The sequence below is a fragment of the Bos javanicus genome, chromosome 7, assembly GCF_032452875.1.
Source record: "Bos javanicus breed banteng chromosome 7, ARS-OSU_banteng_1.0, whole genome shotgun sequence".
In the NCBI taxonomy this organism is placed as follows: domain Eukaryota; kingdom Metazoa; phylum Chordata; class Mammalia; order Artiodactyla; family Bovidae; genus Bos; species Bos javanicus.
The window spans coordinates 37642594-37710657 of NC_083874.1; the positions used below are offsets into that span (position 1 = coordinate 37642594).

General features: G+C 51.5%; 2 protein-coding genes across 2 annotated transcripts; one reads left to right on the forward strand and one right to left on the reverse strand.

Moving 5' to 3' along the window:
* Positions 1–1124: 1124 nt before the first annotated feature.
* Positions 1125–43513, forward strand: CDHR2 (cadherin related family member 2). Its single transcript, XM_061423032.1, has 31 exons — positions 1125–1229; positions 16242–16308; positions 16580–16651; positions 20808–20947; positions 21058–21111; positions 22352–22441; positions 24610–24699; positions 25110–25235; positions 25312–25458; positions 25541–25616; positions 25716–25834; positions 25977–26210; positions 27095–27250; positions 27331–27492; positions 27773–27834; positions 28102–28345; positions 30492–30731; positions 32441–32510; positions 32641–33246; positions 34389–34460; positions 34888–34937; positions 36494–36645; positions 36795–36903; positions 36993–37081; positions 37543–37611; positions 37713–37790; positions 37885–37945; positions 38036–38160; positions 42205–42318; positions 42399–42479; positions 42673–43513. Exons 1-31 carry the CDS (start codon positions 1128–1130, stop codon positions 42770–42772), a joined length of 3957 nt encoding a protein of 1318 aa, XP_061279016.1. The 5' UTR covers positions 1125–1127; the 3' UTR covers positions 42773–43513.
* Positions 43514–46065: 2552 nt separating this feature from the next.
* Positions 46066–57216, reverse strand: GPRIN1 (G protein regulated inducer of neurite outgrowth 1). Its single transcript, XM_061423026.1, has 2 exons — positions 57128–57216; positions 46066–49902 (listed from the first exon to the last, which is right to left on the reverse strand). The coding sequence occupies exon 2, from the start codon at positions 49734–49736 to the stop codon at positions 46968–46970; it is 2769 nt and encodes a 922-aa protein (XP_061279010.1). The 5' UTR covers positions 49737–49902; positions 57128–57216; the 3' UTR covers positions 46066–46967.
* Between the last annotated feature and the right edge of the window lie 10848 nt (positions 57217–68064).

Here is a 68064-nt window from a genome sequence, read left to right on the forward strand (position 1 = left end):
GACCCAATTTTGGTCACATGCCCAAACCCAAACCAGAAGCTCTGGCCAGGGAGGTGCTGTGCCTGGCCTTATCATACGCCCTCCCTGAGGGTAAGGAGGGGTTAGGTGAGGAGGTTCCACAGAGGAAAACTGGGTCTTGTCACCAGGGAAGCCGGAAGAGCTGCTGGGCAGCCAGAACAGGGGGTGGATAGGAAGTGTGGAGAATGCCCTGCTGGGCGAGGAGACATGGGGAGGGGTGAGGCGACCGGGAGAACTCTTCCCTCATCGAAGGCCTTGATGCTGTGGTCAGAGCCAGTTCCTGACTTCTGGTCACTTCTCCTTTCTGAGCCCCATGATCCTTTTCTGCAGCATGCCAGGCTTCCCTGTCCCCATGTCCACTGAGTTGGAGATAAAGCATACTGTGGGTGCTCAATGAATTTGATTCTAGCTCCCCTCAAGCGGCATGACCTCCTCCCCCCAGGACTTTCCTGGAACTGAGAGCATATTTGCGTCTTATGGTCTCTTTTGGTTGTTCCTGGCCTCACTGATTGCCCTTCCTGGCCTGAGGGTCTCCCTGGCCGCCCTTGCCTGCCCCTAGGGTAGGAGGACACAGCCCCCCATGGGCCAGAAACAGGCAGCTTGGCTGTGGCTCAGGGAGGGGAAGTGATTTAAAATCAGCTCGGGTGGGGTGGGGTGGGGGTGGGGGTGGATGAACCCTGGGGGAGGGTGGGGGCCTCAAAGGAGGGCATCCATCACGGTTGCCTTCACTGCTCTCTGAAGACCTCATGTTGGATTATCACACTGTTTTACTACTTCCCTCCCAGAACCTATTTCCCTTCTCACCTCCCTCACAGGTCCTCTGCCACTGAGGGATCTTGTAGCAGGGAGGATATGGAGGGCCCAGATGTCACCCGCCTCCACACACAGGCGCCCCAGGGCCGGGGCCCGGTTCCTACCTCCTGTGGGCTCGGCTCTGCTGGGCGCTGGCTCTCGGGTCTTAGGCCTCTGGGCCTGGGAGCAGGGGGTCCTCGCCTCAGTCGTGCCCTTGTACCCCCTCTTAAGCTGTGGCCCGGTCCTCCTGAGTAGTCTTTCCCATCCCCAGAGGTGTGGTCTCTCTCAGGGTTAATGATTTCTCAGGGGAGGTGGAGATGGTGCCAAAGTCTGCTGACTGTGCCACGGCAGGCCCCAGACGGTGCCCACCTGGCCCCAGCACACATCCGCTGCCTCCGGGGCCCCTCCTGGGGGTGCAGGTAGGGATGGCACAGCTTCTCTGCAGCAGGGGTGCGGGGTCTCCGAGCCAGGGGTATGGACCGAGTGGGGTCGCTGGGGCCGCGGTGAGCTTTGTGGGGGTCTCCGCCTCAGCTGGATGGGGGTGCTGGGTGGAGGAAGTGAGCACTGGGGCCCAGGTGGGTGTACCTGGAGTGAGTCCCAGCCTGGCCACAGGGCCTCGGTGTCTTCTGCAGTGTAGAGCTAGTAACACCTATTCCCAAGACCCTGATGGCCCCCTTTCCTTCCAAGGCCTTAGGCGATTTGGATCCAACAGGTTTCTTCTCAGGACAGAAGGGAGGCAGGTCCCCTAGAGAAGTGAGTTCAGCTGCCTCAGGCCCCTTTCATGGGAAGCTTGAGGGGTTGAAGACATGGTGGCTGAGCCAGGCAGCACTAGCGCTCAGGGAAGAAGGACTGGGCTCCAACTCCAACGGCTTGGGTTCAGATTCCAGTTCCCTCCTGACTTTGAGTGGGCTCCGTGACTCTTCTGGGCCTCAGTTTCCTCATCTGTAGAATGGGGATGGTTATAGTGCAGGAAAGACCCTGGAGAGCCCCAAGGAATTTGGCCTGTGATCAGTAACAAAGCTCGGTGCCACCTCAGCTGGACTAGGAAGTGTCCAGCCGTTACTCACTACAGGCACCCTCCCCCCAAGCTCTGGCACATGCCGAGGCCCTGATACATTGCTTTGACCTGGGGAACCAGGTAGAGACTCAGCTGAGAGCTGGGCCGGGCCTGGGCCTCTTCAGGAACTGCTGGGTTGGGGCACTAGACAGAAAGCAGGGGCCTGGAAAACGCTGAAATCCAAATGATGGAGACAGGCCATACCCCTATGTGGACTCTGGTTCTTCTCCAAATCCTGTTTCTCAGGAAGGAGACTGAGGCAGGAGGATGAGGGCAGGTCTGGGGCCCGTGAACTGCGGCGATCAAAACTCAGGGCCATCTGATTCCATGTGTGTTTGCCAGGGAAGCAGCCTGGAGCTGGGGCAGGAGGGCCCTGATGGCATCAAGTGGACCCCAGACCAAGGCTTGCCAGGGAATCCTGGTTTGGGAACCAGTCTGGGCCTAACCTCTGGGGCATCCCTCTCTGAGCTTCTCTGGACTATGGTTTCCTCACCTGGACCCTGGAATGTTGATTGCTTACAGATGGGAAATATCCATGAGAAATAAACAGGAAGGCGAGAAAGCAAAAGTGGGAGTCTGCGGTCAGTTGGAGATGGTGGTATGGCTGGTGGTGGGGCCAGCCCACAGGGATGGGCCTGTGGGCGAGGAGGGCCACCTCCCTATCTGGCCCTCCTGGAGGGAGACCTCCAGGCTGTCTTGGGGTCCCCATTCCCAGTACCTCCAAATTCTAAAATGTCTTGGAGCTGTGGGCTGTTGAGAGCTGTTTGCCGCGGGGGTGGCTACGCCTCTTCCAACCCAACACGACTCCCAAGGGTCTGCACATTTCAGAGGGTGGAGGCCAGAGTCACTCTAATTCTGCGTCCTCTGTGAACCCTTCTCAAGCACCTTTTGAGGGTAAGGAAAGGGGAGGAGTAGAGGGATGTCGGGGAGAGGGGTTGGGGGAAGTGAAGCTGTAATTTCTAGAATGTACCTAGTCCTATTTTTCAGAAGGCAAACTGAGAGGCAGAGAGGAGCAAAGCAGAGCCCTGGGCTCAGCTGTACAGGGACTGGGCCCTGAAGAAGGCTGAGCCCTCCTTCACTCTCAGGCTTCTGCCTGGGGCTGCCAAGCATAGTTGAGGCCTGGGGAAGGGACTGGCCAGGACTCTGTTGGGTCCCCTCCCCAGTCAGGCCCTTGGGCGACTCCATTCACTTCTTTTTTTTAATTGAAGTATAGTATTTGCAATGTTGTATTAGTTTCAGGTATACAGCAAAGTGATTCAGTTATATATACATACATATCTTTATATGGGGCTTCCCTGGTGGCTGGGTGGTAAAGAACCCGCCTGCCAATACAGGAGCTGCAGAAGACATGGGTTCGATCCCTGGATCTGGAAGATCCCCTGGAGAAGGAAATGGCAACCCATTCCAGTATTCTTGCCTGAAGAAGCCCCTGGACAGAGGAGCCTGGCAGGCCATAGTCCATTGGGTTGCAGAGTCAGACATGACTGAGCATGCATGCATACACACATATATGTAATCTTTTTCATATTCTTTTCCCTTATAGCTTTCACAGAATATATGGGCATAGTTCCCTGTGCTGTACAGCAGGTCCTCATTGGTTATCTGTTTTGCTCCACTCACTTCCTGTTCATCTGTGCCTGCTCTGTCTCTTACTCCTGCTGGCTACCAGAAGCTTAGGGGCCAGTGCAGGGGCCGCCAACGCCTGTTCTTGGCTCCACACCTAACCTGGCCTTGGAGGATAGACAGAATCTGCACATATGCAGAAGACTGGGGAAGGTGTTCTGGGCGGAGGGAAGGGTATATGCAAATATCTGGAAGAAGGAAAACAGGTGTGGCCTGAGGATCGGATGCCTGGAGAGCAAGGGTGAATGGAGCCAGCGGCTGTGAGGCCCTGCTTGCTCGCCTGGCGCCTGGGGGAGAGACAGGAAGTGGGTTCCGCAGCCAGCGGGAGCCATGGCAGAGGCTTGAGCATGGGAGTGGCTGAGCCAGTGACGCTGGAAGGCTCCCTGTTGGGGCAGGTTCAGCCTGTGCCTTCCGAGCTCACACAGGCTTTGTGCATTTTTCTCAGGTGACCGAATCCAGATTGTTAGAACTTTGGCCTCATGATGATCAGACGAGCGTGTGTCTATCATGAGCGTGTGTCTATCATGAGCGTGTGTCTCCCATGACGAGGAGGAGGCAAGACTCCGTGAACCCAGGGCCCTGGCATGGCAGGGAGAAGGAGCACTGGACCGCGGAGGCAGAGGGGTAGAGTGGCGTGTTGAGGAGGAGCCCGAGCCTCCCTGGGACTCAGGCCTAAAGGGCTTGACAGCCCTCTCTTCCCTCCCCGGGAACCAGGCAGGCTCAACTCAGGGGAAAGACTTTGTGCCTTACCCAAATGTAACAGGTCACACTGCTCTGAGGGTGGGTCACAGGCTTCTTGAGGGCCCGTGAGAATGGGAGGGGGTGTCAGAAGAAATTTTGATGAAAGATGAGTAGAGCTGGATGTGGGAAGGGGACGTGGGGGTGGAGTCTCAGGGACCCTGCAGAATGAAGCCCCTAATTAAGGCTGTTCTGCCTCTGCCTGGACCCCGGGGCTTTGCACAGGCCTGTGCAGAGGGCATGGCCGAAGGGAAAGAGAAAACCAGAAGCCTAGCAGAGGACAGCACGCAGGTCCTGCTCTGGGTTCTGATCCTGTTACTGAGTCACGTCCCTTCCTGTCTAGGACCGTGGTGTGCTAAGAACTCAGTGGTAATGGGTGCAAAGTTCTAGCTGGCCATCCCGGCCAGTTCCCTTCCCCTCGGGACTGGAGCCCAGGGCAGGAGTCTCTTCTAATTGCACTTCAGCTTGGGTGAGGTGCACACTTACTGGCAAATGGTTTTGTGGCTCTGAGTTCACCTCTAAAGGAGGGCAATGGAGAGAGAAAAAGAGGTGAGGGGGTTAAGTTCAAGATCACACCCCCAAGGGGGTGCCGGGGCTAGCTTCATCCAGGCAGGGTTAAGTGCCCTGAATTTTGCTCATACAATGGATCCTGGAAACCTGCATCCAAAAACCCTAACCTGCATCACCAAAACCCTAATCTGTCTTCATCTTCTCTGTCAGCCCACCACCATCACCGCCACCAGCTCCAACCGCATCCCCCCGACGCCCGCATCACCACAAGGGTCACTGTTGAATCCATCCCCACCTCATCCCTACCACCATCACCACTTCTGTCCCCTCTGCCATCCCTGTCCCCAGCTGGCCCCCAGGCCACCTGTTCCTCACCATGTGCGTGCATGCGCTGCTGCTGCTGCTAAGTTGCTTCAGTCGTGTCCGACTCTGTGCGACCCTATGTACTGTAGCCCGCAAGGCTCCTCTGTCCTTGGGATCCTCCAGGCAAGAATACTGGGGTATTGCCATGCCCTCCTGCAGGGGATCTTCCCGACCCAGGGATGGGACGGCTGTTATGTCCACCCTCACTGGCAGGCGGCTTCTTTACCACTAGCGCCGCCCGGACCTGAGTCCCACCTCCATCATGCCAGCACCTCACATGGAATAATCTTTGTTTCGCTGATGACTGTGGCTCAGCACTCAAGATTCTGAGGACTGAGGGCTTATTAACTCCTCCCAAGAAACCAGGTCCATCTGCATTTCCCAACCTGGCTGAGCGTAACCCTGCTGTCCTGCACGTGGGTTGTCCCCAGCTATCATATTTGGGGACCTTGGCAAACCAGGGGTTTTCACAGCTGCTTCCCCAGGGGCACTGGCCAGAGTTCCATTGCAGATAATGACCCAGAAATATAGTCCTTGGCATCATCCACAAGAACAGCCCTGCCCTGTTTTTGACGTTTACACTCGATCTCAGGGCATGGCCAGGGTTGGGGGCACGGAGGGAGATGGGAGCAGTTTCTGTGGTGACCGCATGGGGAGTAGCAGTCAGAAGGTGAAGATGGGCCCACAAGATGCAAAAGAAAGGATTTGCATTTGCCAAACACCTACTGTATGCCAGGCACTGAGCTGGTGTGTTCTACTGCCATTTACCTGCCCCCACCCAAATTACCACTTATTGGAGGTATCATTCCCGTTCTACAGATGAAGAAGCAAGCTCAGGGAAGCTCAGGGAACTGCTCAGCACAGCTGTGTAGCTTCTCAGTTCTGTGAGCACAACCAAGGCTCTTCACTCCTCTGAGCTTTACTTTCCCCATCTGTAATGTGGGTATAATGGTTTCTACCCTGAAATGTTCTTGTGAGAATTAAACAGCACCCAGCCCAGGGTCTGGCACATCGTAGGCGTTCCTTTCGTGGCAACGTTTGCTGTTCATCACCGTGATGTCTAAAGGCTGCCAAACATTCTGCCAAGGGCTTGACCACGTTTTTCTTAGCATTTGCTTGTGTTTCATGTGTAGGTTACTTCCACTTTCCAAGGTTAGAAATCATCGCTTGTGAGGAACAACTTTTCTGCAAAAAGTTTCTCTATTTTAGATTAGTTAGATTACTGGATGTAAGAAGGCAAATGTTTTAAAGATTTTGAGTCCATAGCTGAACAGGGGTTTTCCTCTTGTGCTGGGATCTGGGGGGAAGGGGAGAGCTGCACCCTTCCCTCTGTGCACAGAAGAGACGGGGGCCTTGAGTTTGGAGAGCTCTGTTTGAATCCCACTCACTCTTAGCTGTGAGATCCTCAGTGGATCAGTCTGAGCCCCAGTTTCTCTGTCCGCTAAAGTAAATTAAATTATGTGACTTCCTAACATCCAGTCTCCAAAATATATCTCTACTCTCACCCTTCCTCTCCAGCCCTGGGACACCATTTCAGTCCACTGGCCCACAGAAGCCAAAAGATCTTTAAGAGAAGTAAATGAGTCCTGTCACTCCCCTGCTCCCCTGGAACAAGCTTCTGTTTATCTTAAAACAAAACATGTCTTACAGGGCCCAGCATGATCTGGCCCCTGTCTCCTTCTCCAACCCCATCTCCCACCCTCTCCAATCTGTCCCTGTGCTCCACCCTGTCCCTGTGCTCCACCCTCACAGTCCCTCTTTCAATTCCTGGGACATACCTCATTCTCATCTGCTCCGGGGCCATCTCTTGTATTATTCATACAACCTGGAAGAACCCTGTAACAGTGATCTCCCTATCCAAGTAACATGAATATTTATTGTAAACATTTCAAATAATACTACAATGTTTAGAACAAAAACCAGCCTCTGAGTTGCTTTCAGTTCAGTCGCTCAGTCGTGTCCGACTCTTTGCCATCCCATGGACTGCAGCACGCCAGGCTTCCCTGTTCATCACCAACTCCCGGAGCTTACTCAAACTCATGTCTGTCAAGTTGGTGATGCCATATAACCATCTCATCCTCTGTCGTCCCCTTCTCCTCCTGCCTTCAACCTTTCCCAGCATCAGGGTCTTTTCTAATGAGTCAATTCTTCACATCAGGTGGTCAAAGTATAGAGCTTCAACTTCAGCATCAGTCCTTCATGCCAGTGAATATTCAGGATTGATGTCCTTTAGGATTGACTGGTTTGATTTCCTTGCAGTCCAAGGGATTCTCAAGAGTCTTCTCCAACACCACAGTTCAAAAGCATCAATTCTTCGGTGCTCAGTTTTCTTTATAATCCAACTTTCACATCCATACATGACTACTGAAAAACCCATAGCTTTGACTAGATGGACTTTTGTTGGGAAAGTAATGTCTCTGCTTTTTAATATTCTGTCTAGGTTGGTCATAGATTTTCTTACAAGGAACAAGTGTCTTTTAATTTCATGGCTGCAGTCACCATCTGCAGTGATTTAGGAGCCCAAGAAAATAAAGTCTGTCACTGTTTCCATTGTTTCCCCATCTATTTGCCATGAAGTGATGGGACTGGATGTCATGATCTTGTTTGAATGTTGAGTTTTTAAGCCAACTTTTTCACTCTCCTCTTTGACTTTCATCAAGAGGCTGTTTAGTTCTTCTTCACTTTCTGCCATATGGGTGGTGTCATCTGAATATCTGAGATTATTGATATTTCTCCTGGCAATCTTAATTTCAGCTTGTGCTTCACCCAGCCCAGCATTTCTCATGATATACTCTGCATATAAGTTAAATAAGCAGGGTGACAACATATAGCCCTGATGTACTTACTCCTTTCCCAATTTAGAACCAGTCCGTTGTTCCATGTCCGGTTCTAACTGTTGCTTCTTGAACTGCATACAGATTTCTCAGGAGGCAGATAAGGTGGTCTGGTATTCCCACCTCTTTAAGAATTTTCCACAGTTTGTTGTGATCCCCACAGTCAAAGGCTTTGGCGTAGTCAATAAAGCAGAAATAGATGTTTTTCTGGAACTCTCTTGCTTTTTAATGATTCAACAGATATTGGCAATTTGATCTCTGGTTCCTCTGCCTTTTCTAAATCCAACTTGTACCTCTGAAAGTTTTTAGTTCACGTACTGTTGAAGCCTAGCTTGGAGAATTTTGAGCATTACTTTGATAGTGTGTGAGATGAGTACAACTGTGCAGTAGCTTGAACATTCTTTGGCCTTGCCTTTCTTTGGGATTGGAATGAAAATTGACCTTTTCCAGGCCTGTGGCCACTGCTGAGTTTTCCAGATTTGCTGGCATATTGAGTGCAACACTTTCACAGCATCATCTTTCAGGATTTGAAATAGCTCAACTGGAATTCCATCACCTCCACTAACTTTGTTCATAGTGATGCTTCCTAAGGCCCACTTGACCTCACATTTCAGGACTTTATTTCCACATTTTTGTTTGATTTGGTTTGGATTTTTCAGTGTCTGGGTTTTTTTAGCAGGTTTCCATGATTTGATGTGCTTGCTTGTTTCCATGGTGTAAATACTTCCATCCCTGCTGATTTCAAGCTGCGACATAATCCCAATCAGTTTGCAAAATTCCTGAAAAGATGGCAGTTTTAGTACAGCACCCTGGCTCTAACTAAGAAGGAGACTCCACAAAGTTGACTGGGGACCTGTGGGACTTGCTTCCTGGATGTGGAAGGATCCAACAGAGGCCCCACGTTTCAGAATCTGTAGGGGTTTTCTCTTAGGTGGGTCAGCTCTCTCTAATTTTTTATTTCTGGTTGTTGGGAGAGAGGTCATATTGGTCAGTGCTCTTGGGACTGATTGGGGGAAAGGAGCTGAGGGAGTCACCATTTAGAGTATGCTCTTTCACTTAACGCCCTGTCTTGCTATGGTGCCCCTATCTCCACCAGGCCAAGGGTCCCTGAATCCAGATCTGTCTGATTCAAGCTCCCCAGGAAGCAGCCTCCTTGTGCTCTAGGGTGGGGATGAGGAAGTAATGTTTGGAATCTAATTGCTTCTTGTGCAGCGAGTCTCCTGCCTCCAGGCCACTCCACACCTCTGCTTCTGAGGGTCCTAAGCTTCCATCCTACAGGCTTGCTGTGGTTTTGAGCTTGTTTCCTGGGCTTCTCTGGTGGCACAGACAGTAAAGACTCCACCTGCAATGCAGGAGACCTGGGTTCAATCCCTGGGCTGGGAAGATCCCCTGGAGAAGGAAATGGCACCCTACTCCAGTATTGTTGCCTGGAGAATTCCATGGACAGAGGAGCATGGGGGGCTCCAGGCCATAGCGTTGAAAAGTGTCAGACATGACTGAGCGACTTTCACTTCACTGCCTGTGGGTGCTCCTTACCCCCATCCTTACTCTGGTGTGAACCATCATTAGCTTGATAAGGTGATCATCTCTCATCAATTCATTCCAATTCTAAACTCTTTACCATCATTTTAGTGGGGTTTCAAGAGGAAGGACGGTGTTGAACTGTCCATGTTTAACAGGAACCTCCCTGCACCATGCCTCACACAACATCTCTTCTCACCCCTCATATCTCTGCTGACTCTTCACCTCCTCAAGACTCCACCCCATGTGTTCCCATTATCCACTCCTGCAAAACAAGCCACACCAAGGCTCACTGGCAAACAGCAACAACAGTCATTTATTATGCTGAGGAATCTGCCATTTGGACAGGGCTCAGCAGGGATGGCTCATGGAGTAGGAGGGACCATTTCAGGGTGGTTCACTTGCATGGTTTGCTTACGCAGGTGGGCTTTGCCTGTCAGCTGGAGCTTGAAGGGCCTGGAGGCCAGACGCTTTGGTTCCTCTCCACATGAACCTTTTCACAGAGCTGCTTGCGATCCCATACGGCATGGCTGCTGAGTCCCAAGAGTGAGTGTTCCAAGAGGCAGGAAGGGGAAACTCCCAATATCATGAGACCTGGGTCTGGAAACTGGCACCATAGAATCAATATTCTATTGATCAGTCAGTGAACCTGCCCAGATGTCTTAATCATAAAACATGTAGGAGTTTTATTTTTTTAATTGAGATATAGTTGATGTACGATATTATATGTTTCAGATATACAACATAGTAATTCATAATCTTTAAATCTATATTCCATTTCTAGCTATTACAAAATATTGGCTATATTCCCTGTATTGTACAATATATCCTTTTAGCTTATTTATTTTCTACCTAGTAGTTTGTACTTAATCCACTACCCTTTTCTTGCCCCTCCCCTTACCTGTCCCCACTGGTAAACACTAGTTTGGTCCCTGTATCTGTTTCTTTTTTGTTGTACTCACTAGTTTGTTTTATTTTTTAAATTCTATATCGTATAGTGTTTGTCTTTCTCTGTCTGACATTTCACTTAGTACAATACCCTCCAAGTCCACCCATGTTATTGCAAATGGCAAGTTTTCATTATTTTTTATGGCTGAATAGTATTCCACATATATATATATGCCACATCTTCTTTATTCATTCATCTGTGGTTTGTTGATGGACAGTTAGGTTGCTTCCATGTTTTGGCGATTGTAAGTGATACTGCTGTGAACATTGGGTTGCATTTGTCTTTTTGTATTAGTGTTCATTTTTTCAGATATATCCTCAGGAGTAGAATTTCTCGATCATATGGTAGTTCTATTTTTAATTTTTTCAGAAACCTCCATGCTGTACTCCATAATGGCTGTACCAATTTACATTCCCACCAACAGGGTACAAGGGTTCCCTTTTCTCCACATTCTCATCAACATTTGTTATTTGTGTTCTTTTTGATGATAGCTGTTCTGACAGTTGTGAAGTGATATCTCATTGTGGCTTTAATTTGCATTAATCTGATGATGCTCAACACCAAACATCTTTCTGTGTGCCTATTGGCCATCTGTATGTCTTCTTTGGAAAAATGTCTATTCTCATCTTCTGCCCATTCTTTAATTGTTTTTTTTTTTTTTATATTAAGTTGTGTGAACTGTTTATGTATTTTGGATACTAAGCCATTGTCAGTCACATCATTTACAATTATTTTCTCCTATTTCATACGTTCTTTTCTTTTTGGGGAACTAAGATCACATGGTTTCCTTTTCTGTACAAAAGCTTTTAAGTTTAATTAGGTCCTGTTTGTTTATTTTTACTTTTGTTTCCTTTACTTTAGGAGACAGATCCAAAAAATATTGCTACAATTTATGTCAAAGAGTGTTCTGCCTAAGTTTTTTTACAAGGAGGTTTATGATTTCCAGTCTTGCATTTAGGTCTTTAATCCATTTAGAGTTTATTTTTTATATATGGTGTGAGAATTTTCTAATGTCATTCTTTCACATGTACCTATCCAATTTTCCCAGTGCTGGTTATTGAACAGACTGTCTTTTTTCTATTGTATATTCTTGTGGGACTTTTCTTTCTTGGCTGTGCTGCATGGCTTGTGGCAATTTAGTTCCCTGGGTAGGAATTGAACCCAGGGCTTCAGCAGTGAAAGCTTGGCGTCCTAACCATTGAACTGCCAGGTAGTTTCCTGAGATTTTTAATTTATGCAGATGATGGAGTGATGACCTGGAGAAGCTAAATCCATTGAAGGAAGATTTTATTACTCACTGTTCCCTAGAGGAAAGGGGCTGCCAGACCATGCTGGGCCACATGGGGAAGCCCCAGGGTTAGCCAGGAGGCAGGAGGGGCCAGGGGAGAGCAGGGCTCAGAGCACTTACTGCGTTTTCCATGGGAAGGAAGGTGGGAAGGAAGCTGTAGGTTAAGCAGCTGAATAGGCTCACGATTGGACAGTTTGACTAATTTTGGCAGCTCATAGGAGTCACCCTTAGTCATCTAGTACCTGGCGCTGGGGAGATTTAAAGCCCCAGGAATATTGACTTGGTGTGTGAGAGTTGATAAAGGCGGCAGTTGGGAGTACAGGCTTTGAATTGGTTGGTTTATATGCAGGCAAATCATTTGTTACCTCTAGGAGTTACCTAGCCCTGAGATGGGCAGGCAGCCCCTCCCAGATCAGCAAGGCCTCTGAGATGTCAAATCATAAAATACAGGGAAAAAAAACACCATGAATGCATCATATTCAAGTGGAGCCGTTCTCATCTACTGCTAGGAGGAATGTTAAAAAGTCTACAGCCCAATTGATCTGCCAGACCGCCTGAAGTCGTGTCCCTTTACTGTACCCTCACAATGCCCGAATTCTCTTCCTTCATAGCACTTAATGCAGTAAACGATTAGACAATATTTTCCTTGCTTGTTTGAAATTGAAAGTGTTAGTCGTCAGACTCTTAGTAACCCAATAGACTGTAGCCCGCCAGTCTCCTCTGTCCATGGAATTCTCCAGGCAAGAATATCGGAGCGGATTGCCATTCCTTTCTCCAGGGGCTCTTCCCAACCCAGGGAATGAACCCAGACCTCCTGCATTGCAGGCAAGTTCCTTACCATCTGAGCTACCAGGGAAGCCTTGACTGTTACACTCACCATTGTATACCCAGTGCTGAGAACAAGATCTGGCACATAGTGGATCTGGGACAGCCAATAAGTATTTGTTAGGGGAATGAATGGATAGATCAGGGTACTCAGCACGTAGTAGGTGCGCCGGAATGTCAGCATATTTTTTTTTTCATGTGGCTGTGTCAGGTCTCAATCGCGGCACGTGGGATCTTTGTTGAGGTATGTAAGATCTTTCCTTGTGGTGAATGGGCTCTCTATTGTGGCATGTGGTCTCCAGACTGCATGGGCCCAGTTGCTCCATGGCATGTGGTCCTAGTTCCCCAATCAGAGATCGAACCCATGTGCCCTGCTTTGGAAGGTAGATTCTCTCTCTGTTTCTTTTATTAACTAATTAATTAATTTTGGGCTGCATTGGGTCTTCATTGCTGCGTGGGCTTTCTCTAGTTGTGGCGAGCAGGGGCTAAGCTTTGTTGTGGTGCACTGGCTTCTCATCGTGATAGCTTCTCTTGTTGCAGAACTTGGGCTCTGAAGCACAGGCTCAGTAGTTCTGACACATGGACTTAGTTGCTCTGCAACATGTGGGACCCTCCAAGACCAGGGATTGAACCAGTGTCCCCTGCATTGGCAGGTGGATTCTTCACCACTGGACCACTCAGGAAGTCCTGTTAGCAGATACTTAAAATTACCAACCCTGTCAATGCCTCAGCAGGTCTGGGCAAAGTGGGGGCAAAGATAACTCTGAGTTAAAGGGGGAAGGCTCAGGCTAGAACTGGATGGCAGGTTGCAGCAAGCCAAGCCCAGAAGAGAGTAGCCAGATTGGAGCCAGGGTCCCTCTGGCTGTCTCAGGGCTATTGACTGAGAGGGGCTTATGAAGTGACCAAGGCTGGCCAGGGCAGAATATGAGGTGTGCCTTTATTCCTCCATGATAATAAGAAAAAAAAATTGCTGACGTTTTTGGCTCACTTACTTTGAGCCAGGCACAGTGGAAGCCTCCCACAGACCCTGTACTGGAGGTGCTACTATTATTCCCAGTTTACAGACAGGGGAGCTGAGGCCCAGAAAGGTTAAGTTACTTGCCCAAGATTACATTGAATTTGCACCCAAGTTCTCTAGCCTATATGCTTACCTCTCACACCTGGCCCCCTCTCTCAGGTGTGTTCCACGTCAGGCCACCGGGGTTACAGTGATTCACTGGCACACTCATTCATTCAATTCAGAAATGCCCCCTGAGCTTGCTGTGGGCTCATCCCTGGGCTCGGTCCTGTGATCAGAGAGATGAATCAGACCTGGACCTTACCTTCACATCTCTCCCGGTCTGAAAGGGAGAGGCTGATCTGCAAAAAGATAATGGGCCCCGAGAGCCACAGAGTTCAGGCTGGGATCTGAGCAGCACCTCATGCGGTCTCTGAGCTGGCATAGGAATTCAGCCCCTCCCTGGAATATTGCAGGAGTGTCCGGAGGAACATAATCTTGGAACTGCTCACCAGGGAGGACCAGGCAGTAAGGAGAGGGAGGGCATTCCAGAAAGAGGACACTTCATATGCAGAGTGAGGGAAAGCAGAGTGGGCTCTGTAGGGAGAGGTGTGAGGGAGGGAGGCAGGGCATGGCTAGAGAGGAAGCTGGGGGCGGGGTGAGGGGGGCAGGGAGGGCAGTGGTGGCAGTGCTCAGGGTGTGGATGGTCCCGGGGAAGCCCTTTTGTACACTTTGCCAAAAGGAGCCATTGTAAGGTTTGGAGCAGGTGAGGGAGGTGATTAGAGGAAGTGAGGAGGGATAATTTTGGTTGAGAGGACTGGATTAAAGAGAAGGAAGGGAAGGAGCCCTTGAGGAGGGCTGAGCCGGGGAGAGAAGAAGCCTGCTGTAGGATGGAGAATAAATGTAAGAGTTGCAGGAACTGGATTGAATGCACGGCATTCAGAAGAGGGGGCATCAAGGGTGATGGGGAAGTGGGTGTCCCTGAGGTGGGAACTCAGAAGGAGGGTTGGGCAGTGGGAGGGAGAGGCCTTCTGGTTTCTGGTCAAGGTTCAGCTCTGGAAGCCCTTCTGCCCCCCACGGACGGCCCGTCATATGGAGTCCACTGTGGGTCGGGGTCCTTCCTTCTTGGTTCTCCCAGAGCTTTGGAGCCAGGCTCCTCTGGAAAATGGCAGGCCACTGGCCTCAGCCGCACTGGGGCAGGACAGGGAGCTGCCTGGGACCCAGTTAGGGTGACTGACAATGACTGTGTTCTTTGGTGTACTTTTATTTTTATTTATTTATTTTTAGGGCTTCCCAGGTGGCCCTAATGGTAAAGAACCCTCCTGACAATGCAGGAGATGCAAGAGATGTGGGTTTGACCCCTGGGTTGGGAAGATCCCCTGGAGGAGGGCACGGCAACCCACTCCAGTATTCTTGCCTGGAGAATCCCCATGGACAGGAGACTGGCAGGGCACAGTCCATGGGGTCACAAAGAGTCAGACACGAATGAAGTGACTTAGCACACACGCACTCATTTATTTTTAATTGAAGGATAATTGCTTTACACTATTGCATCGATTTCTACCAAACATCAGCATGAATCAGCCATAGTTTTGTGCACTTTACAGCTTCAATTTATCTTCGGAAAAGTTCACGTATTCACTTAGCAAACAATTCAAAAGGCACAAAAGGCTATACAGTACAACGTCCTGTTTTATGGAATAATTACACAGATGCAGGCATGCAGCACACTTTCTTGACAGAGGGCAAGAAACATCTGTGGAACTATCTTGCTTTCCCTTGGCTTTGGTATCCATCATCTTTTGGGATGAAAGAACCTTGGCACTTCAGGCGTCTCTTGATGATAGTGAATCCAAGTCCCCCTCTTCCTGGATGAAGGACAGCTTCATCAACATAAGGCGACCAAGAAGACTGGGCCAGGCAGGGTCTTCCAATGGTGCCTGCCCAGCTCTCAGTCAGCAAGAGGAGCACAGAGTCCTTCCCATACTGACTTGACCCGGGACCCCTTCTACTATGCGGCATCTTCCAGGGCTGGGGTTCCGTGGAGCACACTTTGAGAAAGGATGCCAAGGCAGCTATTTATTGGGTCAGCAAGTAGGACAAAGGACCCTGCCCACCCACAGAGTCTCTGGATGGTCCTGGACAAGTCACAGTGCCTCTCTAGGCCCCTGATTTTGAAGGACACTATTAGCTTGGAGAGTCGGACACAACTGAAGCGACTTAGCAGCAGCAGCAGCAGCATTAGCTTGGACACTTCAAATAGGCAGGGCAGTATAGTGGTTGAGGGAATGGATTCTGGAGTCCAAAGACCTGTGTTCAGAGCACGGTCTGACGCTGACTCTGTGTGGCCTCAGGCAAGCCCCCTCCTCTCTCAGACTTGGTTCTTTAGCAGTCACTTTGTCGTTGTAGGAATAAGGAGATTATGCATCCAATATACCTGGGGCCATGCCTGCTACACAGTGGGCCCTGAACTCTGGGGTCAAGTTCAGGCTCAGTCTCAGGCTGAAGCTCTAGACCAGGCTCAGCTACCCTGCCCTCCCTCTCATGCCACACCCCCACTTCCCCTCCCGGGGCACATCTGGCAAATGGGCAGCATTTGATAGGGGCCTGGGGGAGAACCTTGAGTGATGATGATGAGTGGGCCAGGGCTGGACCCACAGACAAGGCTCCACCAGAGGAGGGAGGCCTGGGCTCCAGTGCCCCTTTCCTGACGTCTCTTCCCGCAGGTCCCTCCAGACATGATGGGGTGGCCGTGGCTGTCCTGCCTCTTGTTTCCTGCCCTTGTGGTGTCTGGTAGGTACCTCCCCTCTCCCATCAGCACTAACCTGGAGGCCCTCAGCAGAACCCTCTAGAAGGGCGGGCTGCTGCTCCATCAGCAAAAACCTAGCTGCTACGGCCCAGCTCTATGCTTGGCTACCCTGGGGAGGCCTGGGGAGGAATCCAGCCCCAGACTGGTGAGCTGGGCTGAAGGCTGGCCTGGGACTGGTACGGGCTCCCGTGGGGGTAGATGGGGTTCAGTCTTTCCAGAGGTGTCCAGATGTTCCCGCACCCCGTGTCCCTGCAGTGGCAGCCAACACGGCCCCAATGTTCGCGCCCAACATGTCAACGGTGAGCCTGCCTGAAGATCTGCCAGTGGGTGAGTACAAGTTCCTGTGCCCATATCGTGCCAAACCCTCACCCATGAGAGGGCCCGGGGTCCCCTGTGGGCTTGCTCCCCATCCCTGCAGCTCCACAGCACCTCATGGCCCAAAGATGGTTCCAGAAGTTTCTTCTTTTCAGCTTTTTGGTCAAAGACCCTCACACAGCATCCAATAATTAAGACCCACCCAAGAGAACACCCCTCTTGTTTCCCATCTCTTTCAGGCTTTCTGATTTTCCCAGGGAGAAAGCATCCATTCGGTACCATTATTTTTCTTCTGTCTCTCTCACTTGCTCATCTCTCTCCATCCCTTGCTATTTTTTTCTTTTTCTTAAACAGACAGAGAGAAGACTTGAGGCTCAGCGCCTTTCACGGACACATCTCAGCACAAGTCGACACCTTCGCTTTGCTTTTGTTGTCTTTGTAGAGTTACCTTCCATCTGTGGCGAGTGAGGCAGGTTTTCCACGTACAGTAACAATCTAAAGTTCGCTTCTAAAATAAATGCATTTACATAAAATAGTAAGTCAATTAAAAGGAGGGTCATAAATAATGAGACATGGTTGGTAGTAAAGATCTTGGCAGTGCACAGGAGTGAATGACGTTCACAAAGCATTGTTTTGGATGAAGCCACAGGGACTGGATGCCAAATTCCCAGCAGGCAGGATGGGGGTTGAAGAAGCTGAAAGGATGGATGGCTGTATTCACTGGGATATAGGGTCAGCTGCGCAGAAAGTGTTAGTCGCTCAGTCGTGTATGACTCTTTGTGATCCACGGACTGCAGCCCCCAGGCTCCTCTGTCCATGGAATTCTCCAGGCAAGAATACTGAAGTGGGTAGCCATTCCCTTCTCCAGGGGACCCTCCCAATGCAGGGATCGAACCCAGGTCCCCTGCACTGCAGGCAGATTCTTTACTGTCTGAGCCACCAGGGAAGCCCTAGCTGCACATAACAGACCCCAAATAATAGAAGTATAAACGAGGTCAATGTTTACTATTCTCTTACATAGTCTCCGAGAACAGTGAGTCAGGGCTGTTGGAGGGTCTGTTCAGTCAAGCTGGCTCTTGCTCTCTGCTTTGGGTGTCAGGGACCCTCCTTCCATTTCTAGGTTCTGCCTCCCCTGTGGCATGGACTTCATCCACAGGGTCCCAGATGGCTAGTGTCACACCCTATTCCAGTGAGAACTTGGGGGAGGAAAGGGCCAGGAAGGCTCACTTCTTTCTCCTAAGGACAGGCCTCCAGATTTCACGCACGTTACTTCTGCTCACATCTCATTGGCCAGAACTTAGCCTCATGCCCTAGCTGAAAGGCAGCTGGAGAAATGAGGGCTTTGTTACTTTAGTTACGCATGTGCCCGGCTCAAAATCCGGGATTCTATTAGTCTGAGAGAAAAGGGGATTTCCCTTTGAATACTGGGGGACAATTTAGTCTTTGTTGCAGTGTCAGATATCTAAATCTACCAGATGACACAAGAGACGGCATCAAGGAGGCTGAAATCCAGAGTCTGCCTTGGGATCCAGAAGCCCAGGTCTGGGTACACGAAGAAAGGGTGGGTGATGGGCTTAGCAGCCACAAAGGCTACATCCATTTGCATGTGGTTGTCAGGACAGCATAAGGGTTATATTAATAAAGATTTAGAGGCCAAGATGAGGGAGGTGATAGTCTCATTAAATCCCGAGATGGCATAATCCTCCCTGGAGGACTGGGCTGAGGTTAAACTATTTGATATCTATGAATGCAACAGAGAAGTAGTATATAGGTGTTAATGATATTTTACATATGCTTTCATAGGTGTTTAGTCATGGATAAACACACACACACACACACACCCTTCCAAACAAATGTCGCAAATGCCCTCATGATCTCCATTCTCTTCGGTAACCCTTTAAAATCAAGTATGATCTCTGCCAGACCAAATGAGGGTCTTCTTTAAATATATAATTAACTTATGTATATATTTTGGTTGTGCTGGGTCTCTGTAGCTGCATGCAGGCTTTCTCTAGTTGTGGCAAGAGGGGGCTACTCTTCATTGTGGAGTTCAGGCTTCTCACTGTGGAGCTTCTCTTGGTGTGGAGCACAGGCTCTGGGCACACAGGCTGCAGCAGTTGCAGCAGGCTGGCTCAATAGTTGTGGCTTACAAGCTTAGTTGCTCCTTGGAGTGTGGACTGTTCCCAGACCAAGGATCAAACCCGTGTCCCCTATGGGCAGGCAGATTCTTATCCACTGTACCACCAGGGAAGTCCAAGGGTCTTTTCTTCTGTAACCCCGGGGCCCCTCTCTGGGCTTTCTTAAACCAAAGGGCAATTTTTTCCTTTCTGAGATGAATTCCATGGTTCTCTAGGGATGAGAAAGCATTTTCAGTCAGGTTTTAAAAAAATGTTGTTTAGACCTTTTATTTTGAAGTATAGTATATGTAAATGTACAGGGAGGTACACTGAATTACCACATGTAAATCCCTGGTGGCTCAGATGGTGAAGAATCTGCCTGCAATGCGGGAGACCGAGTTCAACCCCTGTGTTGGGACGATTCCCTGGAGGAGGGCATGGCAACCCACCCCAGTATTCTTGCCTGGAGAATCCCCATGGACAGAGGAACCTGACGGGCTACTGTCCGTGGGGTTGCAAAGAGTTGGACACGACTGAGCCACTTTCACTTCAACTGCCAGGAACACCTACACCTCAACCCATCTCTCCCCTTCTAGTCACTCTCCATCCTGCATAAGACCTGTTTTCCTGACACTAACACTGTTTAATAGTTTAGTTTTGTCAGGCAGACTCTTTTTTTTTTCCAGACTTTAAAAAATACATTGTATTTTAAATATCAAATTTGACTTTAGTGACAGAGACCTAATATATGTCTTTTATTTCTATAGCTCTTATTATCTGTTACATTTGACTTTTTTGAGACAGACTTTTAGAAAAGCGTTTTCTCCCTGATCCATCTTTCTGTGACCATGGACACGTGTACAGAGAAAAATTTACACACACCCACTCACCTCCCATATTTCCTTGAGTATAAGAGCCATGTCAGTTTACACCTTGACATTTCTGAGTCAGGATGTATCTTATGTTTGAGAGAGTTGCTTAACACAGAATGACTCCCCACCCTCATCCCAGCATGCATTAAATTAACAGTGTGTCTCATGGCAGAGTAAACACAATGTAGACAGCAACATTTTTCTAGTCCGATGGTCTTCCTGGAGGAGGGGGCCTGGGTGGGGAGAGACCGAGCTTTCCAAGGAGTTTCTGGAAGAGGCAAGACTGATCAAAGAAGAGCAGGCTCCAGGTGTGTGGCCCAGACTGTGCCTGAAGGGCCATCGTGGGCAAGAGGGAGCAAGCTGGTTCCCTGGGACACTCAGGCTGCAGGCTGACCCCGCCATCATGTCACCATTCTAGCATTTTTGCCTTTGTGGGCCTCTTCCATAATTAAAAAGAACAAGATATAATTGACATACAACATGATATTAGCTTCAGGTGTACAACATACTGATATATTTGTATATATTTCAAAATAATTACCCCAATAAGTCTAGCTAATATCTGTTATCACACATCGTTACAGAATATTTTTCCCTTGCTGTGAGAACTTTTAAGACCTACTCTCTCAGCAACTTTCGAATACAGTATTATTAATTATAGTCACCATGCTTATACATGTACATTATATCCCCAGGATTTATTTATTTTATGACTGAAAATTTGTACCTTTTGACTCTCTTCACCCATTGTTCAGTCTCCTCACCCCACGTCTGGGAACCACCAATCTGCTCTCTGAATCAGTGAACTTGGATTTCTGTTTTCAGATCCCGCATGTGAGTGAGATCATCATATAATATTTGTCTTTCTCTGACCTATTTCTTTTAGCTGAATGCCCTCTAGGTCCATCCATGTTGTTGAAAATGGCAAGATTTCATTCTTTTTTTTATGGCTGAAAATATTCCATTTTGTACAAAATTTACAAAATATTCACACACACACATACATATATATACCACATCTTCTTTATCCATTCATCCATTGATAGACATCCACTGATGTCTTGGCCCTCCTAATTTTAAAAGAAGTTAAATGTACCTGTGGGCCTCGTGGGCAGCTTGGAAAGGCCAGCATTGAACTAGGTGGCCATGGACCCTGGGCATTCCCTGTCCCTTCTGCAGGTGCCGAGGCTTTCTGGTTGGTAGCTCAGGACCAAGACAATGACGAGCTGAAATATGGGATTAGTGGCTCCAATGCCTACTTCTTTAATGTCACCTCAAATACTGGGGAAGTGAAGCTGGCCAGCCCTCTGGACTATGAGGTAAAGGAAAACAGCTTGGGAAGGCCTTGTGAGGGGTAGGGTGGTGGGCAGGGCCCTGGCGGACACCCAAGCAGGGCTCACCTTGGTGCCTGTCTCTCTGCCCACTGCAGACGCTCTACTGGTTCGCCATCACCATCTCCGTGAGCGACAGTTACAACAACCAAGTGAGTCAGCAGCGGGAGGGAAGGGTGAGGGTCCCAGGATCAGAGGACAGGGGCCTGAGGGACCACGGCTGGTGGTGTCCCGACCTCAGACAAGCAGAGTGAGCCTCAGTTAACAAAAAACAAGTTGAATGTTTATTTTTATCAACATTATACTTGTCCATTTTTCATCATACAGTATTACCAAGATTTTAGTATTTACTATTAATTTGCTTTAATTATATGCATATGTTTAGATATATATATATGGTGTATCTATTTTGCATATCTACTGTTTGTAGATATACTGTTTGTATATTTGTATATCTACTGTTATCATGAATTGCATTATTAATTCATATTAATATGTGTATTAATAAGAAAACAGATGCCAAATAACTCCCTACCTTCTCTCCTCTGAGATCATCATTTTCAACTCCTTTGACTAATGGGCTGGTCTCAGTGTTCATGTTTCTCAATACCACGCTTATACAGCTATGTCTGTGTCTGTGAAAGTTGGGGGTTTTCTCTTTATGACCTGTTCCTTAAAACCTACGCATTAAAAGATGACTTGGATATTCATAAATACTTTATAAGAGAGATACTTTCTCTCTGTAATACTTCCCAACCCACTCCCAACTAAAGTATCCACCGTCACTGTTTCTTATCCCTCGCTAAGCACTGGCATACATATATGCATCCATGGAAGAAAGATTGTAGTTTTTGGTGTATTTTCTTAAACCCGAATGGAATCCTACTGCCTGTATGGTCTTGCACTGACTTGTCCACTCAACAATCAGCTTTGGAGCCTTTCTGAATCTGCACACAAGTCTCCCATTTCCTGTATGTCTATGGCCCAGTGTGGGACGTACCATGGTGCTTAGCTGGTCTCCTCAACACTTAGGTTGTTCACAGCTTTATTTTGTGGCTAACAAAGCTAAAAGGAAGATTCTTGTAATAAGACTGCTGTGTTTTAGATTTCTTAAATGACCTAAAGTACTCTCCAGTGGTTCAGCAAACATGTGGAAAGAGAGAGAGAGAAACTAAATAAGGGGTAAATCTGCATGAAGAGTATCAGGAGTTCTTTGTTCTGTACTTGCAACTTTTCCGGCATTTGAAATGGTATCAAATAGAGAGTCACCCCAGACACTGCCTGATTGTTCTCCTGAGACGCTATGCCAACTTGCATTCCTGTCCAGGCACTCCTGAATTTGTTTTCCCAAACTCCCACGTTTTCTGGCTCACCTGGGCTTCTGACTTGCAGGTGCAGAGGGAAATGCAGGTGATCGTAGAGGACAGAAATGACAATGCGCCTGTTTTCCAGAGCATAAGCTTCTCTGCCAACGTCAGCGAGGTAACATCTGCCTTACCAGGGTGGGTGTATAGAATGCAGGCATCCTACAAATCTGCTCAGAGTGGGAAGGACCAGAGACAGTCAGCAGGTCATCCAGGATTGGGAAGAGTGCCTCCTAGAAAGGGCAGCCGCAGGAACCAAATTCAGGGGGTTGCATGTAACCCCATGTACAATGGTTACAGCAACATTTTTCAATCCATCACACTGGATTGGAGTTCTTTAAGTTATGATCATCCCAGGTGGAGAGGAAGAAATTGATTTTCTCATGTGTCTGGACATTTGAATGGTCTATCTGGCTTCAAACATGGCTGGATCTAGGCACTCAAGCCAGTCATCAAGAAGAGACTTCTCTCCGCCTTGCACCTCTGTGACTCTTGCTGCCTTCATCCTGGGCTTGGGGGAGAAGTTCTCTCTCATGATGATGAAAGTGCCCCAGCAGCTCCAGGCTCACATCCCACTGGCTTTGAATTGCAACACAGATTGTCTCTTTCTCAGTGGTCCCAACCAACACCCCAGGGCTGACTCTCATTGACCCATTTTGGGTCACGTGCATGTGCCACCATTGTTTACTGGGCTTCCCAGCTGGCTCTAGTGGTAAAGAATCCACCTGCAATGCAGGAGATGTAAGAGACACAGGTTTGATCTCTGGGTCGGGAAGATCGCCTGGAGAAGGAAATGGCAACCCACTCTAGTATTCTGGCCTGGAAAATCCTGTGGACAGAGGAGCCTGTTGGGCTATAGTCCATGGGGTCACAAAGAGTCAGACATGACTGAAGCAACCTAGCATGCATGCAGTTGAGGGGTGTGGAATGCTCCAGTTGTCAAAGTCTGCATCATAGGCCTTCCCCTTTAGCAAGGATGACAGCCTGACTTGAACTGCATGGACAGGGAGGAGGTTCTCCAGTCGTCCACAAGCAGGAAACACAACACTCCTGAGTCTTCATTGCTACGTGGATTCAAAGACCTGAGAGGTGTGCTCTACCCCCCAGGCCAGACAAGAGGCTGGTGAGATCCAGACAGACCTTCAACAGGCTCTACTGAATGCCTACTATGTGTCTGGCACTGTCCTTGGTGCTGAAGATATCTGGCGATGATAGACTTGGTTGCCACCCTCAGTAGCTCACATTGTAGTGAAGATCACAGACACTAATGAACAAAACATTAAGCAGATAAGATTATTTCAGAGGTGTTGTGCTCAATGAAGAGCATAAGGGGTTGCTTTTAGGTTGAGCCAGTCAGGAAAGTCTTCTCTGGGTGGGTGACACCTGAGCAGAACTAAATGTCAAGGAGCCTCCCTGGGCTGCTCCAGGAAAAGGATTTTCCAGGCAGGGAATAGCAACTGCTGTGAGGTGTGAATCAGCCTGGAGTGTTGTAGGCATAGCTAGAAAGCTGCTGTGGATGGAAGGTGGAGTGTGAGAAACAGGTGAGGTCAGAGAGGTGGACCTGACCTGAGAGTGATGTGGTCTGGTTCAGGATTTTCAGAGATCTCTCTGGCCACCTTGTGGAATTAGTGAGTGTGTGGCCAGGTCCTGGGGCAAAGGCATCTGAAAGAAACTTTCAGCTCTGAAGAGTACTGTCTGCAACCTGGGCTGGAGGCTACAGAGAACCCACAGGGAAGTTTAAGCAGGGGAGTGGCAAAACCTGAGTTCTGGAATGATCATTTATACTGGCCCTGAGGGGCTCAGCAAATCAGAAGCTAGTTCATGTGGCGAGGGGGCTCCATCAGGGAGAGGAGAAGTGGGAACTCTGCTTCCTGCCGATGTACAGATGCCCCAAGAGGCCCAGCCTGGGCGAAGAAAAGGGGGCCACCTGTGGAACACTGGGCTTCAGGTTCTGGAAGGTCTGTCACTATCTCCGTGGTAGGGCTGTGGGCCCTGGAACTCCAGGTGGGGGCATGTGCTTGGGCATGAAGAAAATGGATTGGAACTCAGAGTTGATGAAACCTTTTGTATTAGAGGGGCTTCCCTGGTGGCTCAGAGGTTAAAGCATCTGCCTGCAATGTAGGAGGCCTGGGTTCAATTTCTGGGTCGGGAAGATCCCCTGGAGAAGGAAATGGCAACCCACTCCAGTATTCTTGAGAATCCCATGGATGGAGGAGCCTCAGTCCACGGGGTCACAAAGAGTCGGACACGACTGAGAGACTTCACTTTCACTTTCTTTTGTTACAGACCTTGCCGGTGGGCTCCCTGGTGTTATCTGTGCAGGCCACGGACAAAGACACAGGCTCGGCCGGCGCGGTGGTATACTCCATAGAAAAGGTGAGAGTGTATGGTCCACGTGGGAGTGTGGGCGCTGCCGCTCCTCGTGGCCACCAGGGGGCAGCATCTCCCACACAACCTGCAGGGACCTTCCAGCCCAGGAGCTCTGCCATGGCCCAGCCCTGGTCCCCACACCATCCTCTGGCCCCCTCTGGCCCCCTCTGGCCCCATTCGGTCCAGTCGCCTAAGAAGGGTATCTGCTGCAGACTGAACCCTTCTCCCCACCCTTTCACCTGGAGTGCTGAGGCAGTATCTTGCCCATTTCCCAGAGGCAGAAACTGAGAATCAGAGAGGTTATGTGACCTGGTGAGGTCAAGAGCAAAGCCAGGATTCGACCCCAGGCCTCTGAGAGCAGGTCCTAGGGGCAGAGCCATCCTGGGGCAGCCTGGCCTGACTGTGCTATGCCTCAGGTCATTCCTGCCACGGAAGGCAGTGAGTACCTCTTCAGGATCCTACCCAATGGTTCCATCATCCTCAATGGCAGCCTCGACTACAACAGCAAGAGTTCCTTCTATCAGCTGGAGCTGAAGGCCTGTGTGAGTAGGGGCGCTGGTGGGAGCTGGGGGCATGGGGACCCGAGACCCAGATTCATGGAGACCTGTCTCCCGGCAGGACTCGGGCGGCCTGTACAACAATCACACCGTCATCCAGTGCTCCTCATCTGTCTTCGTGTCCATCTCTGTAATCGACAAGCCAGACCTGGACCCCCAGTTTGTTAGGGAGTTTTACTCAGCCTCCGTGGCTGAGGATACACCCCAGGTATGCTGGGCACCTGGGGGAGGGCCTGGGGGGAGCTGAGTGGTAGGGAAAGGGTCTGGCTACTGACCGTGCCTCCCTGCAGGGAACCTCGGTGCTGAAGGTGGAGGCCATGGATGGTGACAGAGGCATCAATGACCCTGTGATCTACAGCATCTCCAGTGAGAACGGGATGTCCCCAGGCTGGGGCTGGGGCAAGGGAAGGGGTGGGGGTTCCGTCAGAGCCACCGGAAGGAGCTGCTCCTGCTGCTTCTTCCCAGATTCCACAAGGCCTGGCTGGTTTGATATTGGCAAGCAAGATGGGGTGATCACAGTCAACAGTCCCCTGGACAGAGAGCAACTGCTAGAGGAGGATGAGGAAGTGCAAGTGCAGGTCACGGTGAGTGAGGGGGCCACTGCCCTCTTTGCACCCCCGCTCTCTGCACCCCCACTTTCTGCACCCCCACTTTGACCTTTGATCTCAGCTCTCTCAGAATGCTGGTTCTCTGACCTCTGCCTTCTGGCTTCAACTCTGCTCTCAGGCTACCGAGACGCACCCCAACATCCACGGGCAGGAGGCCAAGGCGAGCATATGGGTCACGCTGAGAGTGACAGACGTCAATGACCACGTACCTGAGTTTTACAACTGCAGCCTCCAAGACTGCGCATTCACTCCCAACGAGACTCAAGTCAACTTCACTGGCTACGTGGATGAGCACGCCTCCACGCGCATCCCCATTGAGGACCTCACCATGGTGGTCTACGACCCAGACAAGGCAGGTGCACCCAGATCATAGGCAGGGTGGGCGGAAGTGATGATGGGGGATCACTGGGGAGGGGAGGTGGTGAGTGACCAGCAGAGCACCGACCATGGTACACAGTGTCACAGTGGGTGACAGCAGTGCCAACCATGAGTGGAGGTGACAATCAGAGTTTGAATGACATTTGGAACTTCTGAGTGATGCTGAGCTGGTGGGAGGTCTTGTGTTCAGGGCGGAGCTCAGTGGTGGGGAATGGAAAGGCAGGATGCTGGGTAATGTTGAGTGGAATGTCACTTTCGGTGGTGGTGTGTAGAGGGTAGTGATGGGTAGATGGTGAAGTTGAGGGGAGCTGGTATTGGATATTGGGGGATGTGGGAGGTGTTGAGCACGGACGCTTCTAAATGGGTGTCAAATTGGAAGGCATTCTTGGGAGAGGTTGGGATTGAGTGGTGGATGATTTGGGTAGTACTGAATGCTGAATAAGTACAGTGGTAGTGACAATGAGTTGATACAAAGTGTTGAGTGGAGGATGATTTTGGGTGGTGGTGGTGGTTGGGTGGTGTGTGGAGTTTATGGTCGGCATTAAGTGGAGAGGGTATGGAGCAGAAGGGGCGTGTGGGTAATGGGCCAATGTTGGGCACTGATGGTGTTTGGTGTTGGAGTGCGTGGTGGAGGGTGGCTGGTACAGAAGACTCAAAGGGAGGGAGTGGTGTGTGTCTAGGCTCTGCAGCCCAGGCTGGGGCCCACAGTGCCTCAGGGAAGTCTTCTTCTGATGAGCCCACATCTACAGGGACTAGTGACCAGTCCACCCTCCCAGGGTCTGTGGCCAGGGATTGGGGGAAAGATGCAGGAGGGTACACTGCAGGATGGGGGTCCCTACTTACAGCCCACCTCTACAGGGCAGCAACGGCACCTTCCTGCTGACCTTGGGGGGCCCGGATGCCGAAGCCTTCAGCGTCTCCCCGCAGCGGGCAGCGGGCTCAGTGGATGTGCAGGTGCTGGTGAGGGAGCCGTCGCTGGTGGACTACGAGAGGCAGTCCGTGATGCTGGTGCAGGTGAGCGGTGCTCGGCGGCCCAGGGGAGCCAGCCATGGGGCGCTCCCACCCCCACGCCGCTGCTCTTCCTCTGTCCTTAGGTCACAGCCACTGACTCTGTCAGCGGGAACGCCTCTGTCGCCTCGGTGACCATCCACCTTCGAGACACCAATGACCACAGGCCCACGTTCCCCAGCAGCATGTACAACCTCAGCGTCTTTGAGCACAGTCCTGTCGGCTATGTGGTCACCGACAGCATCCGCGTGAGTGACGGGACAGGGCTGGACTGGGCTGGGAGAGGCGTGGAGATGGGCAGGCCTGGGGCTGGCCCTGCCAGAGTCTCTGCATCATCTGGGGTCATCGGATCCCAGCAAGCGTGCATGTACATGTGAGTGTGCGAGGGTGAGCGTGTCAGTCTGAGTAGTCAGGGGCTTCTCCCTTCGGCTCAGGAAGCAAGCCTGCCCTGTCCTCATCAATTACACGGTCAGCAGCGAGGGCATGGCTTCTGCTCAGTGTCCCATTTCCTGTCTCTCTGCCTCGCAGGCCTCCGATCCCGACACAGGAGAGGGGGGCCGCGTCACCTACAGCCTGCTTCCAGGGAACGGGTAACGTCTCTGATGGGAGCGGGGCAGGTGGTAAGGGGGACCCAGGTCCGCCTCTCTGCCTCACAGTGGGGCTAGAGGAGCCAGATAAAATATAGGGTACCCAGTTACATTTCAATTTCAGATAAATAAATTATTCCTTTTTTTGTTGTTGTTGTGTAAGTAGGTTGCAAATATTCCATGGGACGTCCTAAAATACTTTTCATTGTTTATCTGAAATTCAAATTGAAGTGGGCATCCTGCATCTTTTTTCTCTCCATCTGGCCGCAGGGCGGACATCTTTGCAGTGGATCCAGACTCGGGGAAGGTGACGGTGAGAAACAGCGAGCTGCTGGACCGGGAGAAGCAGGCTGTGTACTACCTCACGCTGCAGGCCACGGACGGTGGGAACCTGTCGTCCTCGACCACGCTACAGATCCATGTGCTAGACATCAATGATAACAGTCCCGTGGTCAGCGGCTCCTACAACATCTTTGTCCAGGAGGAGGAGGGAAATGTCTCCGTGACCATCCAGGTGCGAGCCAGCCTGAAACTGGTGGGTGGAGGGAACAGGCCCAGGGCACCAAGCCTGGCTCTGTGGTCATGTTGGCCCTGTGCTGGAATCTGGGCTCTGCTGTGTGGCCCTGAGAAAGTCACTCAGTCTCTCTGGGCCTCCATTTCTTCTTTGGAAAATAAGGTCAATCATAGACCTTATTCCCAGGGTCATAAAGGATATAAAGTACTGCCTAGCACAGAGCAAGCCCTCAAAAACCACACTGCTCTTTAAAATGCAGGTGCCGGCCTCACTCCAAAAAGGATTTGGGTGGCTTAGATTTAAAAGTATAATAAAAGAAATGAAGAAAAAGAGAAAATAAACACAAATCATGTCCAACTCTATGTGACCCCATGGACTGTAGCCCACCAGGCTCCTCCATCCATAGAATTGTCCAGGAAAGAATATTGGAGTGGGTTGCCATTCCCTTCTCCATGGGATCTCCTGACCCAGGGATTGAACCCAGGTCTCCTGCATCACAGGGAGATTCTTTACCATCTGAGGTACCAGGCGGTGTAAGCACAAAGGCAGGGTTAAACCCGAAGCCATACAATTGCTAGGAGAGGGCTGAAAACTCAGTTGTGAGCTTCATAATGGCCAGAGCAAAAATGGAAATGAGACCAGTGGCCAGGTTCTCAGAGACGAGGAGATAAGAACCAACTGTTGGCTCCAGAGGAACGCTGGGGAGAAGCTCCTGCACCGAATCATCGATAAGGACGTCTTGTGAGAAGCAGGAAACAAAGTCTTCAGAATGACAATCATGTGGCCACGGGGCCCTCCCGTCTTTCTGGGGCTTGTGGTTTCCTGATCTCTTGATAACCTTGTGAAGTAGCTGCTCTAGTGGTCCCCATTTCACGGAAGGAGAAAACAGGCTTAAAGAGGTTAAGTGACTTTCCTGTGGCTGTACAGCCAATGAGTGGCAGTGCTGAAACCTGGGTCTTTCTCCATGCATCTCAATGCTTCTCACCCTGGTCTGAGAGCTCTTTGGGGGCAGGAGCATCTCAGATATGCTGCTGGAACCACAGTGCCCGGTTTCAGCCCTGAGAAGTGCTTGGCGAATCAGCCGGCCTGAGTTCAGAGTGCTGAGGGATGAACAACCAGAGTTTTTCATTTCATAAACAAGAACCCGACAGATCTAAAACAAAAAGAGCTGAAGGTGTCAGTATGCAGGGAGGAGACGAAAGAATTGGGTCCAAGTCAGACTAGCCCAGCTCTGGATTCAAAGCCACATTTGCTGAGCACTTACATGCAGCAGGCCCTTTGCTGAGCCCTGGGTCCTCCGAGATGAATTCACCATAATTCCTGCTTCCAGAGAGGGTGGCAGACCATCACGCAAGGGTGTCACTTGTGCTGTGTGGAAGGCGGCACAGGGGTGGGGGAAGCCCCGCGGAGGGACCAACCTGACCTGGAGTCAAGCAGACACGGTGTCGAAGGCATTCGTGTGTGAGCGCAAAGCCCTGATGGCAGGGGAGAGCCTCTTGGGCTCTCTGTGCCCAGTCACCCTAAAGGCACACCAAGCGTGTGCTCAGGAGCCTGGCAGGACAGGAATACACACACACAGATTGGGTGAAGAATTTCAGCTACTTAAAAAAAATAATAAAGCACTGAAGTAGTCATGATGAATAAGAATCTCGTTGGACTTCACACTTACTTTTTTGGCTGCACCACGTGGCCTGTAGGATCTCAGTCCCTCTACCACCCCCACAGCCAGGGACTGAATCTGGGCTCCAGGAGGCAAAGTCCAGAATTGTAACCACCAGGCCACCACGGAATTCCCCTACATTTACTTCTGTTGGTTAATTTTTACGTTTGACTGTCTTTAGTATATTGCCCCCACACCTCTCACCTCGCTAGAATATCAGTTCCATACGGTAACTGTCTTGATCACAGCTCTAGTCCCAGTACCTAGAACAGGGCTGGGCATGTGGTAGGTAAACATGTGTGGGATGAAGGAATGACCTCAGTGTTTAAGACCTCAGAAGGTCTTGCAAGCTCTTGTTGGTCCTGTCCTCTTAGCTGGGAGACAGGAGCTGGGAATTGGGGAGAAGCCCTCTGATTTTAGGAGGGGGAGGCCCATGGGTGGGCAAGCACCTGATGGCGGGCATCCCAACCCTGCTCACCTGCCCAGGCTCACGACAATGACCAGCCAGACACCAACAACAGCCTGCTGCACTTCAGCCTCCTGCCCAGCCCCTTCAGCCACAACTTCTCAGTGGACCCCGACAAAGGCATTCTCAGAAACCTGGGGCCCTTGGACCGAGAGGCCATCGACCCTGCTCTGGGGGGCCGCATCGTGCTGAGCGTGAACGTGTCTGACTCTGGCGAACCTGCCCTCTGGACTACAGTCGGTGTCACCATCACCGTGGAGGTAAGGCCCGGCTCAGCTGGGGAGGGGGTTTGGGATGAACCCCGTATTGGGAGGCTCCCGAGAAGGTGGCCTGTTCTGCCTCCTCCCAGCTCAAATCACATTTCTGCCCTTGCAATATGGTGGGTAAAAGAGTTCTGGAGCCAAGCTGATGGGTTAGAGTCCTGGCTCATTGGTTGTGTAACCTTAGGCAATCAGTCAGCCTCCCTGTGTCCTCAACTTCCTCATCTGTAAAATGGGGATGAAAATAATATGAGTTAATAAATGGAAAGTGTTGCAAAGAATGCCCGGCCTGGAGAAAACACTCAGTGCACACCTGGCCCTGCAAGGGAGCGGGGGTTAGCTCCATCATATTGATCAAAAAACTAAGGCGCACAGAGGTTCAGTAGCTTGCCTGGGTCACAGAATGGGGCTTTGAATTCAGTCTGGTTCTAAGGCTGCTGTCCGGTCACAAGCACCTTATGTCCACGATGTAGTTGGCGCCCCCTTGGGTTTTGCAGTGCACAGCCTGCACCACTGTACACAGCAGTCTTGTTTCCCACTGGGTTGGGATGTGACACTTTCCTACAAGGGTCAGAATGTGATATCAGGGAAAACAGAAACAGAAGATATCAGAAGCCAGGTGAGGTCTCACCAGCTGTCTTTGGGGGTCGGGGGCAATAGGCCATAAAGAAGGAAAAAAAGCAAAACTGCCTTTCTTGAGCCATCAGGGTTCTTTCACACCCATGAGCCCTGTGAGTAGGGATGATGACCCCAATCTGCAGATGAAGACACTGAGGCTCAGAGAGGTCAGAGTCACACACGAGGAAGAGATGGAGCTGGGTTGAACTTGGAGCTGTGCTTGTAGCTCCTCCTGTGAGGACGACCTTGAGAAGGCAGCTGGCCATGGGCATGGGGCAGTGATGCCATCTCTGGGAAATCTCCATCAGAAATTCCACCTGGTTAAGAAGGAGAGGGCTCTGGTTTTCAAAGATGTCCGTCCTACCATTATTTAGAAAAAGCCCAAAGCAAAAGTCCATGAGCCGCCCTGGGGAAGGACCCGGAGAGCCAAGAGCACTCAGTATACCAGCGTCAGGGGAGGAGGTGCAGGCGGAGTTGGCCTGATGCTGTGACACAGGAGCAGCACTCTGCGTGGGTGACCAGAGAGGCCACTGGAAAGGGAAGGCGAGAACAGAATGCAGTGGGCATCCGAGGGCAGGACCAGGTCCAGCCCTGGCATATGCCCCCAGCGCCTCCCCACCTGAGCTCAGAGCGAGTGTGGTGGGGCCAACCAAGGGTAGGAGGGACAGGAGGAAGGAGGGGACCAGGAAAAACTTGGGTGTTTGTGGGATCAGGGTGGTATTGGGACCAACACAGTAAATCCGAGAGATGGGGAGTCAAGCTGGGCCAGGCAGGGACACAGGTGGGGATGCAGAACCATCCTCTGGAGAGCAGGGTCTGAGACAGCTGTGAGTGGTGGGCAGGGAAACACAGTGCGCACCCAACTTCAGAGGGCCTGCCGTGGACCTCGGAGCCCCAGAGGGTGGGGTCTGGGCTAGCTCTGTCCTCTTGAAGTCTGTTTCATCATTTCTGAAGTGGGCAGCGCTGTCTGAGGAGAGGGACAGAGAGAATGGACCGCAGGTCAGGGGAAATATTAGCTTCTCAGGCTGTGTCTGGGGAGGCCCAATCCGGGGGCCTGAGTTCCCTGGGCTCAGAACTGCCTCTGTCTGCAGGACATCAATGATAATCTGCCCATCTTCAACCAGTCCAGATATTCCTTCTCAGTGAGGGAGAGAGACCCAGGTAAGTCCTCCCTGGGGCTCCCTGGGTAAGTCAAGGGCAGGCCTGAGGCCCCCAAGGTGGGTGAGGATGGAGGATGCCTCTGGTGGCCGCCAGGCCGGGGGTCCTTCTGCACTCTGCCCCTCATCCACAGGAGTGCAGGTGGGCATGGTGGAGGCCTGGGATGCAGACCAAACGGAAGCCAACAATCGTATCAGCTTCAGCCTGTCAGGGAGCGGCGCCAACAACTTCATGATCCAAGGCTCAGTGCTGGGGTCTGGGCAGGCAGTGGGCCGCCTCTCGTTGCCCTCGGATGTGAGCCTGGACTACGAGACACAGGCCTCCTTCAGTCTGATCGTGAGTGCTGGGAATGCGGACGCCCAGGGGCGTGAGACTACAGCAGAAGTCCTTGTAACTGTGGAGGACGTGAATGACGTGCCACCCACCCTGGACTCAGCCTCGCTCCAGGGCATCCGGGTGGCCGAGAATGGCTCGCAGCACGGCATTCTGGTCAACGTGGTGGCCCAGGACAGGGATACCATGTCCCAGGTGGAGGTACAGCTCGTGAATGTCATCTGCACCAAGGCTGGAGTTGACGTGGGCAGCCTGTGCCACGGCTGGTTCTCTGTGCTGGCCAACGGCTCGGTGATCATCAACCAGAGCGAGGCCATCGACTATGAGGCCTGTGACTTGGTCACGCTGGTCGTGCGGGCCTATGACCTCACAACAGACCCCCGCTTCCAGGCCTACAGTGACAATGGTGAGGCAGCCTGGCCTGCAGGGCTCAGCAGGCTGCAACACAGGGGCTGTGGGGAAGGACTGGAATTTGTAAGGTCGGGGTTCAAATCCTGGCTCCAGCCCCGGCCAGCTGTGCCCCTGGGAAGGTCACGACACTGCCCAGAACTTTAGTTGCCCCATCGGTCAAGTGGAGTTGGGTAGTAGGTTGCCTATGAAGAGTACATGAGAATATGTATGGAAGGCATTGAGTGCAGTGCTTGGCATGCTGTTGTTGTCCAGTTGCCCAGTCGTGTCTGACTCTTTGCGACCCCATGGACTGCAGCATGCCAGGCCTCCCTCTCCCTAACCATCTCCCCCAAATTTGCCCAAGTTCATGTCCATTGCGTTGGTAATGCCATCCAGCCATCTCATCCTCTGACTCCCTCTTCTCCTCCTGCCTTCAATCTTTCCCAGCATCAGGGTCTTTTCTAATGAGTTGGCTGTTCACATCAGATGAACAAAATACTGGAGCTTCAGCTTCAGCATCAGTCCTTCCAACGAGTATTCAGGGTTGATTTCCTTTAAGATCGACTGGTTTGATCTCCGTGTTGTCCAAGGGACTTTAGCACTTAATGCTGTGATGCTGAGAGGCAGTGTAAAGAGACACTTCAGAGCCATGTGTGTGCTCAGATCCCACGTCTGACACCAAGTAGCAGTAACAGTCACATCAACAGCCAGCATATATTGAATCCTTACTACAACCCAGCCTATGCTAGGCACCTTGCAAGCATTTCACCATTTTACTCCCACACAATCCATGTGGTAGGTGATCCCTAGCCAATTTTATAGATGAGGAAACTGAGGTACAGAACGGGCAGTTCAATAATGTAGCTTACACAGCTAACCAGGGCCAGAATAATGTTGTGGCCAGGTGGGACATACCTGGGCTGGGCTCAGTCCTGGCCCAGTGGTCTCACTGTGTGACTTTGGACAAGTTGCTTATCCTCTCTGAGGTCTGGGGAGAATGCTCCCTCCTACACAGGCCAGAGGAGACTGAGTTAGTAGGGGAGGGGTCTGACCGTGGGTGATGCATGGGAGGGAGGCTGCTGGGAACAAGCCTGAGGACCAGGCTTTGTGGGTCAAGTCTTGCTTAGAGACCAAAGCCAGCCAATCTTTTCCCTCTAGGAAGCCTCCCCATCACCATCGAGGATGTGAATGACAACGCGCCTTATTTTCTGCCTGAGGATAAGACTTTTGGTAAGCTGCAAGCCCCTCCCTCCCCACCCACACTGTACTCTGCCAGAACTACCTTTGGGCAACTCCCACAGATGCTGCTCAGACCCCAGGTGTGCCTCTGGAAAGGGAGGAAGGCCTCCAGCCCTGTCTCTCTCTCAGGGATTCAACAGGAGGAGAGACCCGAGTTTTCACTCTATCTCTGTCCCAACTCACATCTGACCCTGGGCCCGGCCCTCCTTCTCTGGGCCTCAGTTTCCCCATCTGCACAATGGGGGGTGGAGGACCTGCTAACTAGCGGCTCAGGGGTAGCTGTAATGGGGGTCTGGCAATAGAGAGCTTAAGGGCAAGTTTGGAGGGATGCGCCCCGAGCTGGGCTTATTATGGTCAGCAGTTGGCCCAGGGGGCACTGGCCCTGATGCCACTGACCTCTTCCTGTCTACACTTGCAGTGATCATCCCAGAACTCGTCATGCCCAACCAGCAGGTGGCGTCCGTCCGGGTAAGTCCCTGGCTCCAGCCGTTGTCAGTCATATCAGCCCCAGGAGACACAGGGCCTAGGCCTGTGGATCTTTCAGCCATCCTCCAAATGTTTAGACACTAGAAAGAAAATGTATTAACTCTCCGGGATGGAAATGAAGCACCTGCTTAATTGATATCATTAAACTCCATTAATTGTTAAGTGTGGTATTCATAAACAATTCATGACCCTAAAAACCACTTGCAGTGCTTTTCTTCAGAATTCTGGACTATTACAGAGAAATCACAATAACTGTAAATTAAACAAGTTCCTCGTATTAAATAATTTCCAGAGCAAGCTGCAAAAATGCTTTCAATTTTTATAGCAGTGGATGTGTTTATATTAGAGGGTGGTAGCTGTCCCCGCAGTGGGTGGGGCTGAGGCCTCCCCCACAGCCCTGGGGCCTGGGTCTGGCCAGGCCTTTTAACTGAGCTGGGGAGCTGTTGTGCCTTTTAGGAACTCACTTTCCCTTCCAGACGAGAAGCTGTCAGCCCTTGGCAGTGACTCCTTAGGGTTCAGGCGTTTTATATGTGGGTGGCCCTCCTTGAGTTATGGAAAGGGCATGGGTGTGGAGATGGATGGGTCTGGCCCTCCCCACTTACAGCCGAATGTGCCCTGGGGAAGACAGGTCTCTGTCAGAACCCCAGTGTCCTCCCATAAAAGGGGAATAGTAATTCTCCCTTTCTGGGCCTTCCCAGGTGGCGCTAGTGGTAAAGAACCCACCTGCCAATGCAGGAGACATAAAGATGTGGGTTTGATCCCTGGGTTGGGAAGATCCCCTGGAGGCAGGCATGGCAACCCACTCCAGTACTCTTGCCTGGAGAATCCCATGGACAGAGGAGCCTGGCGGGCTACGGTCCATGGAGTCGCAGAGTTGGACACGACTGAAGCCACTTAGCACTCATGCAATTCTTCCTCTCTAGGTTCTTTCTAGGCTCAAAGGGTCAGTTTTCCAATCTTCAGCCCTGGCTGAAGACGTTCATTCCTACGTCAGGAGTGTGGCCCTGGCTTTGAACAATTTTCTTTAAATCAACTCCCTTTTGAAACGTCAACACCAGCTTTAGCCTCATCCTGAACAGTGACATCAGTGGCCTCACGGCTCTGTGTGTTGGTCGTATTCTTCTCCGAAAGGCACTAGAGTGAATAAAAATGCCTCATTTCATGGCCCGCTGGGGGAATTCATACTCCTGTTAGCGAGTGCTGAAAGGAGGGGTCTGGGGGAAGGTGCTTGGTACACAGTAGGTGCTCAGGACAACTGAGTGTTCCTAGGCTTGTGCGTGTGTGGCAGTGAGAGGGGGAACCTTCCCAGGGTGACCTTCTACCTGGGAGAGACTTGGGCAGTGACCTGTTGAGTTGAAGCAGGGACATATTCAAACACTGTTTGTTTAAAGCACTTGGTCAGTGGCCTGGGGAAGGCCAAAAGAGGTCACGGCAGGGCCAGGCTCCCAGGCTACCCTAGCTTCAGATTCCTGCTGGGGCTGGAGGGGTGCCTGGCCTGGCCCAGCCCCCACAGTGTGTTCACTCTGTCTTGCTCCCAGGCCAGAGATGACGACTCAGGGAACAACGCAGCCATCCTGTTCTCCATCTTTCAAGTGGATTTCATCGCTAAGGATGGGGCCGTGATCCCTTTTCAGGGCTTCTTCCGGGTCTCCACTTCCTCGGAGGCCAGCGTGTTCACTGGCAACATTGAGTAACTGCGGGAAGCCCCTGGACAGGGGTGGGGGAGCCAAGCGGGGCCTCAGGGCAGTGAGTTCCCCATCCTAGGAGGGGTCCAAGGGGGTTCTGAGAGGACTACAGCTTGGGTTTCAGAACTGAGTGGTGCCCTCCTACCTTCCGTAGCCTGGTGACCAGCCTTGATTCCACTCTCCAAGGCACCTACCAAGTGACGGTCAAGGCCCAAGACAGCCCTTCTGAGGGTCCTGCCCAGGAAGCCAGAATCACCCTAAACGTGAGTGTTAGGTTCTGTCTCAGTTCCCAGTGCCCTCTGCCACTCCAGGGTCCCTTGCGTCTCATCTTCCCCATGTCCCCCTCCCATAGCTCTTTACCGTGGACCAGAGTTACCGCGTGAGGCTGCAGTTCTCACTGAACAAGGAGGAGGTGGGCGCCAACTCGGAAAAGATTAAGGAGTAGGTCTCAGGAGCCAGGGGGCGGGTGGCTTGTGGGGAAGAACAGGGCTTGGGAGCCTAGTCCCTGATAGAAATCTGAATGGAATATCTCTCAACCCTGTCCGTGACCCACATTTGATCTGGTCCTTATCTTTGACCCTATACCTGTACCGGCACTTCCATTCTGCATGTGCCCAGAAGCCTATGGTTGGCTGGGCAGAGACAGGCCTAAATAGGGCTGCCACATATAGTTGCAAAGGCAGTGCACTGCACAAGGGCACTCTGCTTGCTAAGCTATAAACCCGGTCCCAGAGGAAGGGGCTTCCTTGTCTAATTTGCACAAGAGTGCTACTTGCTTAGCCAGTGGAGCTGTCCAGAGGAGGTGACCCTCACACAATCCCTAATTTCACTGCAGAGCCCTGGCCACAGGCCTGGGCTAAGGCTCCTACCCCAACCCTCTGTGACATCTGCCCTCTTTGCAGGGCTCTTGCTCAGGCAACCAGGACTACTGTCTACATTGTGAACATTCAGGACATAGACTCCCAGGTTCGGTGAGTGCCCACTCGGTGGATGGGGCGAGGAAGACAGGATCAGCAGCAGGGGTGTGGCCGGGTGGTCCTGGGCTGCGGGCTTCACCTCTGCCCCATTCCAGGGCCCGAGGACGTTCCTATCTTGATGCCTATTTTGTCTTCTCAAATGGGTCAGCCTTGACCCTTGACCAGCTGAGTATGTGAGTGGGGCTGCCCTTGGGGTGGGCAGGAGGGTAAGCAAGAAGCCTGGCGGATGCCAATGTCCCTCGGGCCTGAGCGGGGCTTTGTGGCCAGGATGATCCGGAATGACCAGGACTCCCTGACGCAGCTGCTGCAGCTGGGGCTGGTGGTACTGGTGAGTGTTGGTGGGACAGAGGTAATAGGAGAGCAGGGAGGCGGGAGACTGACCCCACAGCCTCCTCCCATCACACTGCTTCTTCTCCAGGGCTCCCAGGACAACCAAGAGTCAGAGTCACAGGACACACTCCGCAACGTCACCATAGGACTGGGAGTGGCTTTGCTGCTGGCCATTGTGATCTTTAGCACAATCATCATGTGTACCCAGAAGAGGTGCTGCTCCCATCACCCTCTGTGTCTCAAACCTCCCCTCTCTTACCATCCAAGATATCTAGGGGTAGAAAGACCTGGAGCTTAGGTGTCAGGAACATCTGTATTAAATCCCCAGTGACTCCTTAGGATCTCTTGGGTAGGTCATCTCCCCTTCCCAAGCCTCAGTTTCCTCATATGCAAAATAGGCTTGATGCTAGATTCCCCAAATCATTTCAGGGATCCACGTGCATCGCATACCAGCAGACATCTGGCATATGTTGTTGTTGTTCAGTCACTCAGTCTTGTCTGGCTGTCTGCAACCCCATGGACTGTGGCACCCCAGGCTTCCTTGTCCTTCACTATCTCCCAGAGTTTGTTCAAACTCATGTCCATTGAGTCGGTGATGCCATCCAACCATCTCATCCTCTCTTGCCTCCTCCTCCTGCCTTCAATTTTTCCCAGCATCAGGGTCTTTTCCAATGAGTCAGCTCTTTGCAGCAGGTGGCCAAAGTATTGGAGCTCCAACATCAGTCCTTTCAATGAGTATTCAGGGTTGATTTTCTTTAGGATTGACTGATTTGACCTTGCATTCTAAGACTCTCAAGAGTCTTCCCCAGAATCACAGTTCAAAAGCATCAATTCTTTGGTGCTCAGCCTTCTTTATGGTCCAACTCTCACATCCATACATGACTACTGGAAAAACCATAGCTTTGACTACAAGACTTTTGTCAGCAAAGTGATGTCTCTGCTTTTTAATATGCTGTCTAGATTGGTCATAGCTTTTCTTCCAAGGAGCAAGCGTCTTTTAATTTCATGGCTGTAGTCACTGTCCACAGTGATTTGGGAACCCAAGAAAATAAAGTCTGTCACTATTTCCACTTTTTCCCCATCTATTTGCCATGAAGTGATGGGACTGGATGCCGTGATCTTCATTCTTTGAACACTGAGTTTTAAGCCGTCTTTCTTTCACTCTCCTCTTTTTACCTTCATCAAGAGGCTCTTTAGTTCCTCTTTGCTTTCTGCCATTGGGCATATCTGAAGTTGTTGATATTTCTCCCAACAATCTTGATTCCAGCTTGTGAGTCATCCAGCCTGGCATTTCACGTGATGTACTTTGCATAATTTAAATAAGCAGGGTGACAATATACAGCCTCTGTGTACTCCTTTCCCAATTTTGAACCAGTCCGTTGTTCTAACTGTTGTTTCTTGACCTGCATATAGGTTTCTCAGGAGGCAGGCAAGCTGGTCTGGTATTCCCATCTCTTTAAGAATTTTCTACAGTTTTTTGTGATCCATAGTCAAAGGCTTTAGCCTAGTTAATGGGGAGAAATAGATGTTTTTCTGGAATTTCCTTGCTTTTTCTATGATCCAATGGATGTTGGCAATTTGGTATCTGGTTCCTCTGCCTTTTCTAAAACCAGGTTGTACATTTGGAAGTTCTTGGTTTATATGCTTTTGAAGCCCAGTTTGAAGGATTTTGAGCATTACCTTGCTAGCGCGTGAAATGAGCACAGTTGTACGGTAGTTTGAACATTCTTTGCCATTGCCTTGCTTTGGGATTGGAATGAAAACTGACCTTTTCCAGTATTGTGGCCACTTGTGGCTGAGTTTTCCAAATTTGCTAACATATTGAGTGCGGTACTTGAACAGCATCATCTTTTAGGATTTGAAATACCTCAGCTGGAATTCCATCACCTCCACTAGCTTTATTCATAGTAATGCTTCCTAAGGCCCACTTGACATCACACTCCAGGATGTCTGGCTCTAGGTGAGTGGTCTCATCATCATGCTTATCCAGGTCACTGAGACCATTTTGTAGAGTTCTGTGTATTCTTGCCACCTCTTCTTAAACTCTTCTGTTTCTTTTAGGCCCTTGACATTTCTATCCTTTATTTTGCCCATCTTTGCATGAAATGTTCCCTTGGTATCTCTAATTTTCTTGAAGAGATCTCTAATCTTTCCCATTCTACTTTTTTCCTCTATTTCTTTGTGTTGTTCACTTAGGAAGACTTTCTCATCTCTCCTTGCTATTCTCTGGAACTCTGCATTCAGATGGGTATATCCTTCCTTTTCTCCTTTGCCTTTAGCTTCTCTTCTTTTCTCAGCTATTTGTTAGGCCTCCTCAGTCAACAACTTTGCCTTCTTGCATTTCTTTTTCTTGGGGATGGTTTTGGTCACTGCCTCCTATACAGTGTTACAAACCTCCATCCATAGTTCTTCAGGCACTCTGTTTACCAGATCTAATCCCTTGAATCTACTCATCACCTCCACTGTATCATCGTAAGTGATTTGACTTAGGTCATGCCTGAATGGTCTAATGGTTTTCCCTACTTTCTTCAATTTAAGCCTGAATTTTGCAATAAGGAGCCTATGATCTGAGCCACAGCTCCAGGTCTTGTTTTTGCTGACTGTAGAGAGCTTCTCCATCTTTGGCTGAAAAAACATAATCAATCTGATTTTGGTATTGACCATCTGGTGATGTCCACGTGTAGAGTCATCTCTTGGATGACTCTTGGGTTGTTGGAAAAGGGTGTTTGCTATGACCAGTGTGTTCTCTTGGCAAAACTCTGTTAGCCTTTGCCCTGATTCATTTTGTATTCCGAGGCCAAACTTGCTTGTTTCTCCAGGTATCTCTTGACTTCATACCTTTGCATTCCAGTCCCCTATGATGAAAGGGACACCCTTTTTAGTTAGTTCTAGAAGGTCTTGTAGGTCCTTATAGAACTGATCAACTTCAGCTTCTGTGGCATTAGTAGTTGTGGTATAGACTTGGATTACTGTGATGCTGAATAGTTTGCTTTGGAAACAAACCAAGATCATTCTTTTTTTTTTTTTTTTTTAGATTTCATGCAAGTACTGCATTTTTGACTATGAGGACTATTACATTTCTTCTAAGGGATTCTTGCCCTTAAATATGCCCATTCCTATCCATTTTAGTTCACTGATTCCTAAAATCACTGATTCCTAAAATCAGATGTTCACTCTTGCCATCTCCTTCTTGACCACATCCATGGTCATGGACCTAACATTCCAGGTTCCTATGCAATATTGTTCTTTACAGCACTGGAGTTTACTTCCACCACCAGACACATCCACAGCTGAGTGCCAGTTGTGCTTTGGCCCAGCGTCTTCATTCTTTCTGGAGCTATTTCTCTGCTCTTCCCAGGTAGCTTTCTGGACACCTACCAATCTGGTGGGGCTCATCTTCCAGTGTTATTCATATTTTGTCTTTTCATACTGTTCATGGAGTTCTCAAGGCGAGAATACTGGAGTGGTTTGCCATTCCCTTCTCCAGTGAGCCATGTTTTGTCAGAACTTTCCACCGTGACCCGTCCGCCTGGGGTGGCTCTGCACAGCATGGCTCATAGTTTCACTGAGTTACACAAGGCTGTGATCCATGTGATCACTTTGGTTAGCTTTCTGTGATTATAGTTTTCATTCTGGAGGCTATGGGACTGTAGTTCTTGCTTCTTCTGTCTGCCCTCTGATGGAAGAAGGTAAGAGGCTTGTGCAAACTTCCTGATGGGAGGGACTGGCTGTGGGAAAAATTGGGTCTCCTCTGTTGGGCAGGGCCATGCTCAGTAAATCCTTAATCCAATTTTCTGCTGATGGGTGGGGTGCTCCCTTCCTGTTAGTTGTTTGGCCTGAGGCGGCCCAGTCCTGGAGTCTACAGGCTCTAAGGCAGCAAACTGCAAAAGGACTTATGCCAACATACCCCTCCTAAGATTGCTGCTGCCAGTGCCTGAGGGTGACAGTGGGTTGGCAGTGGCCTGACTCGGGGACAGGGGCACTGGCACATGCTATGCCTTTAATAAATGCTGCTTCTTTCCCCCTTTCTAATGCATATGGGGGCAGTAGCCATATCTGGGTGTGGTTCTAGGCTTTGCCACTGATCAGCTGTGTGGTCTTCAGCAATGATTTTCCTTCTGTGATTCTTATGCTCTGTAAGATGGAGCTAACCTTCCACCAGCCAGGTTGTTGTGAAATCACACTCTCAGGGCCTGTACTGGGCACACAGTAGGTGAATAGGGAAAGTGGTGACCTCCCATTCTGGGTTCCCCATAGCTACCAGCGGAAGCTTCGGGCTATGAAAGCTGCCAAGGAGGCCCGGAAGACAGCGGTGGGGGTGATGCCCCCAGGCTCTGCCATCCCTGGGACTAATATGTACAACACTGAGAGGTAAGTGGGGACCAAAGGGTGGGTAAGAGGCCCCATGGGGTGGTTAAGCCCATGTTTACTGGACTGGGCTTTCTCTCCAGGGCCAATCCCATGCTGAACCTCCCCGCCAAGGACCTGGGCTTTGAGTCCCATTCTTCCTCCAGCGACTTGGACCACATCAGGTGAGCAGTGCCCCTGGCAGCCAGGCTGGTTGGTGGTAATAGTCATGGTGCAGGGAAGGGTGAAGTGACAGTGATGGTGTGGTGATGGTGTGGTGATGGTGTGGTGATGGTCATGGTGGTAGTGGAAGTTGTTGGCCACAGACAGGTTGGACTGGGCCTGCCAACCATCTGAGCTCCATTGTCTCCCCTACAGCGTCAACTCCCTGGATGACAATTCTGTGGATCTGGAAAACAGCACGCAGGAAATCAAGGCAAGATGGGGGATGAGTTGGTACCTGGGGTTTCTGACTTAGGGTGCTTCTCTGAAGAGGTGGGGTTCAGGACAGAGCTCGAGGGACCTGCTGCTGACATGGGTGTGTCTCTGCACTCAGCCTTGGGAAATCCCATGGCTTTGGAATGGGACCCAATCCTTATTCCTCTACTCATTCACTGTGACCCTGGGTGGGTGACTTCTTCCCTCTGGTTCTCAGTTTTCTAATCTATAAATGGGGATCAGAACACCAACTATTCAAAACTGTTGTGAGGATGAAATAAGAGTGGGTATAAAAACCATCTGGCACAAAGCAAGTGCTCAGAAATCTGGTTCCTTCCCTTTATATCCTTTATATAAAAGCTGGTGGGGTGGGAAGAGGAGATCCGGAGATGAACATAATCCAACTGAAGAGCAAAGGTGGGCTCGAGTGAACAACCGTGCTGTTGTTTGTTCAGATGCTAGTTGGTTCGGTTAGATCAAGCATTTGCATAGCCTGGGCTGCTGACACGGGGAGCTCTTTAAATGTGAGTATATCAGGTCACAGCCCAGGGATTCTGATCAGCTGGGGTGGGCCTGGGAAGGAAAGCTCCCGGGATTCTAATGTGCAGGTGAGTGAGAACCTCGCAACTGGGAAAGTAGATCAGAGGGCTGGGTCGGGGATGGGGCGCCAGAACCAGGAGCAACTATCCTCTCCTTCCCACTTTGTAAACCACCACTGGAGTAGAAGCTCTAAGGCCCACTGACATTTGATAGTCTATGGCTCTGTGTGTGTGTGTGTGTGTGTGTGTGTGTGTGTGTGTGTGTGTGTAGGGATGGTATCCTCCCGCCATTCACCTTATCCATCCTACTTTGGGTCCTACCCTCAGCCTAGCCCTGCCCTCCTGGGGATCCATAGCCACCCTTCATGCTTCAAGACTTTTACTTTTAAAAAAAATATGTATTTGTTTGTTATTGGCTGTGCTGCGGCTTCCCTGATAGCTCAGTTGGTAAAGAATCCGGGCTGTGCTGGGTCTTTGCTGCTGTGTGAGGGCTTTCTCTGGTTGTGGTGCGTGGGCTTCTCATTGTTGTGGCTTCTCTTGTTGCAGAGCACAGGCTCTAGGGCAAGTGGGCTTCAGTAGTCGCAGCACACAGACTCCATAGTTGCAGTTTGCGGGTTCCAGAGCGCCGGCTCAGTAGTTGTGGCCCAGGGGCTTAGTTGCCTCGAGACATATGGGATTTTCCTGGAGCAGAGATCAAACCTGATTTCCCTGAATTGGCAGGCGGATTCTTAATCACTGGACCACCAGGGAAGCCTCATGCTTCACGACTTATTTTCCCTTGAGGATCCCTTACTTGAAAAGATTTGGTCAAACAAAGCCTCTCACAGGTGTTAAAATATCAGAATGCTGCCCAAGGACCTGGCTGTCACTCGAAGGCCTCCAAATGGGCCCCCAAGGATGAAGATGACAGATGGGGGTTCAGGCTGCCAGGCAGTGCTGGAGGCCTCTGGATGGATGGCTCATCTCTGGGTTCAAGATGGTTTGGAGCAAAAACTCCAACTTAGGTGGAGGGGAACAGTTTTGTGGGCTGGAGCTGGTGACTGGGCAGGTGGCCCCTAATGGAGGCTAAGGTTGACTCTAGTGGAGGAGAGTGGAGTGGGGAGGGGAGAGGAGTCAGAGACCCCAGCAGTGGGGCTGGACCTGTGAGTTGGGGAGGGCCAGGGAACTCCCAGGGAGTCTGGAGAGGGAGGAGGGTCAGAGCGCAGGCGTCTTCAGTCTTCAGGCCGGGAAAGAGCCAATCCTGCGAAGGCAGGGGATGGGGTTCAGTCTCCGAGATCCTGCAGCAGAAGGTGGGCCTTGAGGTCTCCAAGTGCGGAATGCAGGTGGGGCCTTTTTCCACAGTCCCCTTGGTGCCGACTCACCTAAGCCTTCCATAAATGTTTGTGTGGAAGGTCTGAAAGACCTGAGGGCTCATCCAGTCTGAGTTTTTCAAGCAACCGAGGCCAGGGAGGCGTGTTGAACTGCCCAAGATTAGAAAGCTCACAAGGTCAGGGCATCCCAGAACCCAGGTCTCCTATCTCCCAGGCAAGGCCATGTTTCCTGGGCTGCAATGTGCCAACTGTTCCCAGTGGGGGTCTGTGTGGAGGGCTTTGGGGAGCATGGCAGACTGTTTAGCTCCTCCTGGGACCCCCTCAGATGTTCCACTGCTTACCAGGGACCAGAACAACCCCAGTCTGGAAAAAGCCCTTAGTGAGCCCTAGGGAGGGTGGAGGTGGTGGTGGTGGTTGGGGCTTTTCTCCCATGAGTGTCTTCATGGTGGAGTAACTGAGCCTGGGGGCCTGGCTGGTCCACAGGAGGGATTCTTGTGAAGGTGTGAGTGTGACATGTCACACGGTGAGGGGGAAGAGGGAGGGCAGGAGACGAGTTAGTGTATGCCGTGATGGCCAGCAGGCAGGACCTGGGTGTGATGTATCCCTCTGGGATGGCAGAAGGACCTGCCAAATTCAATCAGGGGCAGCGTGGAGTTGTGGACAGGCTTTAGAGTCAGGAAGACCAGCTGTCCAAACCTTGTTCTGCCCCTTCTGGGCCAGAGAGCCTTCCAAGCCTCAGTTTCCTCATCTGTAAACTGGGGGACGTTATCCCTCCCTCAGGAGGTCCTGTGAGTACCTCAGGTCATGGATGGCTGTGCCCAGCACCCACCATGCATGCCATGAGGTACAGGTGGCAAGGACTGTGGCTGGACTGGTTCTGGCACAGGATACAGGGCTTGACATTATTCAGGACCTGGCAGAAGACCAAAATGCCACCATGTTCATGGGCAAGACAAAGGCTGGAGTAGATCCCTGAGGCCCGCCCCATCACCTGAACCCATCTGCACCACCAGTAGTCATGCCGCCTCTGGGACAGAGTCAGGAAACTGAGACAAGAGTCAGGAAACTGAGACCCCAGCCAAGGAACCATCTGGTTATGAGCTTGAAGGCCCATTCGTTCTCCTAAGGACTGGGGAGATCACTCCATCTTTGCCCTGGCCTGACCCCTCCCCTCTTTCCACAGAAGGAACCCCGGCATGGTCCCATGGGGCCACATCCAGAGCCCAGGAAGAATGAGCTGTCCGGGAGGAAGGTGGGCTCAGAGCAGAAGGAGGAGCTGGCCTTCACTAACCTTGGCCTGGACACCACAGATCTGTGATGGGGGCGCAGCCACCAGACCCTGGCCACAGAGCTCCACACGGGCCCCCACTCTTCTGATCCACCTCCAAAGAGGCCTTGTTACCCCCAAATTACACCTGCCCTTCCCTGATCATAATAAGATAAGCTGCTCCACCCCTGTCTGCTTGTAGCCAATCACAACTGACGAGGGTTGGGGGAGTATTTTATTACCAATGTATTGTGACAGTTTGTAGCCAAAAACCGTGGCTGGAGGGTTGGGGGACAGGGGTACTGAGTGGTCACAAGGGACTTGTGGGGCTCACGGCTCTGGGGAATGAGGGACCGGAGAGGGTGGTCTTTTAGGGACTACGGTGGTTGTAGAGTGAGCTCTCCGTCGTGTCCCCAGCACCCAAGGCCAACTGTCACCAGGCTGTGGGCCTCTGACCATGACCCTCTGGCGTTTCTGTGACTCTTGCAGCTGCGCCCACAGGGCAGTCCTTGCAGCTGCCTTTGGCCTGTCTGGGAGTTGTGGAGTGGTGTCCAGTGAGGGTGGGGATAGGGCCAGGTGAGGGGGAGACAGGAACTGGGGACAACTACCAGCATGCAAGAGATGCCCAGGCCATGGGGCCAGCCCGCCGCGTGGACACGCACTCGCATACACCCCGGGCTTGCACATCGGGGATCTCACATGCCAATCCTCACATACTTGGGGCTTTTGTACACAGTTTCTCCCGTTCTGGGGACCTGGCTGCCTCTGGAGACCACAGCGCACCTGTCTAGACATCTCAGGAGCCTGCCCTAGCTCTCAAGGCTAGGTCCCCAGAGGTCGCCTAGTGTGGCCGGGAGAGGGTGGCGCTGAGGGCTATGAGGGGACGGTGGGGTGTCGGGGCTGGGTTCGTGGGCTCCTGACCACGAGGGAGCTGGGTAGAGGGCATTCATTGGTGTGTTTAGGAGGGGAAAGGGGGCTGGAAAGACAGGATGAGAAGACCCTAGATGCTGCCCGCTCCTTGGAGGCCTGTCGCGCGTTGAGGGGATCCCTTCTAGGGGCCTGGGATCGAGAAGGGAGCCTGAGAAGGTTGGAAACCCGGGCGTACAAAAGCGGAGCCGATCACTCGGCCGTGGGCCCGGCCCGCGAGCAGCATCGCGGGCGCCGCACACTCTGCAGCAGTGCGCGGAAGAGGCCCGGCGGGCGCTTGGCGGCTCCCTCAGGGGGCGCGGTGCGGACAGAGCCCGCGCGGCCGGGGCCCGGGCGCGCAGCGGGGGGTGGCGGCGCGGGCGCCCCCTGGCGACCGTGCTCCTCGATCTGTCGCTCCAGATGCTTCTGGATGGCCATGCCCAGCACCTCCACCTCCATGGCGGCGCCGTACACTTCCCACGTCATACCCTTTTCGTCCCAGCTCACGTCGCGCACCGGCTCGACCGCCTCGGGGGGCGCCGCGGCGGCCGCCAGCGCGGAGCCTGGCCGCACCCGCACTTCGGGGAAGGCGGGCGGCGCGGCGGCCTGCGGCGTCATGGGCCCGGTGGCCACGGAGCGCGTCTCGGCGGCGCCCAGGGACACTTGCAGGCCCGCGTCCCGGCGAGAGGGCGGCCCGGGCGCGGGGCTGGGCGCGCGCGGCGCCCCCTGGAAGCTGAAGGCCGGGCCGCCCGCGCCGTCCTGCGGAGACATGGGGCTCACGGCCACCGACACGCAGGCCTGCGAGCCCGCCTGCGTGCCCGCGTCCTCGCGTGGCGGCGGGGCGCTCGCCTCCCACGACGGCACCTTGGTAAAGTTGTCGCGAGTCCGCGGCCCGGGCGGCGGCGGCGCCACCTCCTCCGGGCCGGGGCTTCTCTCGGCCCTGGCAGCCGCCGGGTCCTTCCGGACGAGGCTGGAGGCTTCGGAGCTCGGCAGTGACGCTGGCTCCACGCGGCCCCCGCCGTCTGCGGGAGGAGGAGCGGAGTCACAGGGTTTGCCATCTGCCTGCCTGGAGGAGGCCTTCTCCAGAGTCAGGCTGTCCCCCTTCCCCAGGGATGGGGGCTCCCCCTTTCTTGGGGGCACCGAGTCAGTCTTGTCCAGGGCTACAGGCGCCACCTTCCCAGAGGCAATAGAGCCTGCTGATTCTGAGGATCCAGGATCCGGCTTCTCTGGGGCCAGTGGCTTCTCATTTGGAAATTTAGCCTCTACTTTCCCTGCTGAGGAGGTGCCCTCCTGCCCAGAGGGTGTGGTTTCCGCTTTGCGCTCGGACTTGGATTCTGCTTTCCCGGAGGCCCTGGGATCCACCTTCGTGGAGTTCATAGGATTGCCCTTCTCGAGGGGCAGAGCATCCACCTTTCCCTCTGGGACAGCTTCTGCCTTTCCCGAGGATGCCCGGACTGTTTTTCCTAGGCTCGTGGGGGTCACCTTTCCTGTGGACTCGGAGTCTATGTCTCCGGGGAGAACAGCTTCTGGCTTCCCCTTGATCATAGGGTCCATTTTCCCTGAGGTGGGGGGATCAGCCTTCCCCAAGGCTGGGGGACCCACCTTTCCAGGGGCCAGGGGACCTGTCTTTTCCGAGGACAATGGGTCTGCTTTCCCCCTAGTCACTGCCTCAGCTTTTTCAGAGGAAGGAGGACCCATGGGACCAGAGGACGCAGAGTCTATCTTTCCTGATGATTCAGGATTTACTTTTCCAGGAGGTGATGTTTTTGTATTTCCCACAGAAATGGGAATCCCCTTTCTGGAGGACACTAGGTCCTCCTTTCTTGAGGATGCAGTTTCTGTCTTTCCCACTAACATCAGTTCTGCCTGCACAGGAGACAAGGGCTCTGGCTTTCCTGAGGACACAGGATCCACTTTTTCCAGAGAAACAGAACCCACTTCGGCTGAAGACACGGGGTCCATATTTTTCAAAGACGTGGGCTCCACCTGTCCAGTGGACATGGTTTTTGTCATTCCCACAGACGTGGAGCCTTGCTTTCCTGAGGAGGCAGGGTCCATCTTTCCTAGGAACTGAGGGTCCTCTTTTGTGGAGGACATAATTTCTGCATTTACCATAGATGCAGGATCTGTCATCCCCAAGTGAGTAGGATCCACCCTTCCTGATGGCCCCAGAGCCACTGTTCCAGGCATGATTTTGTCTGGTGACCCTGGAGTCAGCATTTCCAAGGACACAGGATCCGCGTTTGCTGAGAGCTCGGGATCTCTCTTTTCCAAAGCTACAAAATCTGTCTTTTCTGCAAATGCAGGCCCCACCTCTTCTGAGGACACTCGAAGGTCTTTTCCTGAATACCTGGGCTCCTCCTTTCTTGGGAATACAGGATCCACTTTGCCCAAGGATCCAGGCTCCTCCTTCCTTAGGGACACTGTATCCATCTTGTTGGAGCACTGAGGATCCACCTTTCCCAAGGATCCAGGATCCTCTTTTCCTGGGGTCACAGGATCCTTCCTTCCAGAAGCCACAGAATCCCCTTTCCCTACGATTGCAGGCTCTGTCTTTCCTGTCAACATAGGATCTGCCTTCCTCAAGGACCCAGCATCTTCCTTTCCTATGGAAACAGAATCTACCTGTTTTGAAGACTTGGAATCCATATTCTCTAAGAACATCGGATTTCTGTTCTCTGAGGGTGAAGGATCAGTTTTCATTGAGGACACAGGCTCTGGCCTCCCAGAGAAGGTGGTTTCTGGTGTTCCTGAGATCAAGGCTCCTTGTGTCCCTAATGTCTCCTTGGTGGCTGCCTCTTGGGAAGGGATGTGGGTCATGGAGGGGTAGGCCACACTCCTGCCAGGGTCCTCAGAGCAGGACGCCCCTTCCCCAGCCCCACTGGGGCTGCTGTGTCTAGAGTCCATGCTTGGGCTTTGGGCAGGGGTGAGCCTTGGGTGTGTAGGGATGGCCTTTTGCTGGGAGGGGCAGCAGTCCCTCATGGCCTGGCTCCCAGCCCCCAGGCTCCCATCCTGTGGGCAGCAGAAGGCTGTGGGCTGGGGTCCTGGGGGGCTGGAGTCCTTTCGAAGCAGCTGGAGCCAGGCTGGGTCTTCAGCACTGCCCAATTGCCCTCATGACCATGCTTGGGCCCCAGGCTTCTGTCTGGTTCTGAAACAGAAAGAGCAGACTCAGACTCAGAGGAGACCCAGTGGGAGGAGCCTCTATCCAGGCCTCTTCCCTCTCACTGTTTCTAACAGCCAGGCTTTCTTATCACATTCTCCACCTTTGTCTGATCCCCTCCTGTCCATAGGGTCTGGGCTAGTAAATGAACCCAACCATACCATTTCCCTGCTTCATTGCTCCCATTGGCCCTCTGGATAAAAGCCAGGCTTCCTAAAAGGGCATTCAAGGCCCTTCACAACTTGGCCACAATCTAACTTTTCACCCTCCCTTTTCAGCCCACCCCATGCAACATGCTACCTAGAAGTTATGCTGTTCTTCTTTAGGCCATATACCAGATTTTTAAAATCTTGAATTAATTGGGATATTTTACATTAAACTTCTGTATTTCCCACTTCTGACTGATACTACCAGGATGCCTGGTCACAAATTCTGATGCCATAGGGGCCAGGTAAGTAATCTAATTGAGGGAAGCAGACTGGGTCCTAAACAGTAGAGAGTGGTCGGGACTAAGGCAAACTGGAGAGCACGTGCCCTGTCTAAAGGGGGGACCATACTCCATTAGCCAAGTACTGTCCTGGAGAAATGCATCCTGGTAGTATCAGTCAGAAGTGGGAAATACAGAATTTTAATGTAAAATATCCCAATTAATTCAAGATTTAAAAAATCTGGTATTTGGGCCAAAGTATGTCTGTGGATCACCAGTTTATATCTGTGTAGGCCCTGGGGAAATGGGAATGGTTTACGATTGAGGAAAGGGCACAGTCTGAAATGTGTGTTTTCAAAGATTGCTTAGGGGTAGTGTGGAGGCTGGAGAGGAGGGGTTGGCCAATCATTTATTCAACCTCTCATGCATCCTGCTCTTCATTCATTTACCCAGCCCTTTCTCTGTGATGGTCTAGATGAGAGACGGTACAGCAAAGGTGGTGGGGATGAAGAGTTGGCAGCTTTGAGAGGTCCGAGGGAAACTGACAGGAACCAACTGGATGTAAGAGGTGATCATGGGGGTGGTCTGCAGGATTCTGGCTAGGGTGGGGGTGTTGCTGTGTAGGACATCTGGGGAAAGGAAGAGTTGCATTTTGGACAAACTGAGTGTGTGGTACCTGGGGTACACCCAGGGAGAGGATCTGGCAGGCCGCCGGATCAGCATGCAATTCAGTTTTTTCATACACTCCGCAGCCAAGGCAAGCAGAGCTCTGATTCCCCCAGACTTCTTCCTCCCAACATCTCCAATGCCACACTGTAGTGCTCAGGCCAAGATCCCTCGACTTCTCAAACCCTCCAGCCCAACATCCGAGCAAAACATAATGGATCTACCTTCAAATAAATCCAGAATTTGGCAACTATCCTGAGCCAAACCCACACCATCTCTGACCAGAATTATTTTTGCTTTATCCTTCACTCTATTTGTTTATTCTCAACACAGCAGCCAGAGGGATCTTAGTAAAATTCAAGGCAGACCTCCTTTGCCCAGAACCACGTAGTGTCCTCATTTCATGCAATGTAAAAATGTTAGTCACTCAGCTGTGTCCAATTCTTTGCAACCTCATGGACTGTAGCCCGCCAGGCTCTTCTGTCCATGGAATTCTCCACACAAGAATACTGGAGTGGGTAGCCATTCCCTTCTCCAGGGGATCTTCCCAACCCAGGGATTGAATCTGGATCCCCCAAATTACAGCAGATTCTTTACCATTTGTGCCACCAGGGAAACTCCTCACCATAGCCCACACGTTCCTGCATTTTCTGGCCCTGTCACAGCTCTTGGTCTTGTCTCCTACTGCTCTCCCCTGATTACTCTGCTTCAGCCACCCGTCTGCCCTGTTGGTCCCTGAACCCACTACCTTGGGGCCTTTGCACTGGCTGTCTCCTCTCTGCCTGAAATGCTTTCGCTCCCAACATCTGCATCTCCCTGAAGCTTTCCCTGACACATCCAGTATAAAGTAGCCTCCTTTCCAACACTGGCTGATGTTCTCCTTCCCCCTTGCCTTGCTCCGTTTTTCTTTCTGGTACCTGTCTTCATCCTCAAATTGCATATGCTTGTTTATTGCCCATGATGTGTCTCTCCCATGAGAATGTCCGCTCCAGGAGTGTGGGGACTTTGCCATGTTAACTGATGTAGTCTCAGGGTTGAGAACAATGACTGGCACATAGTAAGCAAGTGGTTTCCAATACATGTTTGTTAAATAAATGACTGAATGCCCTTTCTGTGACGTTGGTCCCACCATGCCACTCTTGGCTCAAAGCCCTCCTTGCTCTTTTAGGGGAAATAAATTGGTTGCAATCTTTTTGGAAGGACATTTATCAATATCAGACTAATGGTGCATGAGAACATGGCTGGTAATGAGAAGAAAACCAGGAAGTGGGTTTGTAAAATGTGGGACAAACATATGGGAAACCCTCCACCCCCCACAGCTGTTAGAATGGGTGGAGTGATGAGGAAAGATGCTCAAGGTAAGTTAAGGGAAAAAACCAGGGGACAGCATGGCTGGTGGGTTCCTGTGAGTGTAGGCAAGGAAAAGGATAGATACACATCTGTAGGTTTATTTAAAAAGAGAAAATTTCTGGAAGGAAACCCATGAAACTTTTAGCAGTGATTGCCTTTGGGAAGAGAGACCAGAGATATCTGGAGGTAGAATAAACTGTTTTATTAATGCTGCTTTGCGATACTTGAATTTTGATTATGTATGCACGTATTATTTAAAAAAACACACACAGAAAAAATTTTTTTAAAAAAACAGGGAAAAAGAAACTTTTAATGACTTCTTGTTATCTTTAGGGTCAAGTCCAACTCTTTAATGTGCTTCTGAGCCCCTGAGTATTTACTCACTTGGTGGGCTGTATCTTTCATTATGCACTCCATCCCCCACAGCATGTGTACACACACACACACTCAAAACTGCTTTGGGTTCAACCAGGGGTTCACATTCTCTCCCATCTTGGCCTCTACAACTTTCCTGCTGGGCTTTTATTAAACCTTCAGTTCCCAGTTTAAACGCCACCTCCTCCAATGACCTTCTTTGCCTACCACTTGCCTCAGGGTTCCCCTGGCCTCTTGTTCTACTCCTAACCAGACTCTTGTCATTCTGCCTATAGCCCTTTACACCTCTGGATCCCCACCTAGCCCTCAGGTGCCTGGATAGGGATTCAGCTGCTATTGTTCACCACTGGGTCCCCCAAGCTTTGGGCTTATGGGACTTAGGGGGTGAGGATTTCACCAAAATGGGGGATGGGAGGAGAAGCAGTCTTACAGAGGATGGTAGGGGACTGGGTTTTGGGGAAGTTTAAGTGGGGGGTCTGCGGGTCTTATAGGGGAGATATCCAGGAGGCTTCTGGGAGACAGGTTTGAAACACAGGAGAGGTCTGCTGGAATTCTTTAGATCTGGTTTTCATCAGCATAAAAACAGCAGGTGTATGGGGAGCTTGGGGCTTCCCAGGTGGCTCAGTGGTAAAGAATCCGGCTTCCAATGCAGGAGAAGTGGTTCGATCCCTGGGTTGGATCCCAGGGAAGATCCCCTGGAGAAGGAAACGGCAACCCCCTCCGGAATTCTTACCTGAGAAATCCCATTGTCAGAGGAGCCTGGTGGGCTATGGTCTATGGGGTTCCAAAAGAGTCAAAAATGACTTAGCGACTAGACAACAACAACAAAATAGGGAGCTTGGGCTGGAACTCCTGGAAGGAGTTGCCAAGGGCTACAGGAGGTATGCTCTGAGTCCTCACCAACCTTTTCACCCCTGGTAGCCCAGCCTCGGGGTCCTCTCACACCGGCCCCTCCAACAGGCTCCCTCCCCCAGGTGAGGCATGGGCCAGAAGTCAGGACAGCTCCCCAACTTACCAGCTTCCTGATTTTTTACCAGCTCTATGACCTTAGGCAAGTGCCTTCTTATCACTGGGGACCCTAACAAACCTACCCCCTGCTTCCCTAGGGCTGCAGGGAGAATTAAAGAAGATGAAGGGTGTGCACGTCCCTGCTACTTTAGGGCTGGGCTGTGTACATGCAAGGCCTGTTTTTATCTACTCAGTCTGTCAGAGCCCAGCTGTGCTCCCAGGAGGGAGCAGGGGAGGGAGGGCCAGCAACACAGGTACAAACTGGCAAAACCTCGCCCTTGGACATGCCTGATTAACTTGGGAGTGCTTAAAAAAATTTTTTTAAGTTATTGATCAACATTTAAAAATTAGAAGAGTTCATGTGAAAATCAGATTTCTAGCTTCTCTTGGAAAACTAAGATTTGGCAGTCTGCATGTGCTTCCTTCATAGCATCAGTGAGCAGTGGCTGCCTCCTTAGATGGATCCAATCAGCCACCATCTTTACCCCTCCCAGTGGTGTCCTGGGCACTGAGGTTGACTGCCTGCTGCCATTGATCACTGATTTGCACCATCATTTTTCTTATAGCAGCCCCTCATGGGTGTTATCCACCTGGTCTGTAGCCACCTGAGTTCTGACTCTTGACCTAGATGCCAAGAAGGCAGGAGGTGGCCCTGCACACATGACGTTCTTACAAAGCTTATTATGTGCAAATCCTGTACACCTTCTGGGCAGATGCTCTGGTCTTATTTTCCAGAGAAGGAAACTGAGGTTCGAAGAGGCAGGCATGGCCAAGCTGGCAACATGCCCCTTCTGAAAGTTCCATAAGAGGCTACCTTCTTAGTTCTCAGTCCACAATTCTCTGATGTGGAATAAGGTCCAAGTTGGGACAAACAGCCTGGCCACGTAGTTAGAAAGATGTGGGGGTCAAGCCCCAGCCTAGTCATTGACTTGTTACATGACTTTGGGTGAGTTTTTCCACACTCTGAACCTCAGTTTCCCAATCTTTCAAATGGGGGAGATGCATGCATGCTAAGTCGCTTCAGTCGTGTCTGACCCTTTGAAATTCTATGGATTGTAGACTGCCAGGCTCCTCTGTCAGTGGAATTCTCCAGGCAAGAATGCTGGAGTGGGTTGCCATGCCCTTCTCCAGGGGATCTTCCTGACCCAGGAATTGAACCCGCATCTCTTACATCTCCTGCATGGGTTCTTTACCACTAGCATCACCTGGGAAGCCACAAATAGGGAGAGGATGTAGTTATACTAGTAGAACTGGCTGAGACCTGGGTTTACGATCTGTCAGGATACCATTCCTAGCAGGCTTGCAGTTCTGCTAGGCTTTACCCAGCTCTCAAGAAAGCCTTGGTATTCTCAAGTCACTTCTCCAAAAGGCAACCCACGCCTGGGGTCTCACATTCTCACCTCCCATCTTCCACTGGACCCAGCTCCATCACTCTCCCAGTGTGCTTAGCCCTGGGCCCAGCATACTCAGGCTTGTTTTTGCATCTGGACTCCACAACAGTCTCAGGAGGGGGGCATTATCATCCCATTTCACAGATGAGGATGCTGAGGTCAGAGGCATTAAGGATTTGACCAAGAGCACACAGCTGGGAGAGGGTGGGGCTCTGATTCAAAGCCTGTTTTGTCTGAATCCAAACCCTGGTTCTTCCTACTTATACAGCCAAGATCTTGGACATTGATGCATGGCTCTTAAAACCCCTTTATGCTCTTCAGGGTCATGCCAAGGGTCCTCCCAGTCCCCTGGATCTAACAGGCAACAGCACAAGGAGGTGTCTGGGAGAGGAAGCAAGAGTGTCTTCTGTGTGAGAACCCACTTGTGGGCACACCCTTTGGGCAGATGATCCTGCACACTTCTGCCTCCCGATGGAGGTAAAAGGTTGAAATGCCCCCCAGTTGTGTGGGCTGGCTCACCCAGCGTGCAGCGGAGCACGTAGATGGCTTGTCGATATCTGCGCCAGCCTGGGGAGCCAGAGTCTGGCTCCTGCGTTTTGCTCAAGAACTTGGTGTGCACATGTGCAGTCTGTATGTGCAGAATGCCCTAAGTGTTTGTGTCTCCTGGTGGCCATTTGGACCCTGTGGGTATGCACATTCATGGCCACCTGGCCTCAGAGCCTCATTCATGGGAGAGCTGGCCGGTATGTGCACAAGCATTGTTGTGCCCTGCTCCCAGGCAGAGAAGCCCCTGTGAATGCTCACTGAGGCTGGCCAGCCTGTTATTTCCCCTTTAGGATTTCTTCCCAAATTGGAGCCAGGACTGCCAGGCACCTGCAATCACCTCTACCCATGGTGATAAGATTGACAAAGGCTTGTGGTACTTCAGCAGGTGTGTGTGTGTGTGTGTGTGTATGACAGTCTAGGTGTGCTGTACCTCACCCTCTCATCCCCTTGTCTTCTACAACCGTCAGAGCGGTAAAGCGTCCTGCCTGGGGCTGGATGGGAGAAGGAGTCTAGCAAAGGGTGATATCCAGTCTTTCTTCCAGAAACACCCTTCAGGGCAGCTGTCCATCCACTCACAGGAGGGCAAGAGTGGACATGCAGGAGTTGAGGGGTGGAGAGCAAGCTAAAAGTGTGTGATGGAGTGTATGACACACCTACTCCAGGGTCTGGGGGTACATGAGGGATACCATGATGTGCAGGTGTGAACAGGCGCAAGCAGGCCAGAGCAGGGTGGCTGCGAGTGCGTTGTGATGGGGACTATTGCTGAGATGAGTGTGTGCTATGATAGGCGATGGCTGATGTGAGTGCGTAGCAATGCCTGGGTGTGTACGCAAAGATGTACTGGGTGGGTGCACAGGTGGCCATGTGTATGAGTCTGATGGAATGATCAAGGACCATAGTGTGTGTAAACCTGTGGCCTCGAGTGGTGAGTGTGTGACAGTATACGTGGTGGACCCCCAGAGTGTGTGCCACATCGAGCGTGCGACAGCGAGTGTGCTTGATGGTGCCAATAGAGCCACTCGATCGCCGAGCTCGCTCCATGGGGAAAATGAATCAACGCGGGCGGACCCCTTCCCCGCGGTGGCGGGAAGCGCCCCCTCCCGCACCACGGTGCCAAACAAAGCGGCAGTCAGAGGCGAGGCCAGACGCGGGGCCGGGGTCTTACACACAGGGCGGGATGGCCCGCAGGGCCCCTCGGGTGCTCGGCCAGGACTGCGGACCCGCCCCCGCCCCGCCCCAGAGAGGAACCTGGAAATGGACACCCGCCGCCCCAGTAGCGCGCGTACCTTCACCCAGGCGCACGCCAGACACACGCCGCGCGCTGTGCCCAAACCCCGCCACCCAGGCGGTTCGAGGACCCTGGACAGCGGCTCTGGGGCTGCTGCGAGCGGCAGAAAGGGGTCGACACCGCCCGTTTGGAGCGAGCAGCAGATGCAGGAGTGGCGCTTACCGGGTTCTGTCGCCGTTCAGTCTCCTCCGCGCGCTGCGCTCTGGCTCCCGCCACCGCCACCGCCACTGCCCGAGCTGCCTCGGCTGCCTCCGGCCGGGCTGGCGGGCGGACCCGCGGACTCGGCGCAGCCGTCCCCCGCGCCAGCTCCGCGCTCCCACCCCGCGCCCCGCCCCGGGCATGCGCGCTAGCTGACTGGCGGCCTCGGAACCCGGGAGGGGGCGGTGCCGACAGGGAAGCAGGGGCCCAAAGGAGGGAGGGGCGCCCCTCGCCCGCAGCCCCTCACTGCGACCGCTAGGCTCCTGGGTTCCCCGCCCTCCTCGACCCGGTTAGCGTTTCACAGACTGGATACCGAGGGGCGGAGAGGCTGCCTATTTGCTGCGCGCCTGTTGAGGGCGGGGCACGCTGTCACTCAGAGCTCACTCAATCCAGCCCCGCGAACGCCCTCTGCTTGTTTCACCGAGGAGAAAACTGGGGCCCAGAGAGGGGAGGCCAGTTGTCCAAGGATACTTGGCCTCTGAATAGAGACCCAGGTCTGCGCCATGTCCGAGCTCCCCCTGCGCGGAATTTCCCGCCTCCTCCTTGGCCGCACTTCCGGCCTTCTCCCACACCCCCACCTCGCCCCGCCCCCGTCCCCTTTGTCTCGCCGCCACCCACGCTCCGGGGGTGGAGGGACCTGCGTGGTTGCGGGAGGAGGGAGAGAGCCTTCGATTTCCCCGCTATCGTCCTCCCTAGCCAGGGTGCCCGCTCACCTAGTCTGTGCAAGCCGGGTTCTCCTCCACCCTCCAGCAAATCATTTCACCTTTCAGAGTCTCAATTTCTCCATCTGTAAGATGGGACTAACATGAATCACCTTACAGTGAGTAGTCTTGGAAGGATGAAGGAGCCTGAAGTAGGTGTTCAGAGGCTTTTAGCTGAATTTGAATTGCCAAGGACAGGAGGACTTGCTGTCCACCCCGCCTCGACGTTTCTTAGCAGAGAAATAGTCTCCTCCCCTTTGATTTCCCAGAAGGGGAAAAATAAGTCTGTAATTGCCAAAAGGTGATAAAACCCTCTCACGTGTACTGTAAAGCCACCTACTAAAAGTGGTAGCAACTAACATTAATATGCTTATTTAGGGGCAGTGTTTTTATGGTAAAGCCCTCAAGTTAAAGTAACAAGTAACCTTACCTTGTTTTCAGGTTTCATCTAATTTCCATTTCCAATCACTTATAAGCAAGTTCATGTGAATGTATTATATCCCGTTTATCAGATAAGAAAACAGATACTGATGATAGGTCACTCGTTTGTTAGTAATGAAGCTAAGTCCTGAAACTTCAGGCTTCACCTTTACTTTCTATTCCTCTGACTTACCTGGTGAGCCACAAGTCACTGTGATCGTTAAAATAAAAAAAATTTTTTTTTAATCTAGATGGCACACATACAAAAAAAAAAAAAACCCAATACAAAAAAACCCCAAAAACCTATCGGACTGACGTCTTCAGTTAGCATCCCAGGGAAACAGAAAATGGGGAGTGCTCAACCAACTTTCAGCACCACGGACAGCACCAAGGAACCGGCGTCTTTAGCCCTGAAAATTGCTCATTTACCACAAAAGCATTTCGCTTCACAGTTTACAAACTCTATTCTACACTCATGGTTTCATTTTATTTTCCCTGCAGCCCTTCAAGGTATACATCGTTGGCCCCATGATATGTGAAGACACCAAGCTTTGGGTAGGTTCACAAGACACAAGCCGTAGCAGGAACGTGGCTGTGATCTAAAAAGCACTCCCCCCCCCCCCGGGGGGAGGGGGCAGGGCGAGCGTGGATGACAGCAGGATCAGGGCATGAGTGAGGAGGCCATAGCAGGTGAGAGGTAATGATGGCTGAACCATTGGAATGGAGACTAGGGGCCAGATTTGATAACTATTTAAGGGTAAAGTCAACAGGTCTTGGTCATGTGGTGAATGCGAGTGTGAGAGGATTCTACTGCCTCTCTGAGGGCTTACCTTGGGGAGCCAAATGGATGGAGAATCTGATGAACTCTGGGGAAAGAAGGGACTTGTGAAACAGCTACACTGAGACATCTGAGTCCAAAACTGAGCTCTGAAGTAGCCAAGGCTGGAGACAGGGCAGGGAGCTGGTGACGGAAGTCATGAGAGGTGTGTTGGGACACGAGGGGAGAGTATAGACCAAATAGGGCCAGACAAGGTACCCTAGGCCCACCCTGAGGAACACCAATATTAAAGGGAAAGGAGGCTGCAAAGAATGAGAGAGTAGTATGAGAAAACCCAGAAGAAACCCAGGAGAGTGTGATGTCTCAGAAGCCAAGGGGAGAGAACATTCTAGAAGGAGGTCAGGGTCAACTGCATCAGGAAGACAAGATACAGCCTGAGAGATATCCTCTGGACTTGAAAAAAAGACAATGGAAATTTGATGAAAGCACAGTCAGTGGAGTGGTGGGGGTGGAAGCCAGACTGGGGAGGTGGGGCAGGAACTGATGAATTAATGGAACCAAGGAAGTGGAGAGGACAAGTAGATGACTCTCTAAAGTTTGGGTTTAGAGCAAGAAAGGAGATTTGATAGTCTCTCCAGGGCATTGGAGGTATTTAAGTCCTGATTGGAGTAGGGCAGTAAAGAGGGAAAGGGAGATGCCAAGAAAGGAGATCATAATGGCTGAGTCCAGATGCTCAGTGTGGAAGGATAGGATGGGATCCAGCACCCTGGGGCAGCTCACAGACCCTGAAATGAAGCTTGAGGAAATGTGGTTTATTTGGGAAGTGCAGGGACACCAGCAGGCAAGTGGGAAGGTGACCCAGGCAGAGAAGGCATCCAATGAGAGGTGGTTATCAAGTCAGCTACCATGGTGAGTGATTGATAATCCTGCAGGAAGTCTTGAGAAATGGGGTAAATGCACATCTAGAATTCCCCTGGTCAAGAGCAAGGGAGCTTGTGTATTTATATCCCAGTATCTGGCAGACCTTGGGGAAGAGCCAGCCCATGGGCTGTGTGTTAATTCCCAGGCACTTCTAACCCACAGTGCAGGTAGACAAAGTGGTTTACACAGCCTGATACAGTTCTTTGACAAAGATGCAGAAAAACATCTACTTCTGCTTTGTTGATTATTCTGAAGCCTTTGACTGTGTGGATCACAATAAACTGTGGAAAATTCTTAAAGAGATGGGAATACCAGGCCACCTTACCTGCCTCCTGAGAAACCTGTATGCAGGTCAAGAAGCAAATGTTAGAACCAGACATGGAACAATGGACTGGTTCCAAATTGGGAAAGGAGTACATCAAGGCTGTATATTGTCACCCTGCTTATTTAACTTATATGAGGAGTACATCATGTGAATGGCTGGGCTGGATGAATCACTGGAATCAAGAGTGCTGGGAGAAATATCAATAATCTCAGATACCATTCTAATGGCAGAAAGTGAAAAGGAACTAAAGAGCTTCTTGAGGAGGGTGAAAGAGGAGAGTGGAAAGCTGGTTTAAAACTCAACATTCGAAAAACTACGATCATGGTATCTGGTCCCATCACTTCATGGCAAATAGATGGGGAAACAATGGAAACAGTGGCAGATTTTATTTTTTGGGGTTCCAAAATCACTGCAGAAATTGACTGCAGCCACAAAATTAAAACAAGATTGCTTCTTGGAAGTAAAACTATGACAAACCTAGATAGTGTATTAAAAAAACAGAGACATAACTTTGCTGACAAAGGTCCATATAGTCAAAGCTATGATTTTTCCAGTAGTTATGTATGGATGTGACAGTTGGACCATAAAGAAGGCTGAGTGCCAAAGAATTGATGCTTTTGAATTGTGGTGCTGGGGAAGACTCTTGAGAGTCCCTTGGACTGCAAGGAGATCAAACCAGTCAATCCTAAAGGAAATCAACCCTGAATATTCATTGGAAGGACCGATGCAGAAGCTGAAGCTACAATACTTTGGCCACCTGATGCAAAGAACCAACTCACTGGAAAAGATTCTGATGCTGGGAAAGCATCAGAAGGCAAAAGAAGGGGGCAGCAGAGGATGAGATGGTTAGATAGCATCAGCAATTCAGTGCACATAAATTTGAGCAAACTCTGGGAGATAGTGAGGGTCAGGGAAGCCTAGCAAGCTGAAGTCCATGGGGTTGCAAAGAGTCAGACACAATTTAGTGACTGAACAATAACCTGGCTGTTATAGTCTGCCTGGTGGGCACAGAGATAGTAAAATCACCAGAGGAGATGTGGACAGAGCTCCAGCCATGTCTGCTACATGGGCACAGTCTGGGCCTCTTTCCATCTGTGCCCTTTTCCACTCTCCAACAACTCTTGTTCCATGAGGACTTGTTGATAAACACATGTTTAAAAATGAAAATTTCCAGACAACAGAACAAAACACTTGCCAAAGTAGAGTGGAAGATCAAGAAGGACATGGATGTAAGCAGTGTAGATTTGGATCCCGACTTTGCCAGTTACTAGTGTGTGTGGCCTTGACTGAGATCTCTCTAGGCCTCAGCGTCATCATTTGTTTTCTTTTTTTTTTTTTAAGGGCTGGGCTCCGGGCACCGGCGGCAGTGGAGGATTCTCCTGGCAGCGGGACCCCGTCCTCTCGACCCGGAGCTCCAGCGGTGAACACCAGCTTCATCATTTGTAATTCTTACTTCTCAGAGCTCTGAGGAGGATGAAGGGAGGAAAAAGTCCTCAAGCACCAAGCATAGTGTAACACTCCTGGTGGGTGCCAGGGTATGGCAAGCCCAGAACTCTGTACCCTTATCTGACCACAGCACCTCTGTTTTCCTTGGGGATCCACCTCCTCACTCCAGTATATGTGGTGGAGTGGGATGTGCCCCACTGCCATCTTTAGGGGTGGGCAGTGACCCTGTCCTGGTCAATCAGTGTGTGGTGATTAGTTTCATGGCTGGAGGCAGAGCACAGGATCATAGCCAGGGCAACCAGTCTCCCACTTCCCTGGAGCTTTAGGGGTTGCTAAATTGATGGTGTGTCTGCCTGGAGTTACTGAGGGTCATCTTTGTCCCCACGTGGAGAGTCTGCCTGGGCCGGGATTGTGGCTTGTCTTGGGGTTCAGGTTCATCCTGTGAGAACCAACATGGTCACCCACACCCAAGTGAGTGTGTGTGTATGTGAATCTTGGGTTGGTCTGCCTCTGGGAAGCCACACACACTCGTGCACACCAGAAGATAAACAAGTGCCTGCAGTTCTTTGGCTGGCGCCCAGGCCGGGGGTGGAATAAACAATCCCAGTGACTTTCTGAAAAGCAAGCGTGTGTGGCAACAGGCGCCATGGAGACAAGCAGACTGTACCACAGCACGGGCAGCAGCCACCCCCCTGATACCACTCCTGTGCACACATACACACGCACATACACAAGCACTTCTCATGTTCAGATCATATTTGTATCCACTCCATCACGCATAGTCCTGCTTCCACACCCAGGCACACCACCCTTGGGATCTGCCCCCATTTCAGTTTTGCTAGAGGCTAAAGGCTTTTGAGAAGGTCTGAGATTTCTAATATAATAGCATCCATGGTTCCTCACCCCTTTCTGGACACTGGTCCTGATGTAGGCCAAATTTTAGCAAATCATAGCCTCTAGGGAAGTGTGTGTGTGGTGGGGGTTGCCGGGGGAGATGGAAACAGAGAGAAAGATGGAAGAGGAGAGAGGTGGGGGAGGGGGACAGGATCACATGGCAGGCAATACTATATAAACCCAACTTCCTAGAAAGTTCTTCTCTTTGCTTCAAAGATGCACACTCAACAGACATGCACCTGCTCCTTCAAGAAACACTCGCCTAGCCACCCTCTTCCAGGCGTGTATGCACACGACACTGGGTACAAACATTCACATATGTATCGGTCCTCATACATGCAGGGGGTTAACCCAGAATCCTACAGGTGATGATGGCGGTGGTGTACAATTTACTGACTGCCTAAGTGTTTTACAGTCATCATCTCATTACATTTAAGCCTTAAGAAAAGCCATCTGAGATTGATATTATTGCTATTCCCATCTCATAGCTGAGGGTACAGAAGTTCAGAGAGGTTAGGTAACTTGCCAGGGTCACAAAGTTAGAAAGTGACAAAGTCAGGAGAAGAATCCTGCCCACACTATGAGACTTTCTTCATTTAGTCAGATAGACATGCAACACGCATGTGTGCACAGGTGTGTGTGTGTGTATGCGCGCACACACACACATACATACGCAAACCCTGCCTCCTTAGTTAGTGCAGGGAACTGATGCCCATGAGGTCATCTTCCTCTTCCTCTCTCTGACCTCCTCATGGGCATCACTCCCAGCCCCTCACAGCACTGCCCTGCTTTTTAGGAGCGCCCCTGGCTCAGACACCTATGAGCACAGCTTGCTGCCCACAAAGGTCCCCTCCCCCCAGCAGCTGTAGGCCCCGGCCCAGCTGGGGGCGGCCCTAGGATTTGGCTGGGTGACTCAGGCTGAATCATGGCCCAGCTGCTCCTTGGCAGCCCTCTCCCCTACTCTGCCCAGAGAGCCTATTTTGAAGGCAGAGATGGGCCTGGGGTGGAGGGCAGGAAGCATGGGCACTTGAGAAGGAGGAATCAGGCATAAGAAGGCCTCTGTGCCCACTTCTACTCCTCAGTGGTCTGCAGGCACACAGGCAGCCCCTGCCCATGCCCCTCGTTCTCCCAGAAAGAGAACCCTTTTGCCTGGACATGAGCATGGGTCTCCCTCTCTGATTCCAGGACCCACGTTGGCGCCCTTGTCCCACTTTTTGGCTTTCATAACAACGATAACAATATTTACTATTCTAATGGATTACTCACATGTTACAGTATTCCACAGTTTTCAAAGCACTTTCTCATCAGTATTGCATTTAATTCTCTTATTAGTTCTAGAGTGGACTAATAGCATCCTTAGGAGTGGAAATTAGTATCCTTAGGTTTGAGCTTATGTGAACTGTTTAAGGTCACACAGTGGGTAAAGTGACAGAGCCAGGAACCAAATTTTAGGCTTCTTGGTCCAACCTGTGAAAGGTAAGCATTAAGGCTGGAGTTGAGCTGCAGTTGGGCGTGGGGGGGGGCGTGACATGAGTATATGGGGCATGGCAGGGCCATGGTGGGGCCATGGCTGGGGCATCAAAAGTAGCACAGGGGCGTGGCAAGATAGGGGGTATGCGGAATGTATGGAGGAGGCATGCCTGGTGGCTTGGTGTGTGAGGATCATGACAAAATTATTCTCTTCACCCTTCTGCAATTAATAGATTATGGAATCATTTATGCTTTAAAATCTTCTTTTCCATGTTTCAGGCCAATATCCTAAGCTTAACAGGTCCATATCACCAACTCAATGGACACGAGTTTGAGCAAACTCTGGAAGATAGTGAAGGACAGGGAAGCCTGGCGTGGTGTAGTTCATGGGGTCGCAAACAGTCAGACACGACTGAGCAACTGAACAATGACAAGCGCAGACCATAGAATTTCTACTGAGAAGACTTGACCTATAGGACCTTTGTTTTCCAAAGCCTTAGTTTGCGCATCTGAAATGATGGGTCCGGGCCTCCGGTGTGGTAGGGTGTTGAGAGGCATGCATGCAGTCGTGTGCATCATGCCCTTTAGAAGCCATGAAGGACTTCACAAAGGCTGATGTTTTTCACATTTTGTTTTATCTTTTTAAAAACGTCTGTGAGTGCTGGGCAGAGGGGTGCGTGGGCTTCTGGGAACCTGTGTGCGGTGCTGAGAGGGGGAGTGGGTGACAGCTCTTCCTTCCCCCAGCTTGGTCTCAGCCTGGCCTTCCCCCACCCTCAGCCCAGAGCCGGTTTCTAGGCAACAGGATGGATGCAGGGATGGTTCGGAGGGGAGAGAGCTATAAATAGGGAAGGGAGAAAACAAAAATAAAGTTCCAGAGAAAGCAGTGGAGCTGTATTACTAGAGGTGGGGGCGGGGAGATGGGGAGGGAAATGGGTGAAGGGTGGGGCACAGGGAAACAGCAGCTGTCCCTTCATCAGAGGAGCCGGTAGTCTCAGGTTAGCCAGCTGGCAGTGGTCCGCAGAGTGCTCACACAGGTGAGGAGGGGGTTTTCGTGTGCATAGCTGAGCCAGATGGGGGTGAAAAGGAGAAGTCTATTATGGCTGGAGAAATAGGGGAAGCTCAGAGGCAGGGATTTCAACAGGCAGAGTGACAGGCAGATGTCCAGGTGAAGGAAAGAAGCCGGCAAAGGACTGGAAGGTGTGGATCAGCCAGGCTGGGGCCGGACTCCCAGATCTCGAAGGCCTGGCTGAGCTCAGTCTCGCCGACCTCACACCCCATGTCCATGCAAATACGGGTGGGTTCTTCCTGTGCTGCAATGCTCGCCCTCCCCAGATTTTCCAGGCCCCTCCTTTTCATTCAGGTTTCAGCCTCTCAGACACCTGAGCTGATCCACCCAGTTGAACATTGGTCACTACCCTTGCTGTGTCACATTCTGTCACATGGCTTTATTTTATGTTCTTCATAAAACCCCAAATTGTCTCGATCTGTGTGTTCACTGATCCATGGACATGAGTTCTTCTGGGGCAATGACCCCAGGGCTGTTCCCTGTAGCCCCTTACTTCTAGGACCAGAGTAGGTGAGCATCACACACTGTTGAATGACTAAAGGCACCCAACACGTAGACAACCTCCTTTTTCATGTGTGAACAGAAATATACCTGCATCTATATGTAAGTGTGATACACGGCTCAACCCCACCACACACACACTCACTTGCAGCCTCCCTGAAACTGCATGAGATCTGTTATCTCCACTCTGCTGCTTCACATTTTCCTGTTGTTGATGGGTTTTGTTTGTCTCCCCTCAGAGCAAGTCCCTTTTGGAAAATTCCAAAGAAAGAGGGCTTCGGAGTCAGGCTTGGGGCTGAATGTGGCCTTTGCCACTTCCCAGCGATGTGACCTAGGGCGGGAAACTTTGCCTCTCTGGCCTCCATTTTCTCAACTGTAAATTAGGGCAAATAACAAGGAATCTTTGAGGATGGTTTCAAGTGAAATGAATGGAGGCAAGTGCTGGATGCCTGGGAAATGCTGGGCACTGGGGAAATGGCTCTGTCCCTGTCATGAAGGAGGCACCCAGGAGCTAGCTGTGTGTTCCCACAGAAGCACTCACAGTCAGGACTTGGGTCTGACACAGGGCTGGCATCTTCTGCTGACGCTTCTGGGCTTGTGCCTGGAATGCATTTAAAGTGACCCCTGCAGATGAGAACATTGGTCTCTGAGCAGAAAATCGAGCTCAGGAAACCAGGTGCGTGGCTTGGCACCCAGGAAGGAGGAATAAAGCTCTTCACAAGCAGATGGTGAACCTGGTTTTGGCATCTAAAAATGGGGATCAGGTGCTGGTAGCTGGCAAGGAGGTGACAAACTCAAATTCCTCAGAGACGAAGCAGTTCATGAAAATGAGTGAAGTGGATGGAAGGAACACAACAGGGAGGGAAAGGGACTGTCGCCAACTGGAATCAAATGAGAAATATTTAAACCTTGTGCTAGCAAATTAAACATCTCTACAGGCCAAATTCAACCTAAGGACCACGAGTCTGCAGTCCTTGCGGACTGTGGGTTGCAAATAATGTCTTAATTCAGACAAAGATGATCTGGACATCCTAGTACTCGCACGTTGAGTCAGAGAATTAGAGACCCCCACGGCCCCACCCCCCACCCCCGTTTGTTCTCCCTACACACACGTCTGCCAGCAGCTTCGTACTTCCGGAAGTAAAGGCTCCTTCACTGCAGGCCAAAGTGACTCAAGTGACCCTGGTGTCCCCCAGCGTTCAAGGCCTTCTGCACCCTACCGCCCCCAACAACTCAGGGAAGGAGGGGACGCTAAACACTTGGGGGTTGAATAAATAGAGCAAGCTTCTTCTGGCCCTTAGGTTTCCAAGGGCGAAGAAAGGTTTGAGTCGGAAGGGAGGTCGGACTTGGCAGAGAAAGGATGGCGTCTTGATCAGGCGAGGTTTAGGGGCTATCGTGACAAGGAGGTGCTGGGCTTCCGCATGGGCAAGGGTGGTGGCCTGGGTCTGAGCCAGGTTAAGCTACTGCTGCGGCGAAAGAGAGCAAGAGCGCCGCAACGGCGGGGGCGGGGCCTACCCCTGGCTGGGGCGGGGCCTCGACGCGGGCGCGGTGTGTTCTATGCCAATCAGAGCAGTGCTTTCGCCCTGATGGGGGCGGGGCCTCTGTGCAGCACCGCGGCTTCTCCGCCCCTACTCCCCAGTGCTGAGGCGGTGTTGGGGGCCCTCTAGTGCAGTACCTGGAGAAGGAAATGGCAACCCACTCCAGTATTCTTGCCTGGAGAATCCCAGGGACAGAGGAGCCTGGTGGGCAGCCGTCTATGGGGTCGCACAGAGTCGGACACGACTGAAGCGACTTAGCAGTAGCAGCAGCAGCAGTGCAGATACCGATCTGCGCAAGGTTCCGGGCCAGCTTCCCAGATTTCTGCAGACCCTAGCTCACCTCAGCCGAGGTCGCAAACTTTCCGAGGCTTTTCTGGGAAGGGTGGAGCACTGGTTGCCCGAACTCTGCCTTTTTTGGGGGGACAACTGTCCATTTCCTCTCCTCCGGGATGAGTTTTTCTGCAGCGGGCCGGTGTGCGCAGGGGTATGTGCATGTCAGTGTTCTTGGGGTGTGTGGGGGCGGGGAGTTTAGGGTCAGCAGCTTCTTCCAGTGATCACGCTGCTGTTTTCCCAGAGCTTCGCGGTGCGCGTGCAACTCTGAGTGCGCGCCCGGTTCTGCACTTGTCGGCCAGCGTGCTGCGCGCGTACAGGTGCGCGCCTGTCCGGTGGGTACACTCGAGTTGGCGCGCAAGGACCAGCATAAGTGCACACAAGTCCGCGGCGCGTAGCCATCGATGCTCCTGCGCTGCCTGTGCCTTGAGGTGTGAGCCTGTGGGCCCTGCGCCTCGGCCGTACTGGGCTTCCTTCCGCCCAGCACCCCCAGTAGGTGCTTTATGGTCCA

What these genes read in the sequence shown, in the direction of transcription:
- CDHR2 (XM_061423032.1), top strand. Translation starts at nt 1,128, where the DNA reads ATGGTGCCAAAGTCTGCTGACTGTGCCACGGCAGGCCCCAGACGGTGC. An exon ending in AGCAGGTGGCGTCCGTCCGG is followed by an intron (nt 34,938 to 36,493) that starts GTAAGTCCCTGG and finishes TCTTGCTCCCAG; the next exon opens with GCCAGAGATGACGACTCAGG. An exon ending in GACATAGACTCCCAGGTTCG is followed by an intron (nt 37,612 to 37,712) that starts GTGAGTGCCCAC and finishes GCCCCATTCCAG; the next exon opens with GGCCCGAGGACGTTCCTATC.
- GPRIN1 (XM_061423026.1), bottom strand. Translation starts at nt 49,736, where the DNA reads ATGAGGGACTGCTGCCCCTCCCAGCAAAAGGCCATCCCTACACACCCA.